Consider the following 72,089-nt stretch of genomic DNA (forward strand, 5'->3'; position numbering starts at 1 on the left):
AAGGCAGGAGAATGGGAGGCAGGGTGGGAAAAATGTCAACATGAGCACACTTTTCATATGAATAGATTTATGTTCAAATCTTTCTCTGTTGTAGAAATCATTTGTTGACATCCTTCAAAAACAAGCCTAGAAAATGTATTGTCGAAGGCTTTCACGGCCGGATTCAACTGGTTCTGGTGGGTTTTCCGGGCTGTGTGGTTTTCCCTCTGTGATACACCTCTGTGATACACCTCTGATACACCTCTGAAGATGCCAGCCACAGATGCAGGTGAAATGTTAGGAACAAGATCCACCAGACCACAGCCACACATCCCCGAAAACCCACCAGAACCAAGCCTAGAAAAGCTCAGAAAGTAAAGAAAACACAAGAAGCCCTTACCACATGAAACAAAGGTGGAATATGTCCAGATTTGTACAATTTTTTTTAAAAAAAGACAAGAGAAGAACTGTGTGTTTCCTCTTGGCTAACTGCTGATTTGACAGTTGTGATAAAGAAAAGCTGACATAGCATTTTCTCAGCTAATGCAAATAAATCATCATGTGCAAGAGGTTATTGGCAATTTTCCTTGCTTACCCATTAGAATTGCATTATTTTCAAAACATGTGAGAAATAGTGTTCTCTTACAGTGTGCTCACGCCACCCAGTTCATTTAAAGAAGGAGGAAGGGCAAGCAGTCTCTCCTCATCTCTGGAAGGTTCAATATTCTCATGCAGAAGAATCAGTTGTGAATGAATAGTGAAGCAGCCAGGGATGCCTAATGGACTCTTAGAAGGGGGGTTACTGCTGAAAACATAACTTTTTCAAATCAGAAAATCACCCTCATTCTTTTATAGTGGAGGAGCAGGAAGATCCAATGCTCCTTATAATAACTGACCAGGCATTGCACAGAGCATTATGGGAGAGAGTTCCTTCACAAACAGAAAACTGCCCAGATGTTCTTCCTGGGATGTGATGCAAACTATACAAGGAAGGAAGGAAGGAAGGAAGGAAGGAAGGAAGGAAGGAAGGAAGGAAGGAAGGAAGGAAGGAAGGAAGGAAGGAAGGAAGGAAGGAAGGAAGGAAGGAAGGAAGGAAGGAAGGAAGGAAGGAAGGAAGGAATCAGTCACTGGACAAATATTCAATTATCTTTCTTATTCTTGTAAGAATTCCAAGTATTCATTTAAAAATTCAGAGACTAGGGTATAGTTTCAATATCACATTAAAGACTGTTCGCTTATATAAACAATTCTATTATGCATTTCCTGACCAAAATATTTTTTAAAATTTCTAAAATTAATCTATGATGTTAGTAACGGCAATAAAACAACAATCCATTTTTTAAAATGATGCTCTGCACTTCAGCCTCAGGCTAGGAGATGAGTGGGGATAGTATCAATATTGGCCCCTTGCATTGCTGTAATTCTGAACTGGTCAGTGGTCAATGTAAAACAAATCAGTGATTTGCTTGAGTGACTAAATATATTTTGGATGCCACACGATGAGGGAGCTTTTAAATTAAACCATTTTCTGTTATCTCACTGTGTTTACAAATTCTGTTGTTTCGTCACCACTCATGACTTGCATAACATTTTCCTGGAAACACTTGATTTAGTATTTCCTTTTACTGTTTAGTTATTCTTCTTTCTTCTGTGGAGCAATTATGAAAATGCATGCCTCTTTTAACTTCTTGCCCATGGGGATTTAAAGTGCTGAGCTTTTCTTTCTTTCTTTCTTTCTTTCTTTCTTTCTTTCTTTCTTTCTTTCTTTCTTTCTTTCTTTCTTTCTTTCTTTCTTTCTTTCTTTCTTTCTTTCACTTATATCTCCAAATCAGAGGCACCCAGTATTGGAACTGATATGAACAGAAATACTAGGCACAACTATATATCATCTTTGTGGTACAGACATATTAGGGAACAGTCAAATGATTCAAAGCTTTATTTTCTGCAGTAACATCAACAGAAGGCAATTTCTTATCTGTTCTTTCCATTATGATTATTCAGGAGGGCATCATATTTTTGTACTGTAACTGTTCACACATTGATCTTGTGCAGAAGTGACTCCCTTCTTTTCATAGCAGCACAGTTGATATTTTTCTTCTGTTCTCTTTTCTATAGCATATGCGGTATCCCTATGATTGTCAAAGATCCCTCGACTCATCAGTCCTCCAGGGTGTTCGCAGCAGCTGGCTTCTTAGGAAAGGCCAGACTAGGTGAGGTAATATCATGGGGATATTGCACAGGCAACAGAAACTGAATCAAAAGTCTAAATGCAGCATTCCAGCAATTCACTCACAGAGACCAAGAGAGCTATTATAATAACTAGTGTAAAGAAGAACAAAAAAATAACAAGAAATCTGTTCCACATGATCCAAGAAATCATGTTTAGGCATGCTGAAAAAGCAACAAGGAAATACATTAACTGAAAAGGACAAAATAAAGAAAAGATGGGAACAATTCACTGAAGAACTATACATAAGAAATGAGGGGATGACAAATTCCTTCCAAGAAAAAAATAATTTAGTTTTAGAAAGTGAAGTGAAAGCTGAGGGCTATTGGGAGAAGCAGTTCCCCAGGAGCAGGTGACCTATCAATAGAGCTATTTCAAGCCACAGAAATGGTGTCCATCACAATCTTGACAAAAAAAATTATTATTATTTATTTATGGGTTTTTTATACCGCCCTACCCCCGAAGGGCGGTAGGGAAAACAAAACATATATGGAAAACAAAACAATGGCCCACAAACTGGTAATGGACAATTTGCATTCTGATTCCCAAAAAAAGGAGAAGTCCAAGATTGCAGCAACTATCGTAACCATTAAATTAATTGCAGTAGACTGTTAATGTTCCTCCCCCCAATTTTCACTCCACTTTCATCTAAATCTTTCCTCATGATATGTTCTATGAAACATAAGCTGATTTTCTTCTGAAATTCTCTTGTATGCTCCAGTAACCAACATAAATTTGCAATATTCTATTCTGGTGTTTTTTTAAAAAAATAAGATTGGATAGGAATGAGAGTTAAGGGAGATCTCTCAGGAACTATGATTTGGGCTAAAGGAGCCATTGGGTTCCTTCTCACCTTACTTTATGAATTTATTTAAAACATTATTTACTTTCCAGATTTTTCAATAATTCTATATATTTTCACTAAGGAAAGTTGACTAACTTTATTTCTTCCTCTAAAGATCCAATACATGAAGAGCAGGCTGCATTTCTATAGAAAAAAATAACACATAATCCACTTGCTATTGTTGAGTGTTTTCATTATTTGGCTTGCAATTCATAGTACCTTCCTGAGCCAGTGAAGAGTTAATCTTCAATTTCACTGGAAAGCAGGAAGCACAAGAACATCTGATTGTCTCTTTTGACAGCATTGTCAGCTACAGATTACAGTACTAATAAAAAGGTTACTCCCAGTCTGCTGATGCAGCCAGTTTTGCTTCTCTGAAATCAACCACAGGAGGAAAAGTACTCCAAGTTGAGAATGTTAATGATAAAAATTTAAAAATAGTGCACATTTGTAATGCAATCACGTGCAGAGTGGCTACAGTAAGTCCATTCAGTCAGCAGTTATACTGACATAACTTTCCATATAATTGCTGAATCTAATGAAGAAACTGGGAATCACTACAACTCCACAGTAGTATGTGTCTCCCTTCATATTACCAAAATCAAAATAGCTACTATATTAGTATATAGTTATAACTACAGTATATACCACTATAGTATATAGTATATAGTTATAGTATATAGTATATAGTTATAACCATGTCATAAATGCACACCCCCAAACTGAGGTGTATTCCTTTTCATATTTTTGAAATTCTATGCACAGTAGTTGTAACACACATTTAAGAGACATGATAGGAGTATTCTGAATTTTTACCAGAGTTACATGCAGTAAGTGAGTTCAGTCTTGTGGCTCAAATGACTCTCTTACTTCATATTACTCTAGATTAGGGGTCTGCAACCTGTGACTCTCCAGATGTTCATGGACTACATTTCCCAACAGCTGCTGGGAATTGTAGTCCATGAACATCTGGAGAGCCACAGGTAGCAAACCCCTGCTCTAAATAAGCAGAACACGGAAAGAGAATATTACACTGATAAAATGTGATGAGGCAGGCTGGCGCTGGTGGCTCAAAGGTAAGGCAAGCTAAACTTCCTCAGCTTGAGAGGGGATTTGTCCTTCAACTGAATTCTTCTCCTCTCCAACAGGAGGCAGTCGTCTCTTCTTCCACTTTGCAGAGGCTTCAGCGACAGGGGGAGGGGAGAGTTTGAGACTCACCCTGATTCTTATCCTCCCACTGAGTCACTTTCTTAGGCCTCCTTACTGTCTCTATCAGCAGCCACTGATTTGGAGGAAGAACAGCCCTGACAACATCTTCCTTGGCTCCAGGCTTTGAGAACTTAAACATGTCCTCACAGCCCCTGCAAGCCCCCCACCCCACTTCATCCCTGGATCCTGTTCCTGTGAGACTAGTCCCTCTGGGCCCTGTGAATGTTCAGCTGTGGCTCAAGACACTCATGGGACTCCCTGCCCTTAGCTCATCCAGCATACCATTGGTCCATGTGAGCATGCCTTCCCACCCCAGCCAGCATCAGTATGTTGAGGGCTAAGGATGGGTCTTTTTCTCAGCTCTCCAGCTGCTGCAGTTAAAGTGGCTGCATTTGTTTCATGGCTGAGATCAGGAGCTCTGTACATAAAATATTGGAACAAGATAGATCACAATGTCATGCTTTACAAGCATTTCCTTGAAAAGGACCTTTTATTTATTTCAAATGAACTGCCATATTATTGTGGGTTTACTATCTGAATATTGTGGATGGGCTTGGTGTAACAGGCCAGGGCTTGTGTTTTGAGTGTTAATTGAGTGCTAATTGCAAGAATATGGCCCCTTAATTGCTAACTGGATTCAGGTACCCATGAGAGCTTGGAAAATGCGGTCCCTCACAACAGAATTTGTTTCAATTGAGATGTGAGTTTGGTTTCAGAGATTCTTGAAGCAAAGAACAACTGTCAAACTTTCTGCAGGCATGCAATAGAGAATATGCTTAACTGCTCATTGGTTTTGTTATATAAAATTAACTTTTGAGATGCTTCCTAGTTAAAACTCCAATGGAAATTATGAAAATGAGTCTCTCATGCAACTTTTGGCAAAGCTTGGGAGTCCTGAATTGGGTGGAATTGTGGCACAGAAATGTTTTAAATAAGTAAATAAAATATGTCAAGGCATGAAACAGCCATTGTACAGGTCATTGTCACTGGGAACTCTATGATTTTACCATGGTGTTTTCATGATTCCTAGAACTACCTAAGGATGCCAGCTTCCAGGTAGGACCTGGAAATTCCCTGGAATTACACCTCAGCTATAGAAGTGGCTTGCCATTGCCTTCATGTCCCAAACCTTCATGTCCCAAACCACCCTGCTTAGCTTCTGAGATCTGAGAAGATCAGTCTAGCCTAGGGATATCCAGGTCAGGATGGTACCTTGTCAAACATCAAAGAAAATGGATAATGTAGCCAGTAATGTTGGCTAGGCTCTAATACAGCAGTCCTCAACCTGTAAGTTGCAACCCCTTTGGGGGTCGAATGACCCTCTCACAGGGGTCGTCTAAGACTCTCTGCATCAGTGTTCTCCATCTGTAAAACGGATAAATGTTAGGGTTGGGGGTCACCACAACATGAGGAATTGTATTAAAGGGTTGCTGCATTAGAAAGGTTGAGAACCACTGCTCTAATAGAACATATGCAGAGGTTCCAGTGTGAATGCAATGGTGCTATTTGGATTCATTTTTTTCCATTTTCCCTGATTGGCCCATCTGATGCTAATTGTGGAGCATATATGATCACATTGGCTCTTATACATTTGTTCTAATTGTACAATTGGCTGTACAATTTGTACTTCGCTGTAGATATGTCAGGCTCTGGCCCTGCCGTAGGAAGCACTACGCTGTTCCTCAGGGTGTTCCTTATGCCGTTTCCACACCACATATGTGCTCCAGATGACTTTTCAGGTCTTGTTTGCAACATGTTTTGCAACAGAACATTTTGCAGGAAGTACTCGTTGACATCATGTCAGCCTCTTCCACCAGGCATGGCAATTTGATTTACTGGACTGAAATTGCTTCTCAGGGTAAAGTGTAGCAGTGTTCTACATTGATGTTGGCCTGTTGAAGCGGCAGTTACACATAATTCCAAGGAACACAGTGCATTTTATAAATGTTGGCAGCAATGTGAATTAGGATTTATTTTTTTCTCCCTTTTTCACTGGCATTATTTTAAATAAATGAAGGGAGACCTCAGCGGCACACAGATCTTCCCAAGATGAACTCTGTGTATAACCATTTCTATAAACATGCTAAACTGCTCTTCTGCATAAGTGATTGGCAAATTAGTTCATTCAAACACTTTGTTTGTCAATTTCCCTTCAAACTATGATCCTGCAGCCAAAATATGACTGCATTTCCACTCAACAGGTTCTCCAAGAATGCTCTTGTTCATATTACCTTGTACATAAAATGCCTCAGGGGTATAATTTTCAGCCTTTCAAATAGAATTTCTTTTCCATGTGTTTTATACCAAGGTTGGTACAGTAATAAAGGCTTTCCCCATCGGACTTGCTAAAGGTGATTTCTTGCTCCTTTAACACATAAATTAGGGCAGCACGACTGAGTATGCTCTTTTTCGTTTTTTGTGTTCAAAGTCAACATTCTCTGCTCCTGTTAATTAATCATCAAATATTCAGTCTCAGAAATGCTAAAAGCTCATGTTTCATCTTTCTCTGTAGTCTTGCCAGTAGTATAATTTATGTAAACATAATCTCCCTTATAAGAGGCATCTTTTGCAATGAAGCCTTCAAGTGGCGCCTCTAACTCTGAAAAAACCCCATAAAGTATCAAAGGTTGCCAAGTCTAGGTTCAGAAATTCCTGAAATTTGGAGGGGCAGGCTGCCTGTGGGAGGAGTTTGGGGAAGAGAGGGAGCTCAGCAGGGGTATGATGCCACAAAGTCCACTCTCTGGAGCTTTCATTTCCTCCAGGTGCACTGATCTCTGCGGTATGGAAATCTGTTCTAATTCCAGCAATGCCCCAGGTTGCATCTGGAGGTTGGTAGTTATAAGATTATGCAGTTCCTAGCATAATTGTTGTACATCTTCCACTTCTCAGAACAATGAGATGTTTTGGGGACAGCATTGGTATGGGTTTGTTCCTTCAGAGGAGATTCTGTGGGACAGGTAGCATTTCCTTTTATTAATTTTATTCCATATAACTAATTTCCACATGTGCCCCTTGCCTGGTGAGGATACTTGCCCCCAACAGGTTTTTTCTGCAGTCTTGGGGGACCTTCTAGGTTACAAAAAACATGTAAATTTTAAAAAGAATGGGGTTAAATCCCCCATTCAAAAAATAGTGTTGCCTGCACATGCTTGTACAACACAATTTGAAACTGTTGGTGTTGGAGGTTGCTCAGAGCTGCTCTGGACCCAGTAGCATTCAGGTGTTGGAGGGAGGCTGGGAGCTGTAGCGGTCCTGGCAGCATTGCCTTTTGTGTATGTTGGTGTGGGGAGACTGGGGAGCTGGCAAGAGAATGAGGTTGGGGGAGAAGCCTTGCTGCACTCACCTAAAGTGGCTTTAGATGAGCTCAAAAGGGACCAGAGCTAGGTGGTGGAGTCCTGGAGCTGCAAAAGGGGGGGATTGTCCCCATGAGTTTTGCAGGCCTCCACGTGTACATATATAAGGAGTTCTGGAGGCTGAGACATGGGGTAGCACCATCACTTTTGGATAGAAGTGACTATGGATAGCTCTAGGATTCACAAGAAATTCTATTACTTCACCATAGAGTTTCGGGTGATTTCTAGAGCCACTTACAACCACTTCTGCTTGTGCCTGGAAGTGACATTCAAGCACAGAAGCCAGCAGTGGAAATGAACATTGGGAAGCCTGATGACAGGGCAGCCTATTTGCTACACAGCATCAAATCCCAAGTGAAAGAAAAAGATGCTGTCCGCTTAGGATGATTCATCCAAGGTAGCTTTACACACAAGCTAAGTAATGCCTATTTAATGGCATTACATTGAGAGCAGTCTTTAAATAGAAAACAAAACCAAATACCAGAAAAAAAACCCTAACTGGTTAAAATACACTTTTTGTCATGCTATGACAATTTGACACAGTTTAGGGCTTCAGCATGTCTTAATTCAGTGTTGGCTTCAACCAGTTCACAGTAGTCTCTCTGCTTCTCTCTGTCTCCATTAAACTGAAAACTGTTCTCTCCTTTCAGGTGAAAGATTACTTTCTCCAAGCTCTGATAGGTACCCAACAGAGCATTATGTCAAAAATAATCTTTTAACAATTACACCCCACTGAGAAAGTATCCATAGTAGTTATATAACATAATTTATCATAGGTTTGGCTCCAGTCCCTTTAGGCCCAACCCATGCAAATGGATTAGAAACCAACCTTGCAACAATCATCTGACTTACTTGTATGAACACTATTGTTTTGCACTCCCCATTTCAGTAAGTGGTGGGAAATTCCAGGATCAGTGATTCTGGGGTTTGATTCTTTAGAATATGGGACTACTAATGATGTCATTGTAAACATACCAGAGACAAAAGTTGCTTTCACATGGAGGTTTTGCTCTTCTTTGGCATCTAAACTGGAACTGTTTTGTTTTGTTTTTTGATTATCCATACAACATTGTCCCCAATTAGCCACTGTCCAGAGCTTGATCTGATCTTCCCAAACCTGGTTTGCTGAATCTTTAGAGAAAGATCACTGTAAAAGCATGCTTGCATACCATGTGGATGGGAAGTTAAATTTTGATGAATTTACTGATAGAATGGGGGCGGGGTGAGGCCACAGGGAGCTCCATCAAGTGTGGGGTAAACTACTGTATGAACTTTCCATTCCAGCTGCATTCACAGCTGCACTGAGAACTTTATTGTGAATAGTTGCTGTGTGGAAGCAGCCAAATATACGTTTGTAAGCATCAGACCCCTTTCCACATTAGAACCTATCCATTATCTTTGACAGGTATTTTACTAATCATGTATAAAGCTGGCTTTTACACCTGTCTGTCTGAAATATCCCTGCAGCAATACTTCTACATGCATCCCAAGGATTGACATGCTTATTCAACAAAGAACATAATATACAAACAATAGCAATTTTCTCAAGCTAATTTTCCCCAATTTGGGGACATACGGTTACTCACAGGAATGGCAACATTCAGCAAAATTAATGCTGTATTCATCTATCATTGTTTAGTCATTCAATCCTACCGTGTTACTACATTAAGACAAATCTTGATGTCATCATCAATTAAATTAAGGAGAAGCAAATAGGAATTGGTCTGGTAAAATATATTTTGTATACTATTTTAGATTTAATTTCTTGCACTGAATTTATTACATTTCTGGAAGGAAGATTCTGTTTCTTAGATTTTGTTTTATCCCCATGCCAAATGTACACCAATTTTACCAAACATCACAGTTCACAATCATATGGCCTCCTCCATCTTGAATTACGAGGTATGAGCATGTACACATGGCTCTGCTTTATACTGAAACAGATCATTCGTCTATTAAGGTGAATACTGTCTAGTCAGACTGGCAGCAGCTCTCTAGGGCCTCAGGTCTTTCATAGCACCCACTACATCAGGGGTAGGGAACCTTTAACACTCAAAGAGCCATTTGGACCCGTTTTCCATGGGAAAAGAAAACACTTGGAGCCGCAAATAATTTTTGACATTTAAAATAAAGATAACACTGTATATATTGGAGTTTTTTACCTTTTACTCCACTCATTCTGAGAAGCGCATGGATGCACCTGCCCTGCTGCCTGCAGGGCGGGCAAGGATGGGGCCAGCGGCTCGGCCTTGCTGGCGGTCGGGAAAGCACCCACCCCACTCAAACAAGGCGGGTGAGAGGGGAAGCCCGCGGCGCTGCCCAGCTGGCCACAGGCAATTGGTGCGCCCGCCCTGCTGCCTGCAGGGTGGGCAAGGATGAAACCAGTGGCTCGGCTCGTGGAGCCGCAGTGCAAGGGCAGAAGAGCCGCAGGTTCCCTACCCCTGCACTACATGATCCTTTTAGCTAGAGATGCCAGGAATTGAATCTGGGACCATCAGCATGCCAAGCAGATGCTCCACTACTGACTCACACTGCTCCTCTCCCCCAAGTCTTGCTCAGCTTCATACAGGCCACACCATTCTGAAGGCTGTGGCATATTCTGATGTGATGGTAATACATAGAATAGCAGCTAGTCAACATAAACAAAAATAAACAAAAAGCCTTCTATGATACAAAAAGCAGGCCTGTTTAGAGTCTACTAATGCATCAATTTAAACCCCTCTTCACTCTACCCCAAAGCCTCCCCTAACCAATCCAGAGGGTTGTGTTACCTTAACAGTATACAAACTTATTTTTATATAGCAATGGGGAATTACTTGGCTTGGCAATGCAAGAGGTAGGCTGGGAGGGGATATTTTTAGACAACTATACCAGAAATGGCTTGAAACGTATATGCAGAGAATTCACAAAAGAGACTAAATTGTAGTTTAAATATGTTTATATAAATTTTGTTTGCAAGCAATCATACAGTGAGACGTTAAGGCTCATACACACAGTTCCTATATATATACAGATAGGGACAGTGGTGGGATCCAAAAATTTTAATAAGAGGTTCCAATGGTGGTGGGATTCAAACAGTGGCGCCGCTGCACACATGCACCTCCAGTCCCTATTGGGCAGGGAGGTTGCTTTAGTAACCCCTTCTCGGCACTCAGAAAAAATTAGTAACCACTTCTAAAGAAGTGGTAAGAATTGGTTGGATCCCACCTCTGGATAGGGAGGAAAAGGATAGAGTTGGATGTTAGAATGGGAGTTGGGGAAGCAGAGGACTTATACATTACCTAAAATCTGCAGAGAAGTTCCAGAAGAAGGCAAGGATCTCTATGCCAGCATAGGGACCCAAACAAAGGACAATATATCATGTCTCAAACCAACTTGACCAAGGGAGGTTCAGGTTAGAAATGAGCACTGAGGCTCAGGTGTGCAGTATTTTTATACCCCCTTTGCGCAGGTAAGGCGGGAAATTCAAACTTAGGTTTTGTTTCTTTGCAACTGCTTGGAGCTTCCTTGCTGGACTTGCGGGGTTGAGCTAATTAGCAGCTCTATCTATTGTCTCTACTCCCTGGGACAATGGGGTCAATTGGTCCTAGATTATATCAGTGATACCTTGAATGGTTTATGCAGAGGTGCTTCCTAAAGTATCTGCCTAAAGTATTCAAATTTGGCTGAGGCTTGAGTGAATCAGGAAGGGATCTTGTTGTTAGGGAGATCGTATCTAGAGGTTGAGGAAATGCATGGAGAAAACAATTGTTTGAGGAAATGGTTTCTCAAAAGCACAGTATCGGGGCTTCCAAAAAACAGCTTAGCGAGGTGTGGTGTTCAGGAATTCTACAGATTCCATTATGTTAATGGAGTACTCTGGCAGGGTGGGATAATCAAAGATGCATGTCCTTGTTATGAGGCATCCAGATTGTATCACTGGACTAACTCATAGATCTAATCTCTGCAAACAGATTGTTTTGCCTTCGGCTTGCTTTCAGCTTGGACACTGCTATCCACCCATTCAAACATGGAAACTAGCATTTTGTAGCACACAGTATGAGAAATAATATGAAATCCAATATTTCATAAGGCAGGGGATAAAGGCTATGCTAACAGTTGTATTGGAAATATCCTCTCTTCTCTCAAGCTTGGGAAACCCAAATGTTTTTATTATTATTATTCCTTAGCTCCTATATTGAGAATTCTGAATTGTGTATTCTTGGTCCTTTTTGCACAAACCTTTTCATATGTTTTGAGACAGGGAAAAAAGTTTCCTCCTTGGAGTTCTGCATCATTCCCCCTGCCCCTTTGGTTCTGAAAACATTTTATTTGCAGCCTCAAAATGTTTTAAATGGATGCCCTTTTAAAATGATTCTTTAAATGAATCATTTAAGTTGCCTGTGTGATCTCCTTCAGATGTCTCCCATGCCTCTATGCCTTCCCTGAACTTCCTCCGTTGTGCCATTTTGTGAGCTTACTCTCCATTCCCCTTGCTTGTTTTTGGCAGAGTTCCTTTAATTTGGGGGGCTTAAGCTTCAGAGCATGGAGTACACAAGACTCAGAGAATCACAGCACAAGGCTGTGAAGTGTAGAAGCATCAATTTGTCAATGAACTCAACAACAACAATTAAAAAAGGAAAAATTTCAAAATGGTACCTGGGAATCATTTTGAAGGGAATGAATGTTGACATACATTGTTTGGTAGCAAGATTGAAAATATGTTAGAAATGTTTTTGGGAATTTGTGTGGAAAGGGCTCTTGTTTACCAAACCCATTCCTATTCTATGTGTTATTCCTCTCTGGGTCTCCTTCAATATTGCCTGAAATAGCCACCTGGGCCTTGCATAGCTGCCCTCTGGCCCCCAGTTTGTATGCAAATCTGAGATTTACCTGGATTGTCAGATATCTACATCCCCAGAGAACTTTTATCCATGCAGATCATGATATGTAAACCCTTTCTCTTCCAGTACCTGGAGTTATTTGCCATTTAATAAATGTATTTTGTCAGCAGTCAAAATTGCAACATATGATTGTAGGCTTTGTAAGTACTTAGTGTTGTAACCTGCTTGAGTATTATTTTGTCTGCATACGCTTCACCTCAAACAAACTATCCTTGTTATTTTCTATCATTACTTGTTTAGGCTTGCTCTGGAGCCCCATCATTTTGTCAATGCTTTCTAAAAGATAAGCGAGGTGGTCTCAGTCAGGTTTTAGGTGTATTTTTCTTTTTAGCCAAGTGTTTATTTTGCAAAATTTATACCCTCACCTTTCTGCTTTCATAAGGACCACCTTGGGGGTTTCTTAAACTAAGTCAATTGCTACTGGTATGGCAGGAGTAAATCACAACAAAGGACAGCTTTCTTTCTTGTACTTTGAATCTAGTGTAGGAATTTTGACTCATACATTATATGGCTTTAACATACACATGTAGCATACACTTTAGCATGTACACTTTAGCATATACACATGTAGCATACATTTTAGCATATACATGATAATGCTTTTCTCAATTTCAAGTGGCCTGCAGGCTTCTCCCATTGCCAGGGAAACAGGGTGACCCAGAAGGCCTGACCAGGATAAGGTTTGGTAGGGAGAGCCCAAAGGAAACCTGGCCGAAATGGAGGGCAAATCGTGCAGCTTCAGAAAGAATGGTAGTTAATAACTATAATAACAAGCAAGAAGAAAGCTAAAGTCAGTTTCCAGTTTGTGCAATTATCCTCAGTATTTCCAGGTGGATTCTCAAATAAGGAACTAGGAAATGTGAATAAGGAACAGGGGACCAACTTCAAGCTCCTAACAAGCGGTAGCCTAGTACTGAGCTCTGCAGAGGATGGGGTGTGACTTCCACAAAACCTCCCCCTAAATCTGAGAATGGCCCTCCTGCTTAAGTTCCTCCAGTGGAAAATCATTCAGGCTCATTCTGCACATGCAGAATAATGCACTTAACTGCTTTCAGTGCTCTTTGAAGCTGTGTGGAATAGCAAAATCCGCTTGCAAACAGTTGTGAAAGTGGTTTGAAAACACATTATTTTGTGTGTGCGGAATGGGCCTCAGTCATTTATGCAGACCTTTAGTCACCGGAATCTATTTCACTGTAGGTGTGTGTTAAGGGTGGTCACAAAAAGTTGTTTCTGACTTATGGTGACCGTGTGGATCAACAATCTTTAGAGCATCCTATTGTTAACAGCCTAGCTCAGTTCTTGCCAACTAAGGGTTGTGGTTTCCTTGAATGAGATAATCTATCTTATATTGAGGTTTCTGCTTTTCCTGCTGTTTTCAACTATTCTTAGCATTAGTGTTAGTTTGCAAGACCTGTTAATGATAGGATGTTTTGGAGGACATTGATTCATAGGGTCACCATGAGCTAGAAGTTTATTTAACAGCACTTAATACACACTGCTGTCTTTTCCAGGGACTCTTTCTATAGATACTCTCTAGGGAAAAACTGGCTAACCTGAGGCAAATCAAAATAGCTTTGTGACACTTTAAATATTAACCAAGGAGGATGAGGAGGGACCTGGTGACAGGGGACCAAGGGGGAGGAAATACAGAAAGGTTCAACCCCTTGGGGGACACCCTTAATCCACCAACAGTTTTCTTGAGCCTCTTGTATGTGTTCATATGGAATCCAAATAATATTTACTCCCTGCTGCATAAACAGCCACAACCAAATGGTTATCTTTGTCTATTCAGCAGGGAGTGAACAGTATTTAGATTTCATTGTAGTTGCCACTCCCAGGTTTGTTGCAGGGACAGAGCAAGGGGAAACGGTGCCTGGGGCATGTGCCCTGCGCCCCCACTACACCAAGCCACACCCCCTGAATGTCCCGGAATGCCCACACCACACCCACAAACTGGCTTGCATCCAGGGCATCCTGCCGCCCACCACACCCTGTTGGCACTGCATCACTGGTTTGTTGTTATCTTTTCTGTATTTGTTCATGCACTGGGCTTTATTGCTAGTGTAACAGATATTGCACCAACTGATTAGAACAGGATAACTAAAAGTTAACAACTTACAACTGGTCCCAAGTAATGATTCAACAAAAGTGACCATCAGAGAAAAACAGTTCTATGCCAGCATGCGTGTAGTGGTTAAAATGTCAAATGAGGATCTGAGAACTGAATCGCCACATGCCATGGACACTTGCTTGATGACCTTGAGCTAGTCACACAATCTTAGCATAACCTATCTCACAGGTTTGTTGTGAGGATAAAACAGATGAGAGGAGAATGATGAAAGCCACTTTGAGTCTCCACTAAGATGAAAGGTGGGATCTAAATAAAGTAAATAAATAAAATGTCAAAATATTGTCGAAGGCTTTCACAGCTGGACTCAACTGGTTGTTGTGGGCTTTCCAGGCTGTGTGGCCATAGTCTGGTAGATCTTGTTCCCAATGTTTCGCTTGCATCGGTGGCTGGCATTTTCAGAGGTGTATCACAGAGAGAAGTGTGTTACACACAGTGTGTAACACACTTCTCTCTGTGATACACCTTTGAAGATGCCAGCCACAGATGCAGGTGAAACGTTAGGAACAAGATCTACCAGACCACGGCCACACAGCTCAAAAGCCCACAACAACCAAAATGTCAAAACTTCAGTTAATCTGAGCACGATATGTACACTCCAGTTCTACGTATCAATGGCTCTTGGTAGGGAAATTCCCGATAACATGCACCTCATTTCTAGGAGGAGCAGTTTCTCTCTTTAAACAGGAAGAGACACCTCCAGAGATTCCTGTTTTGTCACATGCTGTATAGCATAATGACTCTTTGTAATATGAATTGATTGGGACAGTGTCAATGATTTCAATATGTTGAATATATCTTTATACCTTGAATCCTTCTTTCAGTTCCTTTACTGAAGATGTCAGATCTGTAATAGCTTTATGGATTATGTACCTATGTTTGAAGGTCATGTCTTTGCATGTTCTCATGAAGACTGAACTCTCAGGACTTTGAGTCAGAAACTTCCACTTCCTAGTAATTCTTAACATGAACACTTTACACAAATGATGATTACGTTGTGTGTCATTTGATTGCTTTATGTGTTCATTTGTGCTCTGCATAATAGTGACATATCATAATAGCTCACAACCTGCTCATCTCTTGGCAACCGCAGCAATTGATTAGCAGTCTGGCATGTATGAACAAAATCATGCACTGGAGTTGTATGCCTTCAGTTGGGGGAGAGGGAATTTTAAGCAGTCAGACTCCTCTTCCGGGGTGCCACGAAGACATGGGGTCAGTGACTGACATAAGACCAAGACCCTGCTCCCCACAAAATGGATGCCTTTCAAAGAGTTTTTGGATCCATCTTGAGTGTCAAGCCTAGGCAAAAAGATGGTTGACCTTTTCCCCTGGCCCTAAGGCAGTGATGGCGAACCTATGGCACGGGTGCCAGAGGTGGCACTCAGAGCCCTCTCTGTGGGCACGTTCAAACAGAGTGCCCACCCCCACCCCCCACATCTAGGCTGGCCGGGGCCTCTGGGTTTGATTATTAGCATTAAACCTAAGACCTAGTTTTGGGGAAGCAGTGTAGGTAACCCTGTTAAGCGCTGTTAAACCCCACTGATTTTCATGCAAAGAACTAAAGCACAATCCTTTACCTGGGAGTAAGCTTGGTTGCTGGCAATGGGACTTGCTTCTGAGTAAACCCTCCTAGGGTCGTGATTCACCCTTTGGAAGAGTTGCACGGTTGCTTCAAAGCAAAGCCATCAACTACCACCAAGCTTACTCCAGAGTAACGCACGCCTCTTGAACCACCCGTTTTTTCTAAACTAAACCCCTCAGTATTCAGGTTAAATTGTGGTGTTGGCACTTTGCAATAAATAAGTGGGTTCTGGGTTGCAGTTTGGGCACTCGGCCTTGAAAAGGTTCACCATCGCTGCCCTAAGGTGTGTTTGACTGGAAAATGGGCTAGCTAGTTCTCATTGCGTCATCCTAAGTGATTTAATCAGCTCTCTGAGCAGGCTATTTCTTATCCTATCTGCACCCTTCCCAGCAATCAATCAGTATTCAAGAGAATAATCCAGGCATTTTCTTGGGTCCTGAAGACCCCTTTTTGTTCAAACTCTGAAAAAGCAATCAATTCTTTGTCTCTGGCTTTCCTGCCAACTTACCTTATATCGCCTCAGGTCACATTTTGGAGTAAAAATATTGGTCCTATGGGCCATTCATGGTGTATGTGTGTCTTGGATCCATGAGCCTTTCCTTTGCTGCCAGAAATGCTGGTCATTTTCTTCTTCAGTACTACTTTCCTTGACAGTCCCTTCAAGACTGGTAACCTATCCCTGAAAGCCTTTCCAGTTTCTTTCCTTTTCTCTTAGTTATCATATGTTTTGTGAATGTGTGCTCATTTCTTAAAACCTATATCTTGGTTTACTATTTTTATTCTTTAATAAAATGAATTTTAATTGTATAGCTGCCTGCTCATTTGAGAGTTTTCACCCAGGACTATCGTGGTATGCATAGGATCAATCCCTGTTACCCCTCTCTTGCTTTCTGTCTCAGCTAATTCCTCCAACCAAAGTGGAGACTACCTACTGAGCATAACAGTGATGCCATTTTTTATTGCTTATTATCTGTGCACTCTTTCCCTTTCTTAAATTGTCCAGTGTGTCCATGTCTGTATCTGCTCAGCTTGCTACCTATTGTCTTGTTGCTGAAGTATCCCTCTACCCACTTTTAACAGGGATGGTTTGTCCGGGTCATTTGAGGCAGAAATTCTGGATAATTGCCTCACAAATGAATTGACAGAAAAGGTTACAGGTGCAGTATGTTTCCCTTTTAAATCAATGGGAATGGGAAGAAAGGATAAAAACAAAGAGCTTACTTTTATATATAATAAAAATAATCATTTAAACTAAATATTACTAAATATGGAAATTACATTGATCAAGATGACAGCTTGTGTCATGAGATATAAATACGTTCCATATCAGGAACAAAGTAATATGTTTTTAAAGATTAAAAAACCTTCCGAAGAGCGCAGGACTGATAACACTGAATTATAGGATAATGGAACCCGGTGCTGTAATACATGAATCTAATTTGGCTACCTTTCAGATCTGACAAACCCAGATGCCAGCTTTGTTCTAATATCAATCCCAGCAACAGAATTACATCACATAATAATATAGCTGTACCATCAGGTGCTCATACACCTGCTTAACCTCCAGTACAATCATCAATCTGATGTTTACTCTCAACAAACAGGTTCATTAATATGAGAAAAAGGCACACATTGTATTTGATGCCCAAAAAGTTGCATTAAGAAGTGTTGCGAGAACATTTCAATTTACCATGTCCCTCTGTCGATCTAAAACTCGTTTGCTTCATCAAATGAATTTTCAAGTCTGGAAATGGTGATTAACGTTTACAGCGGTACATACAATAGGTTGCAAAAGCTCCTTTGCTTTACAGTTCACCTTGCCCACAAGTTGGCACGTTGGAGAGGACTTACAAAAATCTCGTATCTCCTTCTCCATGTTTGACTAGCAGAATCTAACTTGAAAACTATCACGAGTCTTATTGCCCAGATGCATTGGTTTTTGCTTCCCCCAGACATTAGTGCATGTATGCTTCAGGGTAGCTCTGTTTGGTCTCTAAAACAGGACTTTGCATTCTATATCAAGCCCTGTACATGTAAAAAAAAAAAAGCTATGACAAAAACTCAGTATTAACAAGCATGTGTTAGATGGCCTCTATTGCCCCTGTTCAGCATGCCTTCCTCTTCCCTCACCATTAAGGATTTTGTTTTGTAGTAGGATTTGGATTCCTTTTAGAACTTTGCTTTTGGCACTTTTCAGTCTTTATCCTGTGGGGCCAAGGAAAAACGTGAGCAACTTTGGGAAGTGCCAAAGGGGGAAAAATCCTAATTTTTCAAAGACGCCTGCAACTTCTTTTCTGTGGAGGAGCAGGAGGATTCCCGAGGTTCGAGTATGAACAGTTCAGCCTGGCTTTTGTTTGCTTATCAAAGGGGGCGGTAAGGAGGGGAGGGCTGGGTCTGAAGCCCCGCCGTTGGCCTCGAGCTCCTTCGGGCACCGATGCGAGTCTTCGCCTGACAGCTCATCTGCCCAGAACTTGGCCGGTGTGTCGCGTCACCTCTTGAACAATCGGCACCGAACGAAAGGAATCGACCGCGCCGCGGGCAGAAGCTTCTGCCAGCGCCTCCGAGAGCAGCAGGAGGAGGAGGAGGAGGAGGAGGAGGGAGGGCCAAAGGGCGGGAGGCAACTTTCCGCGCAGGTGACACCGAGTTCAAGCCTGGGTGTTCGTGTTTTGGCTCGGAAGCTTCTTTCCTTTCCAAGCCAAGCTGTGGGGCACGGCACGGCCGGCGAGGAAGAAGGACCTTTCTTGCCCGAATAGAGAGTCAGTCAGCAAAAGCTCCGGCGGGGACGAGGAGGAGCGGGAGCATGCACCTGAAGGACAAAGTGGCGCTGGTGACTGGAGCAGCCCAGGGCATAGGCAACGCCTGCGCCCAGGCGCTGTTGGAAAAGGGCTGCAAGGTAAGCAAGAGGGCATGGGTGTTGCGGGGAGGGGGCTACCTGCCTCTGGGGGGCGGGGGGGACGTGAAGGAAACAATCACACAGTTGGCGAAAGGGGGTCCAAAGATTCTTGTGACACCCTGAAGACTCGGACCCTCCCCTCCCCTTCCCCCGCATAAGCTTTCGTGGAATAGAGTGCACAGATTTGCCCTTAAGCCCAGAAGGCTTACACGCTGGTGGCACGTGATTCCTGGTTATCTATCTATCCCCTGGAAACAAATATATAGAAAGTAGGTACATAAGACACGCACTAGGCTTCTGATTTCATCATACTTGTTGATGTTCACGTATCTATACGAGATATATGGGGAGTGTATAGAGACAAATAGGTTTGTGGGGTATATGATGGTGAGTTCATGTAAATCTGTGTTAATGTGTAGCTATAAAAACGCTACTAAAACACTGGCATAATTAAGTACTTTCAAGGGGCGTTGAGTTGTGGTAGAATAAAGGTACACTCATAGTATACTTCTTCACCTTTCCTTTAAAATTAGTGGGACTTGTGTTCAGATTTGTGTATGGTTTGTGTTTGTGTATGTGTATGTATATATATAGTATATATGTCTGATTATTTTCCCTTCTATGGTTTGGTTAGCATTCTTATGGAAATGGGTATTCCTTTTTCTCTGAATTTCCTTTCATTTCCCTCGTAAAAAAAGCTGTTGATTATTCTCTTTTTCCCTTTTAAAAGAGATATTTCTCTTTAATTCCTTTTAAATTTTTATTGTCGAAGGTTTTCACGGCCGGATTCAACTGGTTCTGGTGGGTTTTCCGGGCTGTGTGGCCGTGGTCTGGTGGATCTTGTTCCTAACGTTTCACCTGCATTTGTGGCTGGCCTCTTCAGAGGTGTATCACACAGTGTGTAACAGACTTCCCTCTGTGATACACCTCTGAAGATGCCAGCTACAGATGCAGGCAAAACGTTAGGAACAAGATCCACCAGACCACGGCCACACAGCCAGGAAAACCCACCACAACCAGTTTTTATTTTTGTTTGTAGATATATTACAAATTGCAAATTGCACACTTTTGTAGGAGCAGCCCTTGAAGTTGTTTTACATTACATATTACAGGATAGTGCTTTAAAAAGAGGAGAGGAATGTTTGGAAAGATATTGCTTGTCTCTGAGCATCTACAGAGCGAAATTCTGAAATTTAGCTTACCTTCCCCTTTTTCCATCTGATTTCATAGAATCATAGAGTTTGAAAGGGCTGTACAGGCCATTTAGTCCAAGCCCCTGCTCAGTGCAGGATCAGTCTAGAACATCCCTGACAAATGTTCATCCAAAAGGGCATCGTCCATCCAGTTTCTCATTTTTGTTGCCCAGATGTAGAGCTTCAGAGCAGAATTGATTAGATCCAAACCCAAAATTCCTAAATAGAGGAAAAGAAACAAATAATTTGTTGGATTTCAGGGAGAAATTGGGTGAAGAGGAATTAAGGGTTTCTCTTAATAGTCAGTAGTCACACCCCTCTGTTGGCTACTCAGCATTGATTCTTACTGCTTATCTCTTTTGCATAGGTAGGTCTTGTGGATCAGAATGCAGAAGCCGGTAAGGAAAGCAAAGATAACTTCGACAAGCAGTTTGATACACAGAGAACCATCTTCATCCCTTGTGACGTTTCAGATGAAGGACAGCTAAAAGGTAATTGAGGAGAATCAACAAAAAGGATTTTCTTATCGTAGCATACAGCAGCCTGGGAGGAAAATGTGCTACAGAAATAAAAACTGTGCAGTTTTCTTGAAGACTGCTGACATTTGAGATTCAAGTAGCCTTTAAAACTCTACAATTTGGACTAAAGCTGGTGTGTACTAATGTGAAATATTAGCAGTTTGTGTGTGTGTGTGTGTCCTAAACTGAATTATTTGGCGCAATATAAAGAAAATAAATGGCATGAACCATTCAGACCTGGGGGAAATTGCTGAGGAAGTGGTGTAACCCCAGTGTGGTATAAATGCCACTTATGCTGACACGGGGACCATTTATGCTGGCACAGAGGCACTTACATCAGTGTTATGGAGCCATATAGCAGCACAATGCCAGATCACCAATGCAGCCGTGGCGCCAGTGCTCCTCTGACACAGGAATCCTTGAGTCTGCACTCAAGGGGTGTTCCCATGGGCAGAGCCATTTTGTATTGGTTTCCTGAGGCCTTTTTGTTTGGGAATGGACTTGTTTACTGGTGCAGACTTATGCCCATTGAGCTGCATAGTGGATTTCATGGAGGTCAGGGAGAACATTGCTTTTGACTTTCTAACCACAATGCAGCAAGCCTCTGAGGAGGCAGCAATTCTATGTCATCCTCAAGCACACCACAACAAGCCACTCCCCTCAGGATTGCATTCCCAATGTTTGGTGACACCTCTATGAAAACCCCAGGATACTCACAAGCGGCCTTTCCCCACTTACCTTAAGCCCCGCGCTACTTGAGGAGAGTAGTGCGGGGTCCCCCGGCACTCCCCACGACAGGGGCGGCTACAGCACAGCCATCCCGACGCTGACGCTGTCATGCCCCCTCAGCGTGTGGCATCCCAGGCGCTCTTCATGCAAGCCTTTTGATGTTTCTGGCGCAGAAGCGGAGTAGGGATGCACCAGTAGCACCTGGGATGTCGCTCGCTGAGAGCAGTGCGCAGCATAGCGGGGATGGAAAAGAGTGGGGAAAGGCCCACTGTTTTATGTACAGAACTGTTTTAAAACACTAATATAGAATTTTAAGTTCCAAAACCAAATCTTTACATTTTGAAAGGGGTATCTTTTAAAAATGAAACTTGGGATCAGTTTTCAACATCTATAACGTTCACTTTTGTGGGAAAGAGAAGACTGCATAATTTGGAATGGACATGCATTTAACAAGATTTTTTTCTTAACATAACTACTCATCCCTTACAAATTAAACTGCTTTTAAAATCCCTCCCCAACATTTAAGAAAATATTTGTAATTGATATTATGGTGACCATGGGAAGTTAAGTCTGCTATGAGTTTAGGACAGAGTTAGTAGTGCCATATGATCTTAACAATGCTTAGTTAAATGTAAGTCTAATTAACTTCCATGGGGATTACTCAGTGCAGAAAACCCTTGGTATTGAAGATGAATAAGTAAGGACTGTTTTGAAAGAAAATTAAAAAAGCACCTGCTCAGAAAATTTCAGCAGAAGATCTCACACATGCATGTACATGCATGATCACATGAAGGGATTGCTTGTGAGGTCCTGGCTTTAATACTGTTCTTTCTGATGATGAAGTAGAAAATCATTTTATCTGGAAAAGCTCCAAAGGAACTGATGGCTGCGTGTTCAGTTTCTCAATGTTGCTCTGCAATGATTGACTTTGACATTAATGGGCAAACAGGATTTGGTAATGTTTCATCGCTCTAGCTCATCATTTCCCTCCCTGAGCTTCTTTCCCTGGTGCTGTCGCTATCAAGATGAGTGCGCTGCTGTTGTTTCTCTGCCCCACCCCTCCTTTGTGTTTCTCCATTGGTCTCTCTTTGTGGGTGTGTGCATGTGCAAGGGCCTGGGCCTGGACCTTGCTCCTTTGTGCCTTGAGTGGGATGGTCGCAGCACTCCCTCTCTGCTTGAGGTTCCTCCATTCCTTCTTCCTGGCAGGTTAGTGAGTGCAGGCCAGGGCCAGCTCCCCAGTGGTGGAGGGATGGTGGTGAGCACCAAGTAGAAACAGGAGAAGCACCTGAAGCTGCTGAGGGAGACGAGCAACCTCACACCCAACCGCAAGCGCTTTGACTGTGACCAGTGCAGACTCACCTACAGCAAAAGGATGGTGGGCGGCTTCGTGTGTACCTCCTGCTTAAATCCACCTCACAGGGTGAAGTCCATTTCTGTGGCCACTTTCATGCAGCGTGAAATAGAATTTCTGCAGAAGCATGGGAATGAAGTGTGTAAACAGATCGGGCTAGGAATTTCTCCCAACTGGAAGAACTAGTAATACAATTACTAATGGAGTTCAGTATACAGATCTATGTAAAGTGATGCACATAAGAGGCCAACTTTATATTTATATACATACACATGATGGGTCGGAATTCCTTAATCAGGAAAGAGATTGTGCGATATGATGGGGAGGTTAATTAAAATGTCGACTCAGGGCAGAGCATGTCCCTACAGAAATGATATGAACAAATTAAAACAAAGGAATTAGTTGCATTTGATTCTGAAGCTTGAGTTGTACGGTGTACAGTAGGGAGCTGGAAATCTTTGCTGTTGAAACATTTGCAGAAATTTTCTTATATGAGCTGGAGACATTTTATATATATCCAGCTCAGCGCTGAAGTACAGTATGGTGCTTTTGGCATTCTTTTCAGACATGATACTATTTGTAAAATAGTTTTCATTTCTTTCCTATCAAAGCCACTGCCGGCTTGATCTTCGGCCTGTCCGTCGATACCTTCCCAGCCCCAGTGAGTGTGGGGTGGGCAGGCCTGCCCAGCCAGGGTCTAAGAACCAACCCTGAAGCTAGCGCTGCCAGAGCAGTGGAAATCTTTCAAAAGTTGATGCAGCGATCTAAGGAGCCACTACCATGTGGGGGGCGATCTTCCGCCCCCTCCCACATGACTAGATGGCCTCCGCCCAGGGACATGTGACTCCACATGTCCCCATGGGAGGTACACCCTTGCCTCCACCCCAAAATCTCCAGGAATTTCTCAACCCAAAGTAAACAGCCCTATGCAATACCCATAATTGAGGAGGTATCACTAATGTTTTTTAATATATAGAATTGCATAGAAATGAGCTCCCGCCCCTTTTTTCCCTCTTATAGATGCATTTAAGAAGGTATTTGAGCATTTTGGGAGATTGGATATTGTGGTCAACAATGCCGGAATAAATAATGAAAACAACTGGGAAATCACAGTCCAGGTTAATTTGGTAAGTTTACTTCATGTACTGTATCGCCTCATGAGAAATTTTTGAAAATTACATTTTTAAAGGGAATGGCTTCCAGAATGGACAAATATGGGGTTTACGACATTTAGAGAAGGTTTCAGAGGGTAGCCCTGTTTGTCACATAGAACAGCTGAACTTGGTTTCTGATCCTGAGTTTATTCACAAGTTCAGAACAATGGAAACGTCCCCTCCCCCAGAGCTGAATAGAGTCAGTCTCAGTGCTAACTTTCTGCTCTCAAGCATTTTCCCTCTGTTGTGATCAAGCCGACTACAATGAAAATGGTACCTCTGCATCCTGAGTTCTTTTTTTGCAACAACCCTCCTACCATTTGGCTAGGCTACAAGGACTTGGAGAACTCCATTCCAATTCACATCTGAGGAAGCAAACTTTGACTCTCAAAAGTTTATCCCCACAAAATCTTGTTGGTTAGCAATTTTTAATGTGTGTAAAAACATATAGTCTGATCATATATGCTTCTTTACTTAGAAGTAAGCCCTTGCTCCTAGCAAGTATGCTTAGGATTGCAGCAGCAGACTTATGATACCAACTTCTTCTTTAATTGAAGATCTTAAAAGCAGAAGTTACTTAAACATCTCTTTATTGTGCTTGCATGCCTCTAAATCAAAAGCCAAAAATGCAGTTAGATGAACACTGGGTAAAGTCTTTTTCTAATTTTCACGTATTTGAATATTTAGAATAGCTGTTCTAAAACCATAGGTTATAATATCTTTCATGAAAAATGTCAGTCTTTTCTATTCAAACATTATCCTTATCCTTTGAAATAATATAGTACTATATTCCTGCCTACTTTACAAGATTCTTTTTTGTTCATGAGAGTTTTAAATCATGAGTTCTTTGCAGATGTCTAAGTCTTATTTATGGGATCGAAGGCATAATAGAATGTTATTACTTCTCCCCTGTTCCTATTACCTTTGCAAATGGTGGGTTGGACAGTAGTACTTCTGGGCAAATTTCTTTTGAATTTATATATGCACATCCATCATAGTTTTATTCAATTTTTTTGCATTTATGTACTACTTTTCTCCAAATTTACTTTTGATTATTTAAAAAATGCTAAACAAAAATATTCTTCCCCAGCCAAAAGCAGTAGCATTTTCTCAGTCCATAGATCAGTGATGGTGAACCTTTTCAAGACCAAGTGCCCAAATTGCAACCCAAAACCCACTTATTTATTGCAAAGTGCCAACACGGCAATTTAGCCTGAATACTGAGGTTTTAGTTTAGAAAAAACAGTTGGCTCCGAGGTGTGCATTACTCAGGAGTAAGCTTGGTGGTAGTCGGTGGCTTTGCTTTGAAGCAACCGTGTAACTCTTCCAACGGGTGAATCACGACCCTAGGAGGGTTTACGCAGAAGCAAGCCCCATTACCAGCAACTGAGCTTACTCCCAGGTCACGCTTTAGTTATTTGCATGGAAATCAGTGGGGTTTAACAGGCGCGCTTTGAACAGGGTTACCTAGTACTTGGCACTGCTTCCCCAAAAGTAGGTCCTTTTAGGTTTAGTAACTGCTAATAATCGAGTCTCAACGCAGCCCAGAGGCCAGCCTTAGATGGGGTGGGGTGGACTCCTGGTTTGTTGCGCGTACTCCACTGAGAGAAGGCTCTGAGTGCCACCTCTGGCACCAGTGCCATAGGTTCGCCACCACTGCCATAGATGGTCTCTTCAGAAATTTCCAGTCTTAGGTTACTCCTCTTTACTTTCCAGACAGGCTGGAGACAAAATGACAGAAAGGTTGTTGATGGTTTCTTCAGGGGCTCACCAGGTTTGTGGGCACCTATTTTACTATCCAGAGCTGGAGGAGGAGTATGAGGAATTCAAATAAAAGCATTTGCTATAGTGGTTTTCTATTTTATCCAACTTGTTTACATACAAATACTGCCACTATCACAGTGAAATCCTAAGCAGAAATGCAGCCTTCTAAGCCTGTTGACTTTAATGGATTTAGAATGATATGACTCTGTTCAGGGTTGCTTGCTAGAATGATACATTAAGTTACTATCAGGCAGTCATTACAAGATTTGCAATAATGCAACTGACTGAGATATTTTCCTCGGCTTATGGTTGAGAACAGCAACAGTATCCATCTAGCTGGGCTCCCTTTCCCTTTTCCCTTTCCTTCTCCTCCTTTTCCTGTCCTCCTCAGGATTTAGTACAGCCCAGGCATAGGACTGAAGGTCTAAATAAACTGGGAAACTGACCGATTTGTTTAAAATTATGTTTGTTTGTTTGTTCCCCCCCCCCCCCCCATGGCTCTATACAAAATTTTTAAACATTTATTAAAATAAATATTCACAATAATGCCCTTCATGGGGTGATTTCCTGGAGTGGTAAACATTCATCTGCTATCTGCAGAATGGCTGTTTCGCATCACACTGTTAGCATGCAATCTGTTTTGATTAGTGAGAAAAAGAATCAAAAGATACCACCAATAACAAATGTTACCCAATAAAGTGGACCTGATTCAGTACTCTTCTGTTTGGGTAAATTAGCTGCTTATTACAAATTACAGTGCATTTTAGCTGTTGGATGTAAGTGAAAATGAAATGCTGGCACATAGATCAAGCAGTGAACAATGTTAGCACTTATCACAGGAGCTGAATCTGAAACTTGGCTAGTCTGCAGAAGTGATTATATGCCTGTATATTTTTGGCACAGCCCTCAACATACAAGGCACTACTCAAAAAGGAAAGAGTATGAAGAAATTATCAAGAATATGGAGAAAGGTCATGATCAAGTTTAAAATACGAAGTACAGTATGTAACACTGTAAACCGAAACAAACATAGATGAAAGTCACTCCTTAAGACCAGAACATTTTGCAGCTTAGGTTTAGTTTTCATGAACACCTGAAAAGAAACAGAAAGGCAGAAAAGAGAGGTACTCAAATTACTGATATTGTAACTTAAGAAAATGCAAAAAGAAAGGATAAAATAAGAACGACTACTCAGGAGAATACAAAGCTTAATGTCTGAGCATGTTTTGTCTTTTTACATAAATGTCTTAGACAGGCAATGACCTGTGTCATATGCAATGCTATAAAAGAAAACAAACATCAACTCAGGTAAATCATTAATCTGGATTTTTTTTACAATTTGGGATTAGCTTTTACAACCTTTTGAAATAAGAAAGAATAAGAGAGAAATTAAGCGGTCCTAAGTGTGTCTACTCAGAACTAAGAATAAAAGGGGGTGTTCCTCCAAGGAAACTGTCTGTTGGCCCTGTCTGTGGCAAGTTTTCCCCTCTCTGGATCACTTACCCTGGCAGAGGAGATAATCTGCTGGCGGGCAGCCACCACAACCCTCCATTCTCGTCATCCCCGCTGGTTCTGCCAGCATAGCAGGGACATTCCAGAGGTATGGCTAGGGGTGAAGCTGACATTAGTCAACTTCCATCTCTGCTTTGCCTCCTGAGACACCAGTGCTTGGGGCTTGGACTTGCCACCCAGCCATTGAGCCTCATGTAGGACTTTTTGGCAGCAGGTGGGGGAGCCCTCCATTGGGCTCAATTGGTTTACGCCACCCAAAAGGATGGTGCAAGGTGCTGGTGTCCCAGGAGGCAAAGCCAGGCAGCACCACAGAGACGCTGTCCCTGGTCACCCTAGGGCTCTGGATTGGGCTGCTGAGATTACTTCCATAGGTGCTCACATGTCTGATAATGTAGCCACTTTCAGAGGGCTAGGCAGTGGGGTGGGAAAGTCCTCCATTGGGATCAATGGGCTTATGCCACCCAAAAGAGTTGTTTAAGTCCCAAGCCCTGGACACTGGCATCCCAGGAGGCAAAAACACTTTGGTGATAGCAAGGCAGCGCTCAGTGACACTTTCCCTAGTCACCCCAGGGCTCTGGATTGGGCTGCTTGGATTGCTTCTGTAGGTATGCAAATGTCTGATAATGTAACCTAAAGAAAATACAGAAAGAAGGAATATACTAAAATAGCACAATACAAAAGCTTAATGTATTACTACGTTTTGTAATAATTATGCCACTGTTTATATACTGCTGATATTTCTATGAAAGAAAAATAATATTTTAGAACATTTGTTCCATTTTTATTTTGATTGAAGACTCATTCCGTGCATGTTTTTGAATGTGCCAAAACTCCCACTAAGTTCAATATAATTAATTTCTTAGCAATTGTATAAACTATAGTCCATTCATGATATTTTGAAAATAAGCCGTTCTCTTTAGTCACATACTCTGATATTTCTAGATGTGTTACTCTAAAACTGTCTTTTATATAAATTCTATTGTGTTATCAAAATTCATGGAATATCAATCACTTGGACTTTGTTCAGTACAAAAATTAAAGAAGACCCACTCTATATGAAAGAAAGGTTCAGGTCACGATTACTCAATTTGAATTTTTGTGTGTGTATACATTGTATGTACCAGCCAGCCAGTCACTTCAATGACAAGTGGGACTAAGTAGGCTTTAGTTAAAAGATTTTTAGATTAACAGAATCTGTGGATTGGGCTGAAAGGTAAAGTAGATTATTTAAAAAGACCAAACACAAATATAAACACTGGTTTTGATGCCTTCCACCTCAAGACCTATCTCTTCATTTTCAACTCCTTACCAAATATTTTAAACTACATAAAAACACAGAATAATTTCATTCAGGCAAGTGTATCAACTGGAAAGAAAAACTGTGTGTGCCTCTACCCCCTCTATGTTTACTCTCTATTTTCACTGCAACTACCGTATACTCACCTCAAAAACAAACTGCACAGACGGTATCTTTTCTCTCTCTCTCAGCAGCATGTGCAAGAAGGATGTGCACATCCATCTGTTAATAAACCTTTTCTCTCCAACAGAAATTAAATCAGAAATAGTGTAACATAAGAACAGTCTGGAATATTTGTCATCAGAGCAGACAAATGTGTCCATAATTAAATTAGACAGATTGCACACCTATTTTTTCTGCTCATGGCACACAGAAATTATAATGATACACTTTTTCAAAGTGTTCATTGAATCAATCATAATACATGAATCAAACATAATTGAACCAATCCATCTTGATCATAACAAAAAAAGAAGTAAGGAGCTATACCAATACATCAGGAAGACCTAACAGAGTGTTACAGCAGAGAAAGATAACACGAATCAGTGATTGTTTCAGTTTTTTTGCGGTTCTTACTGTTCAGCTTAACAATACCACCAACCATTTTGTTTGGAACATTGCTAAGAATAAAGCTGTCTTAAAATGATATTTAAGTATTTCTTGGGTGAATCATGTGATGCTTTGGACAGGTCAGAAAGAGCATCCAAGTCTGTCTGGCTTCCAGTCCACATGATCAACAATGAGGGCAGGTTGGTATGATAAGGGGAGCAGAAGTCCCTGTCCATACTAGCACATGCGAATCCTGTTAGGTTGGGTTAAGCTGACAGCAACAGAGTCCTAGAATTAGCCCATGCCAGCATAGAATGTGGAGAAGAGGAGGGGGAAAGCTTGTTTGCCAGTTGTGTTACCACTTATCCTGCTCACTTTTTCACCGTTCCCTACGATCACATGAATTCTACAATACAGGCACTAGAATAAGCAAGGGATGAGTTATTAATATGTGGATTCATTATAAGAACTATATTAATGAAAGTTGCAGTTTATGCTTGTTATTGATTAGTCAATATTTGAATTCACCTAGTTCATAAGAAATATGTTTATAGATAATTAAGAAGTAACAAATGAAGGAAGTGAGGGAATAATATGAAAGCATGTAGCTAGGAGAGAAGGTGTCACCAACCTTTAGTATGTGGAATTACTCAGGGAGCAGTCCTCTTCCCGTTATTATTTAAAATTTATTTATGCCCCCTCACCCATCTAATCAGGAGTTTCCGACTGGGCTGTCATCAGTATGTAGATTACACCAAGCGATATCTGTTGATGCCACCCCAAATGTACTGATCGGATGTCTAGAGGCTGTGGTGAAGTGGTTGAAGAAGAGTCAGCTGAAATTGAATCCACTGAAGTAGAGGTTCTGTGGCTCATTCCAGCTCCCAAACCTTGATGGTGTACAATCAACAAGTGGCCATCAGGCGTTTGGGTGTAACTTTCATTCTGACCTCTTACTTATTAGAGCAGTGGTTCTCAACCTTCCTAATGCTGCGACCCTTTAATACAGTTTCTCACGCTGTGGTGACCCCCAACCCTAACATTTATCCATTTTACAGATGGAGAACGCTGATGCAGAGAGTCTTAGGCGACCCCTGTGAAAGGGTCGTTCGACCCCCAAAGGGGTCCCAACCCCCAGGTTGAGAACCACTGTATTAGAAGGTATCGGTCATCCCTCTTCTCTTATTTTTCTCCTTTTTAACTGGTCCTCATTATTCTTACGTGGTTAAGGGCACCACTGGAATTTTAAGAGATACTGAGGATTTTAAATGGCAAACTATATGATTTTAAATTGCTGTTGGAAACTGTGGTGAGCCGCCCTGAGCCAGACTTGGTTGGGAAATGGCAGATCAGAAGTCAAAAGAATAAACAAACAAGTAAATTAAATGTGTACTGATAGAGTAGTTTAAGCAGACTAATGCCAAAATGAGATGCTGCTAAGTATAGTACCTGCTTTGTATTTTCTGTATTAGATTTCAGTGATTAGAGGAACATATATTGGTTTAGAATACATGAAAACAGAAAATGGAGGCAACGGTGGGGCTATTGTAAATGTCTCATCAATAGCAGGTAAGAAAGTTGTATAATTTGTCAATTCCTGACATATTTTCAAAAGCAAATCAGTACTTAATAGCCATTTTCTAACTAAAATAGATTATAATTTTACTATTGTTTTAAATGTTTATTCCATTCATTACTCAGGTTTCCAGAATGGGACTTGGGATGGGTTGTGGTTCAGTTGAAGAACATCTGCTTGGCATGCAGAAAGTCCCAGGTTCAATCCCCAGCATGTGCAGATAAAAGGATCAGGGGTGGGTAGTGTGAAAAACCAATACTCAACGATTTTACTCATTGGTCACTACATCCTCTTTGTGTAATTTGAGCTCTACACAGCCTAGATCAGTGGTTCTTAACCTTCCAAATGTCGTGACCCTTTAATACAGTTCCTCACGTTGTGGTGACCCCCAACCCTAACACTTATCCATTTTACACATGGAGAACACTGATGCAGAGAGTCTTAGGTGACCCCTGTGAAAGGGTCATTCGACCCCCAAAGGGGTCCGACTCACAGTTTGAGAACCACTGGCCTAGAGAAAGCTAAGGAATCCATACAAAGATATTTCACATTCTTCTTATGGAGAGATTCTCATACCACTGAAATCAACTTCATTCTACTTTTACTTTCCCGTTTCCCCTGCCCCCCCCCCCCCCACCACACACACACAAGGTTACAGGCTGGTAATTGCTCTTGTCCCATCTATATCCATCTTCCTACCTTCTATTTATATGGGGTTTTTTTTCTCATACACAATCTAGTTTGCATTTGCTTTGGGAATTATAGCACTCACATAAAATGGTATCTCCCACTTCCTATCCTATTTTACACACCAAAAAGGAAGGAGGAAAATATTACATTGTATAGGGATGGTTTTTTTTGTCAGAGGAGAAGGACTTCTTTAGTCTAGTGATATAATGCTGGATATAGTACCATGATAGAAATAACTCTATATCAAGATGAAACTAGATGTGATTGTTGATGCTGGCCTACTGGCAAAAATAGCAGTCCTATATCCAGATTTCCTCTCTCCTTCCCCAGAATTTTTAGCAGAGTTCTCAAGCTGTGATGTTGTGATATCATAGTTTTCCCCATTACTCATGATTGGTGAAAATGTAGGGAAATTATAATAACAAGCCTAACAACATGTTGTAGGAAGAAGAGAGGGAATGCCCAGTTATGCCCAGTCCTGAACTTGAAGATAACCAAAATTTAAATGGACCATGGGGAAACCGAAATGGACCATGCGGAGGGTGTGTGTTCTTCCCAATGTAAAAGGAGGTTATTGCACTTACATTGCAATCCTAAAGTGTTCTACACCCTATTTGTACATTTTATTTTAGCAATTTCTGTCTTACGTCTTCTTGGACTTGAGGCAACAAACAATTCAGCAACCAACTATGCTTCAACGATATGAATAATAGAATCCTACTCTGGTCTATTCAATGGGCTTATTCCCAAGAAATTGTTTTGAGATTGTTCCGTTGATCTCAGACTGAAAAATTTTATTCAGCACTTCAGAAGATAATTTCTGAGTGTTTAAAGTTAATATTGAGTCAGAGACAAATGTCATTTTCTGAGGGGGCTGACCCTGAAGAATGCATGGAAACTTTTCCAAAAAATTCAATTCAAGGTTTGTAACTCCCATTGGGGAGAGCATATTTCATCAGTGTGAATACAATTGCACCAAATATTAATTTCAAAGTGATGGGATTTAACAAACCAAAAGAGCAGCTTCTACCTGTAGAAGCTGTAGAATCTGGCTGTGACTTAAGTTTAACTGCTGCCTCTTTTTACCACCACCTCCATATTTTGGAATGACCTGCCCCCAAAAACCTGCCTCTTTCATTTTTGGTCTTTGGTCTGTGTTATTTCAGAAGACATTGAGAGATATGATGAATTATAACAAACCGTTGACATGATCCTGCACATTGATTCTATCAACTGTCTCATTGATCTGACTAGGAAAGGCTGACTGAGGGAAGAAATTCACTCAACAAATAAATTTCAAATTGAGAAAAAGAATAAGTCAATTTGACCAGAATGATTTAAAGTTGTAGTAATCATTGACTTTTGTTTGGTATGATTGGCAAAAGATTTCACCAAATTGCTATGTCCAGTTTTTCATTTGAGAAAAATAATTTAAAAATATTATTTGTAAAAAATGTTTTTGACCTTTTTTTAAAAAAAAAAACTATTGTTACAAGTGATATTTTAAATTGATTATTTTCCTCCTCACTTAGCTTTTAAAATTTCATGAATTCATGTGCATGGAGAATGTTCATTTTGTCCCATGTTTTAGAGATTTATTTATATAATTAAAACATTTCTGTGCTGCCTTTTCACCCAAACAAGGTAACCCCAAGGTAGCAAACATCAAAACATTAAAACAGTTCAACACGAAGACAGCATTTAAAATAAAGTATATATAAAATAAAAAATTCAATACAAATATAAGAACATACAAACACACCTAACAGCACAATTAGGGAGGAAGACTAATAACACTGAGAGAATGTCTAACAAAAACAATAAAAGTCATCACCCAGATCCTCTGCACAGCATTTTAAAGACATCTTGGGACATCTTAGGGGGAAAAGTTGCTTTTTTTGTCCAGAGCATGAACAAATAAAGTGCTAGAGGAGGCAGTGGGTTTTTTCTCCCCTCCCCCTTTCTGCTGCTTGAATCCTCAGTAATGCCTACGATTTGCTGAAGATTTCCCCCAATGGTTTCCTCTCCTTGCATCACACTCGCTCGCTTTTCCTGCATGCAAAGTACATGAATAAAGTTAAGAAGTTTTTGGCGATCTAAGGAACATGTTGTTTTTCGATGTATTGTCGAAGGCTTTCACAGCCAGATTCAACTACTGTAGCTGTGGGTTTTCCAGGGTGTGTGACCATGGTCTGGTAGATCTTGTTCCTAACATTTCACCAGTATCTGTGGCTTTCATATTCAGAGATGTTTTATAGAGAGAAGTGTCCAGCCCAGAGAACGCAAAACAACCAGTTGAATCTGGCTGTGAAAGCCTCCCAGTATATTTTACAGGTAGCCCCACTGTTGAACAGTTCCTCCCAGTCCCAACCCAGAAAGGCAGTACACAAGGTTACCATGTTTAGAAGCCATTGAAAAGTCCAGGGGAATTAATAAGGCCACACTCCTCTATCTATCTCCCGGGGGTCATCCACCAGGATGACCAGGGCTGTTTCAGTCCCATAACCAGGTCTGAAGTCAGATTGGAATGGATTTCAATGATCTGCTTTATTCAGGAATCCCTGAAGTTGCCCTACTTATTGAATCACCTTGCTCAAGAATGGTACATTTGAAACTGGATAATAGGTATTCAATTCTCTAGTGTAGTTTTTTTAGGGGGTGAGGAGGAGAGTGTATGCACCACTTCTTGCTTCCAGGCAGGGGCAATCATGCCCTCTCTCGGGGAGGCATTCACAGTATTACAGACCAGTCCACCAGCGCCCCCCCCCCCCCAACAGATTGAAGCATCCAGGAGGGGCAAGAATCATATACGCAGGTGCTAAATCTCAAACTTCCAAGAAACTTGTCCACTTTCTCAGAATGAACAAGCTAAAAGATATCTCATGTAACTGTACAAATTGGCATCTTGGAACTATCTGATCCTGTTCCTGCTAAGGCAGAGACCAAATTGTAATCAATGCAATAGATTTTTATTCACAAAGGGCTTAGCAAAATGATCACAGTGGGTTGCAGGACAGTCTACTTCCTCCAGTTGATTGGTATATAAGAAGTGCTTGACCATCTGGAACAGTTACTCAGGTCTACTTTGTAGATGCAAGGGAGGTGGTGAAATAATTATTTCTTCACTGTCGGCGAGTTGTTGGGTTTGGCCACAGATTAGAAATAGTTCCTAGAGAGCCAGTTGTGAGAATGTTGATGAGTCCTGCACTACACTGGCTGTAAGGGACTGTTTACAGCAATATAGCCTGCTATTGTGCAGGACTGAAAAAAGGAGCTGCTTAATGACCTTTCCCCCTTAATTTTTCATATGGCAACAAGTAGTGTTTCCTTTAGAAAGGGATGCCATTATTGACAGATGAAGTATCTTTTCAGTTGTTTCTTAAAATCTTTGATTAGATTAGAGAATATTAAGGAAATATCCACTTGTTGAAACATGTTGGGTTGGCTCCACACATGTAATTTCAAAGTAGAACAGTTGTTATACTGGCAGAACAGCACTGCCATCAGTAGAGGAGGAAAGAACAAATTTTGTAAGTTTTTCCCTCCCAGTGAAGGCCTTTATTTGTTCTTATGCATTCCTAAACACCCCTTGACCACTCCTACAACACCCAAGAAGAGTTATAGATGGCATGATGGACTGCAGCAGGAGGTGGATCTTGAAGCAGGGTAACAGTGGCAGGAAGGACAATGTCCTTTGTCCTCTTATGCAGACCTTGTGTCTCAGAAGAACCCCATTGGTTTAGGATCCCTGTTCCATCTTGTACTCCAAGGGATTTGGGCATCAGCAGCCACTCAAGTGGCAGTCACTTATCCTGCTTTCCCAAACCTTGAAGGGGCTTCTCTCTCTCTCTTTCAGTTTACCCACTGCACTACCTGCCTTTTGTAGAAATTATCCACTGAGAAGATCAGCATCCTCAGCTCCCCTTCCCTTCATTTCATTCTAAGGCCTAGCCCAGGGGTCTGCAACCTGCAGCTCTTTCAGCCTTATACTGCAGGTCCGCGTGGCCTGGAGATCGGAGGGTAGTGTGGGCGTGTCCCTCCAGACCTCCAGAGCAGCGCTGGAAAGAAAGGTGAGTGGAGGGGCTGAACTGGAGGTGGCTCCGTGCGTGAAGGTGCCGCTTTTCGCGTCCCCTCCACTCACCTCTCCTTCCAGTGCTACGCTGGAGGTCAGAGGGTAGCATGGGCATGTCCCTCCAGAGCAGCTGCCATCCCCCCTCTGCCATCCCCACAGCCACCTTCCCCCCCTGCCCCACGACTGCCTGCTCCATTGGGCAGAGGGGGTTTTCCCTGGTGTCACTGCCTCCCTCAGCGTGAGAGGCAGTGGCACTGGGCAGGCTGGGGCCACCATCCCCCCTCTGCCCCACAGAGCAGGCAGCTGCCTGCTCCGTCAGGCAGAGGAGATTTCCCTGCCCGGCGCCTCCACCTTCCAGGGCTGGAGGGAAATGTGAGTGGAGGGGCTGAAGCAGAGGCAGCTCTGTGCTGAGCCCACCTCTCCAGCTTGGTAGATCTTTGGGGCCATGGAAAGTGGGTCCAAATGGCTCTTTGGGTGGTAAAGGTTGCTGACCCCTGGCCTATCCTCATGTTGCGTCTCCTGCTGTCTGATTATCATGCTGGGGCAATCTTGCTGCCCTCGACCACTATGGGGAGATTAGCCACTTGTCAACTGATGGTCCTTCTTTCTTCTCGTGCCACTTTAAATAGTTTTTCAGCAGCAGAGGTCATGTGTTACGGAGAACAACTATTAGCATTAAAAATTATAAAATTGAATTAACTTAGAAACCCATAACACAAAAGTTACATAATTTGTTACATAGAGTGTCTTTTTGTCATATTTATGTTTAACTAATGTTTGTATTCTATTATTTCTGAAATTAAAAAAAAATTAGAAAGCAAATGCTGGAACTCAGCAGCAGATTGGGCAAGGGATCCAAAACAAAATATAAACACGTAATTCCTCTGTCCATCAGTCTATATCCCCAGCTGCCTTATCCTATGACAGGCGCTCAGTGGTTTTGAAAGGTTCTCAATATCTTGGGGGCTTTGTTGAGGCCTGCAGGCCCTGCAAGGTATCCCATCTGCCTATATGGAATCAACAAAAAAGAATCCCCCTGGTGCCAAAGGGTTTTGCTATCTCTGCTCTCCCTCCCCCAACCTGTGGGTCAAATAAGTCTTGAAGTCTCCAGGAAAGGACACTTTAACCTTTTAAATCTTCTAAATTAGATGCTTGCTAGATGTCACTTTCAGCCAGTGTGGTGTGCTGACCATTTCATTGTCTCCAGGCAGGGAGCAATTAGCATTTCTAAAGCGGGGCTGGGTAAGGCTCTTCTCCTCCTACCTGTTCTTTGCTAAGAGAAGAAAAACTTCTTGAAACTCAAGGTGAAGGTTCTGTACAGTCCTAACCTTCATTGCAAACTGCATTTCTTTACAGACCTATTGTTCACATTTGCACAGCAGTCTATTTGGTTATCATACCCTCACTGAGCAATTGCTGAACTGAGGATCTGTGGCATAAAGGAAACAGCTAGTGAGAATATAAAGAGTTGAGTTCCCTTGTTTACGTTTCCTTTTTTAGGAGTCAGAAATTTTGGCATTGCTGCTAACAGCAAGCAGTTAAGGACTTGGAATCCTTATCTTTGAATTTCCTGCCTTATCTTTGAATTTCCTGTCTATTATAATGGATGTTAGTCATAAATTGAGTCTATATGTCTGTTAAATACTATTATTTCCACTTCAAATAAACATGGGAAGTTATACCAACAGAATCTGGTGCTCAAAATACCCAACAGCACAAATAATAGAGGACTGTACATGGCTTGCCTCAGCCAGACTCTTGTAAGAATAAGAACAATAAGCTGAAAACTAGCAGTCATTTCTATTTTCTTAACTTTCACAAACCGAAGAAAGGACCCAGCCGGTAAAACAACTTGCAAATGGCTTTATTTGTGTTTTAGTCTAAATTCTTGACTTCTAATTTTTAATTAGTTCTAAGAACATGTGTTAACTGACAGTCCAATCTGGGCGGGGGAGGGGATCTGCTTATGGTTGCAATGCAGGGCTATGCTGGTGAGTTTTCCCTTCCCAGGGTACTTTCCCTGGAGGAGGGGCAAATCTGCCAGAGCCACTGCCCTCCATGGTGGGCAGACAATGCACAACGCCATGTCAATGCTCCTGCTCCCCTGCCACTTCTGCTGGTGTAGTGGGGTCATTCCAGAGGCATGGCCAGGGGTGAAGCCAACATTAGTTGGCTTTCACCTGGTATTTGTCTTCCAGAATGCTGGCATTGGGGACTTGGACTTATACCACCCTTTTTGGTTGCTTCAGCCCATAGAGTCCAATAGAGTCCACTCTTTTCAACAGTCAGAAGGCCCTTTTTTTCCATTTCCCATGCCATTGAAAAGACCTTCTGGAGGTGGCTTGGTTGCCCCACAGCAATGTGTTCTTCTGCCAAGGGCTATGGATTGGGCTGCCGGACAACTAAGAATATTTATTTATATCTCACTTTTCTCTCCAATGGGAATCCAAAGTAGCATACAACATCATTCTGCCCTCCTGCATTTTACCCTCACAATAATCTTCTGAAATAGGTTCTGGCAAGTTTCCATAGCAGAGCAGGGATTTGCTTCTGGACCTCACAGATCCTAGACTAACACTGGCTCATTCCGCACATGCAGAATAATGCACTTTCAAACTGCTTTCAGTGCTCTTTGAAGCTGTGCGGAATAGCAAAATCCACTTGCAAACAGTTGTGAAAGTGGTTTGAAAATGCATTATTTTGCGTGTGCGGAAGGGGCCACTGTTTTTAAGCAAAATGCAAATAACTACTTTCAACTGTTTCAGTCAAACAACAAGGTAAAATACATGAACAGAAATGTTAATTGTATAGGCTTATACTTGCATGCAATATTTAGCAGAATGTATCTTGATTTTTAATTAATATTCATGTCTTTATTTCCCTCATTCAAGGACTTGTGCCTGCTCCATATCAACCAGTATATTGTGCTTCAAAGCATGGGGTTATTGGATTCACTCGTTCAATAGCTGTGAGTATAAACAGCTGAAGAATTATCATAATTTCCTAACAACAACAATTGCCTTCCTACTTTAACAAACAACCCAATCCAGATCGGGCTGGCAGATGGAGGCAGTACTACTCTGGCCCTACCGAGCCCCCTCCAAAGGGATTTCCTGCAGCAAAAGTACCTTATTTATGGTCAGTGACCAAAACATAATAATCTCAGATACAACAAATATCAAAACAAAATTACAATAGTATGAAGTACAGTTATACGTCTCTCCCAAAAACAAATTGTTTATTACCCATTACTCTGCTGCCCTGAGGGTTCCCACACAGAAAATCTACTTATGTAGAGATTCCCAAATCAACACAACAATAAATGAACCAAATTATTCACACTTTTTAATTACAAACAGGCAAAACTTGGCTACCTGTCTGGTAATAATTTCTTCCTTGTAATAATTTATCACAGCAGGATTTGTCAGAGTGATGTATCCTGTCATTATAGACTCGAGTCAAACATTTCTTCCTCACCTCCTCATAATAGGGGCAATAAAACAATATATGGTCCATGGTCTTTACGACATTCTAGGGGTAAGCGCATAATCTCTCCTCATAGAGAACGAAGTCCAGAAAGTAAAAAAAAGAGCACACCCCTCAGGGAATCCCCCATAGGAGAAAGCAGAGATACGCCATGTCTCCACTGGTGGATAGTGGTTGAGTGGCCCTCTGGAAGCCAACTAAGGCCAGCAGTGTCCCCTGGTCCATCTTAAGAACATGCTGTCAGTGTTTTACACCAGCAAGCCTGAGCAGGACAGGTGACTTCCAAGTTGAGCACCATGGAACCGAACGATACCTGCCTAGTGAGCTAAGTACCCCCCCCCCTAGCTCATTTGCCCCTTTTGCCAGTGGTAAAGGCATTTCTGCCAGTGCGGGGGTGCCCTGACTCCAGAGGGGGATTCACCCATTATTTTTCTTTGGAAAAGGGAGTCAAAGTAATTTAATCTATTGAAAGCAACTGGATGCTTCATTCAATGGCAGTGGGCTAGAATGGTCTTACCAAGTTGCCTGCGCCTGCTGCCCAAAGTCCTCTCTCAGTGGAGTGATGGAAGCAAAATGAGGGGATGCTATGACATCATTACTAGTAAATGTAGGTGATGTCATGGCGTTTCACAACATTCTAAGAATCTCACAGATCTCAATAGCTTTTGCCATAGCATTTGGGAGAATTCCAGAGCACTGTGAGATGTCATTTCCCTTGCCCTGTGCTCCTAAGTGGTCTGGTCCCCAAGACATTTCCAGCTAGCAACTGCAGACTAGACCCACTCAAGATGGAGAATGGGCAAAATATAAGTATATTTAAAAATAAAATCATTTTTCTCTTTAATGCTCAATATAAATCTGATATTTTTAATATTGCCCAGGTTATCTGGATGAACAAAATCATTGCTAAGCAAGGTGCCTAAAATGACAACAGCATAAACCCATGCAAAATATTTGTATTCACTCCAGACACTGTGTTTGGCAGTGTCCAATAGGTTTTGCATTTAAAAACAGGTATATTCTTATTTAAACATGAAGCATGTTTCATGGCAAATTGTTTATATTTTTGATGAGCAAAGACTGATTAATGAGTCCATAAAGACTCAAAAGAGAGGCAGTAGGCTAAGAGTTCTATCTTTTCTTCCCTCTCATTAATCTCTTATGATATCTAAGATCTAACCATCTTGTGAGGAGGAAGGAAATTGTGAGAGACAAATTAATAGTACTATCTATGTGCTTCCCCTTCTAACTGAACCAACCAACTTGGACTGCACAACTGATAGACAAACTGCTTCTCACCTGCAGGCCGGATTCTGCAGGCAGGCTAGTTATATGTTGCTTCTTTTCACTTTGTTGTTTAAAGGCAACCTGAATTTAAGTAGCTTGATTCAGCATTAGCCACGATTATGTTTGTTGTTCTACAAATAAGAATTAAACAATATTTCCAAATCCGCTTTCCATCCATTAAAATCTTAGTATAGTAGATTGTATGCCTCATAATAAGCACTGCGACATTCCACACTCATTTGCAAACCTCCTCCAAAAATATTCCAAAGACAAATGATCCCCAAAAGGTAAAATTTAATAATGGAATACTGGTGTTTTTATTTTATTATTGATTTATTTCATTTATATGCACCTTTCTGCCCGTGGGGATCCATTACAACTTGCATTATTTTTTTCTCCTCAATTTTATTTTAAGAACAACTCTGAAATAAGCTAAGCTGAGAGTATATGGCTGGCCTTCGTTACTGTAGCAAGCTGTCACAGCAGAGTCTTCCACTTCCTAGTCCGACATTCTAGCCACAGTTCCACATCAGCTTTGAATTGAATAAGGCTTGTAAATAGAATAGGAACACTTAGCATGTCTATGTTTTTTTTTTAATAGGGGGCCTCTAAAGAAAAAAACTATGGTGTACGGATAAATACAATCTGTCCTGGTTATGTTAACACACCAATTCTTCAAACAATTGAAAAAGAAGAGAATATGGGCCAATATTTAGAATTCAAAGAAAACCTCCAAGCTTTGATGAAGTTCTATGGTTTATTGCCGTGAGTAAAGCACATCCAATGCTAATTGTTACCTTTATCCAACAAAGAAAATACATAGCAGTGCTGCAGGCTGTTATGCACAGCTAAGATGCTTTAGGGAGACTGCAGAAGGTAGAAGATAAAGAGGGGGCCAATAGCATAGTGTAGTAATGATTAAAAATAGTGTTGGGGGATATAAGCCTGTTTAAGATGTCCAGATATAGTGGCATGGACAGCCATTAATGTGTGGTATATCTCAGTGTACTCCCTCTCTTAAGTGGAGATACTATCAGCTATTCCAATTGTGTTTTATCTTGGAGTTTTAAAGTGCTCCATTTCCCTGGCAGCTGTCCTGTCATCCTGGCCGTCTGAAAGACAGGGGGAATAAATGATAGTAGTTTTATTCTCCAGACTTACAACTTGCATGCTAAAAATAAAACAGTTCTCAAGAGGGTTCATCTTTTGCTGTTTGGAAGATGCCCCCAAAGAGAAATCACATTAGCTTGTCTAGAACATAAGAAAGAGCCTGCTCGATCAGACCAGTAATGATAAATTCTACCAAGGACATAGGTAAGGGGGGGGGGGGTTCCTCAGGTTCAACCCCCCCATTCATGTCCGAAGCTCCGCCCCCCCATTTAAGGGTTTAAAAAACATTTTAGTGTTTTTTATTTTTGGCCTGCAGGGGGCACATTGTTTAGGCTAGCCCAGGGGTAGGGAACCTGCGGCTCTCCAGATGTTCAGGAACTACAATTCCCATCAGCCCCTACCAGCATATTGTTGGGAGGCATGCTGACAGAAACTGATAGAATTCTGCAGTTCCTGAACATCTGGAGAGCCGCAGGTTCCCTACCCCTGGGCTAGCAGCACCAAATTTTCAGGGATTGTTTGGGGGACTCGTCTGATGATACTATTCAAGTTTGGTGAGGTTTGGTTCAGGGGATCCAAAGTTATGGACTCCCAAAGGAAAACATAACCCACCAAATACCCACTGCAGAGCCGCTGGAGATCTGAGCAGCTCCAAATGCCTCCTGATAGTCTAATGCCTCTATACCTTGGTTTATAGCAGACATCGCCAATGACACTGCCATTAGAGTCCTGCTGCTGATACCTGGATTTATTGGAATGTTGTGCACACTCATCATTTGAGCTCACACCTCCCTTGCAGAGCTTCCAAGAAAAAGTCAGGACGTAGCTTCCCTCCTAATAACCCAGAGTGAGGTTGCCCAGAAACAAAAAGGAAGTGGCAGGTGGGCAAAATGGCAGATTGGATTAGCATAACTGGAGCACCTTGCATCAGGGACTTCTTTTTTGAATGGAAAACAATGGGAAAGCCCCCCCCCCCCCCGCAAAACAAACAGCCATGCCAAAAGCAGTGAGTGCACAATAGCCCTATGGAGAGCTTTCCCCCTCAATAATGTCTAAATACAGCCTCCTTCAAGGAACTAAGGTAGCAGCTCTGAGAGGCAGAAAATTTAACTGTCTCCCTTAGGAGGTTTCCTACCTCATCCAGACAGGATTTAACCAGCCAAGAGAGGAGGGGTTCAAGTAGCAGGTTGCTGTCAATGTCCGACAAAGAAGGCAACTGCCCAATAGCTGGTGGCGAGAAATAAATAACTTTCAAATGTGGAATTTTTGTTAGCTAACATAACTAACCATGACTAATAGAACAATGTCTCATAAATTCATCTAACCTGCTTTAAAAGCCCTATAAAGTAGCAGTGGTCACTATATTGTGGAAACAAATTACATTGTTACATTGTGGAAACAAATTACATTGTTAAATTATTGGAGGACAAAATGTTATATACCTTCATCACTCCTTATATAACTTCATGACACCTCTATACCTGCTAAAGTTTTTTTTAAAAGTAAATAATCCCAAGTACTTGGAGCTTTCCAAATTGATAGTTTTGATTTTTCTTTCAATATCTTTTCAGCTCTGTGACATTCCTTTTCTTGTTTTTTTTTAATATAGAGAGAGCTAGAATTTTAAGATTGCTTTTCTGTGCTAGACAACACATTATGTTTGATATGCTGCCTGCATTTTCCAGTTGTTCCCTCTTCTCATTTCATGTCTAGCAAGACTGCAGGGCCAAAATGTATGTCTTGTGATATTTTAAGTGATATAGGGGGGAGGCCTGGTGAAGCAAATCGCAAATGGATTGCTTCTCTTTTCTGCTCAGTAAGATTCCCTCTACCCAGACAGGTGTAGCAGATGGAGGTATTCTGACAAATCCTTTGTTTCTGTTTGTATTAAGTAGAGAGGTTTAAACAGAAAATGTCTATATCCCAAAAGTAGTGAATATAATGAGCAAAGTGTTGTCCCAAAATCCCCATTGCAGTTTGGTGTGAGGGGAATTATAGAACCATTTGTGTGGATCTAGGTATGTGTAAGAGAAGGCACTGGATAACCCTTGGGACTGAAGTCTATGCAGGAAGCCAGATTTGAAGACCTTCTGAGCTACCAGTTCTCTGTACAATGTAGGCTTTCATCATACAGTGGACCAAATATAACCACTTACCTCATGCTGAACAGTGATCTCAGCAGGTGTCGTAATGGAAATAAATGTTTGGCCATGCTATTGCTATGTTGGCATGCTCAAGCATATAGGTGAATTGGTTCCTAGCTTGATTGAAACTTTGGGTCTCCTGCTAAACACAGGACCACAGTTTTATTATGTTTCTGCTCCTCACCTTTCAGGCACAGAGAAGCATGATCTGTGGTACACCATATCTAATTCTTATCATTTGAAATTCTTTTGTAGCCCACCATTAATTGCTGAGGGACTGATAAAAATACTTGAAGATGATACATTAAATGGAGAAGTTATGAAGATAACAAAAGGGCAAGGGATTCATTTTCACGAATACAGTCCACTGCCAACTCCATCAGACAAGCAATAAATGTTAATGTATTACCTGAGTTTGCTTTTTAAAAAAGATGATTTCCTCCCAAAATGTATGTTGGAATAAATGGTTAAGCAGACAGAAAATCTTGGTTAATGTTAGTTTACCCAAGTTTTTTAAAATTGCTGTCAGTGTCCCTTATGTGAAGGATGGGGAATATTGCTAAAATGCATTTTTGTATCAGAATTGTAATTGTTAGTTAATGTATACAAAGAGGCATTTCAATTATTTTAAAACAATTTATGATATTATCTAATGTTATCTGTGGCAAAAAATTTATAGAGCTAAGTTATAAATGTCATATAATTTAGATGTGTGTTTGTAAAGTTTGTCATTAGAACAGCAGTATGCATTTCAGGCATCCACAGATAATCCCAAAAATTAACATGGGATGCACTGTGTACTTTCAGGGTCTGATTTACTTTAGCTGCAATTGTCTGGTTCAGTGGTCTTCAAAACATGTGTCAGGACCTAAAAGTGAGTCACAGTTTTCTTACAGAAGGCATAGGCAGAGCTATCACGGGGCAGGGGGGACAAATGCCCTGGGTGTGTGTGGGGGGGGGGGGATTGCTTCCCCACCCTTCCCTTTAGACTGTCTCTACGGCCCAGAGCAGGCTGCTCTTTTAACTTAAAAAAGGTAAGTGACATGTGTTTGGGGATGGGCGCACGGAGGGCATGTCCACCATTTCTCCCCAGACGCCATTTTCCCTTCCTTCAGCACTGCAGATGGGTCATGAGACTATAAGGAACAAGATCACATGGGGAAAGTAGACAGAAATGGTTCTGGGATGGCAATTTGGGTTTTCTTCTACATAGTATATGGAATGACCAAGAAATACAGTCTGAGATTCTATAATGTTATATATTTGTTAATATGAAATATGAAAAAGTAAAATATACATGTTCAATATTAACTGATATGAGATCCTGCATTTATGTTGGAGAAGGGAGAAAGCAACTTGCAGTTACTGTGCAAGTGGTTCCTGAAAAATACAGTAAATTCAGACAGGCATCCCTCTTCAAAATAGTTGAGAACCACTGGTCTAATTCACAGAATCATAACATTAAAGAATTGGAAAGGCTGTAAACACCATTCAGTTCAACCGCCTATACCATGTAGAATGACCTAAAGCATTCCTGTCAAATAATGGTCCAACTTCTGCTTCAACACCTAAGGAAGATCTCATAACATCCCTGTATAACCAATTCCACCACTGAACTGTTAAAAAGTTTTTCCTAATATCTCACTGATAACTCCCCACTCATTATTTGACCTCATTGTTATAAGCCCTACGGTCCAGTACCAACTACTAACTGAAACAGTTCCTTACTTTCCTCTAAAGGACAGCCTTTGAAATACTTAAAAAGAGTAATTACTGCATATGATGAGAATAAACTTGAAAGCCATCTATTTATCTTATTGTATACAACTATAATAATTGTATTAGCATTACAAGAAATGGGAATTTAAAATATAGTCGAAGGCCAGGTTCACTGAAGCTAATAATTTCTGTAAGCATTTTACTAAACCTCCCCAAAAGTTACTTCTGGTGCTAGTTGTTTAAATAAGGCTCATTCCACACAGCAGATTTATAACGAGTTACAATAATTATAAATGAACTCATTTTCCTAAACAGAAAGCGAATTTATTTATAACCATTGCAACTCGTTACAAATCAGCTGTGCAGAATCTACCTAAATTATGCCTTTGAAATTGGCTTACAATATGTACTTGTTATTGTACTATCAGTTCAAAACCTGCTGCTCTTGTTGTGCTGCACATTAATTCTCCATGTATCAACAATTAGCATCAACAATTCCTGGTTTCTAATTGAAAAAAAAATGCCACTAGTGATCTGTAACAATGAATTATTTCCCAATCCAAATTCAGTATGGGGTACATATCGCCTCATATCAAAAACAACATTAAAGGTTAACTGTTGTAAATTAAATATCCAACAATTAATCATCCAACATATGTTACTCTGACAGGAATAATTAAATCAATCTGAGACTTGAGATAGTGATAAATTTGAGAGTCACAGGTCTAGGTATGTCATTTCATTTTTTCCAATTACTAGGATAGCAAGGGGTCAGCATTTAATACAACCGAGAGAACTTGTACTTGTGATCTGGTTGAATTGTGATCACAGTATAATATAAATTACAGTATAATATAAATTACAGTATAATATAAATAAAAATGCAGTCATAGCATTAATGCAGTCATAGACTTGAAATATAACTAAAATTGGTGGATAATATGCTATTTTTGCACTAGGAATAAATGATTTTGGGAATAAATCATGGCACTAGAATCAACTAGGCCCCTAATTGGAACAGGGGGCAGGGCACGTGGTACGAGCTCCAGAGGAGAGGCATTCATGACTCTGGGCCAGCCGAGTGGCTGTGCCGTACCACCTGGCAATGAGCATGCTGGCGCATGTGGCCATTAGGATGTAGCATGCAGCTATATTAGGCAGCACACGGTTGCTCCGGCCTTTTCGATGCCTGGAAGCAAACTGACCCACACGCCCTCCCTAATTGAAGGGATGTGAGTTTTAGCTTTTTCACTGTCACAGCCCTAGAAGGGTGGTTTGGGCAGAGGAGCACATCTTTTGGGAGGGTGAGCCTGCGTGCCGGACCTCCCTGCCTATGGGGGCCTCCATAAGAGGCTTGGAGTGGGGCGGGCTCGGGGCCCATGCCATAGAGCCCTCTGCAAGTGAACCTGACAAGCCAGCAGTTTTGGGGCCACAAAGGAGGGGCAGACACCCTGTGGCCCAGTACCTCTCTGTCCTCAGAGCCATGGATCAGCCATGGATGCTGACTGGCAGATAATGATGCACTCCTCTTACTCGCCCAGCTTCGGTATAATAATAATAATAATAATAATAATAATAATAATAATAATAATAATGGGCTGTGGCCCAATTTCAATCTAAGCCGTGTCTTGTGGTTATTTACAAAGAAGCCTCTGCACATCTGGCCGCAAATGAAAGGAGGATATTGTCAAACACAATTTTCAGTGTACGTCAAAACCTTGGAGGATAGGAATTGATAGTAAGATATTTTTTTCTTCTGCACTTGCATTTGGATCAGCAAATTACACATTTTAAAGGCAAAAATTAACATATTTCATTTTTGAGTATTTTACGTAATTCATTTCCCTGTTGCTTTTTCTGCTTCCCACCTATCAACCAACCAACCAACCTTCTATCTGACCCCCTTCTTCAGTTATTTTTATTATTTGTTTGATTTATACTCTGCTTTTCACTATAATGAGAACTCCCAAAGCATCATCAATCATTTTCCTTTCATCAATTTTATCCTCACAACAGCCTACCAGAGTAGGTTAGGCTGGGGCTGGGAGTGTATGACTGATCCAATGTCACTCAGTGACCCCCATGGCATGCAACGGACCCTCTTACCTTCTTAACTTCTTCAGGCAGGGAAACCACACCAAATGATTATCAATTGACCGACGAGGTTACACCTTGATCAGAACATTCCTGCAGATGAGCACGTTTCTGCCCCTCTCTCCTAAATAGAAATGTATCCAATTAACTTTCTACCAAACCACTTACAGCTAAGTGAAAATAATGAGGATGATCTTAGGCTAACAAGATGATGACATTGAAGTAAAGCACACTCATCTTTATCACTGTCACCTACTTTCTGAACTTTGTGAACTCATGAGAAAACGGAAAGGATTTTATGTTAGGTCTTCTAGCAAACAAAATGGATTCTTTCTTGACAGGACATGACTTTGAAAGGCAGGGAGTTGTTCCTGTCGACAACAAAGGATAGAACTCACAATAATTGTACAACTGAACGTTAGGGGAAAATCTTTACAGTATGAGTTGTTCTACTGCGGAATTGGCTGCCTAGGGGACTAATGAGCTGCCCCTCATTCAAGCAGTAAAGACAGTTGATGGTCAGTATCTGCTGTCTTCCAGAAGATAGTGTGATGGTGTATTGTAGAATCAAACTTTTCTCAGGGATGCTCTAGTCTGATCCTGCATTGAGCAAAAGGTTAGACTAAGATTGATTGTATGACCCCTTCCAACTCTTGAGTCTGTGATTCCATGGTATTGCAGCAAAGGACTAATAAAGTTTTGAAGAAGAAAACTGTTTTATTTACTTTATTTATACACAACCTTCTCCCCAACTGTTCCCTGAAATGGTGGGAGTCTGCCCCTTTTGAAGTGGGAGAATTAGTGAGAGTAGGATCTTAGCTTAGCAACAGATAGACAGGTGTCCATAGATACTGAACACTGGCTATGGGAGAGAAAGCTTCTTATAGGGAAAAGGGAACCTTCAAAGTTTTGCAGAGTGATCCTTAATCTCCCAGGACAAAGTCCTGCCTTTGCAAGGGAAGTCAAGGGACAGACATCAACCTTAAGTGTTGAGTCAATCTAATGGTCGAAGTATTAGTTTGATAAACCAAGCTTGGGAATGAAATTACAGTTTCTATAACAATGACAATGTAAATGATGTGCTCATTAGAGGAAGATTAGTCAGAGGAACAAGGATTAGGATTAATACAACACTGGGAGGAACACTTGGGGCAAATACATTAAAAAGTCCTTTGTCTTCATTGGGTGGACAGTCCAGGGCTGGAGATGGGAAGTGACAGCTTCCAAGGCAGAAGTGTTGGGTTCTCATAATCTCTTTAGGATTTTAAGAGCAGCTTTCATTGGCTGATTAGGTTTGAAGCAGGTAAGAAAATCTTTGAGGGAGTGGGTCTAGGGCAGGGGTAGGGAACCTGCGGCTCTCCAGATGTTCAGGAACTACAATTCCCATCAGCCCCTACCAGCATGGCCAATTGGCCACGCTGACACAGGCTGATGGGAACTGTAGTTCCTGAACATCTGGAGAGCCGCAGGTTCCCTACCCCTGGTCTAGGGGAAAGAGAAATGGAAGAGGCTTGGAGTCATAAAGGGGACTTGTAGCACTCACATTTTTGGAAGCACCAGCACTCATAAGATCATTTTTTCTCTTTGAAATTTCTAGATTCTGAAGTTTGGACATTAACATCATTAGCCATTCAAAATAAAGAGCATGTACATTTTGCTGAGGAAGTTAAAAAGGGGGGGGGGGGAGATATGAAATAAACATGTGCTGGAAGGCAGTCTGAGTAACAGGGAATGTGTAAACCCTTTTCCAGTCTGCTTTAAAGGTATCAGAATTCTGATAAATTTGTCCAACTATGATAAAAAGTTTGTCATTCTCTAAATGTTGGCTGGAAGATGAATATTTTCATGGAGACTGAAAGAAACCCATGAGAATGCTGTCCTAATCCAGCATCTTTCTGCCACTTACAACTATGGTTTAAAAGTTACATTATTCTCTTGCATATACTTCACACCATAAACTGGACTGCACTGAAGAACATGAGATTTATGGGCAGTTCAGTATATTCTGAGAAAAACACCCATGATTTTAAGGGCTTATAGACATGGCATTCATATGGCAATATGATCATTATTGTTACAAATATTTCATGATACATGATGAAATCTCTCCTCCACTTAGTCTGCAATCTCATTGTATTAACATATGAATGGATCTGGATCTTCTACTGCAAACCAACACAGCTACCCACCTGAAACTTATTCAGATCAGTGTAAGATACAAGGAACTATTATACATATTCAGATCAATACAATAGTTGTGTACCGGTACTTTATGAAAAGACAGCAGTTATATAGCAGTCATCTGTATGCAAGAAAAAAGCCAAACTTGCAGTCATAGTCTTTATTAAAAACAATGCAGATGGGTTCACAAATGGAGAGAAATCCCATTGTTCCACTCTACAAAACTTTGCCTTTCCTGTATTACAGATCCAATTACACATCAATTTGATGAGTGTTACTTACTATTTGGAATTACGGCAGAGCAAGCTGTATCCCCAGGATTTAAAATTCAATAGCTGCTCCTTAACAGTGTCTCCAGAACCTTGGATTCAAAGGCTAAGTGTAGCAAGACAGTGAGGAAAGCAAGGAGATCATGTTTGATTCCCTTTTCACTCCCCACCCTTATTCCACCGCCAGATCCTGCTGCTTTTTCCTCTCTAGCATCTCCAAGATAAGCACATTCCATTCTTTATCAGTATGTTTAGATAGAATATCTGCTCTGGTTATCTCTTGCCTAGTCTAAGTACTTTCATCTGTTCTTGGTCATGCTTTTGCTAGGCTACTGTAACCTTTTCTCTACTGGCCTCTCATGCTATTTCTCTTATTTTAGCTCCAGAGGAAAGCACCTTTCTCGTCTCTGCAGCAACATTCCCCTCCTGCTTTTCATATCAAAGGCAAGCTTGTAGCCATTGCATTGAAGGCTGTAATTCCTGCTCACCTCTTTTCTCACTTCCCTCTATTCCTTTATCTGTTCTCTCAAGTCTAGACATTTCTCTGCTATTGATCTTTTTTGTAATCTTCTCCCACTCTTGCTTTGAGTTTTCACTGTATATGTAATCACAGGTTTTCCCCTCTCCAACATCGAGTCCCTTCTCCATCTATGGATCCCTCCGTACACCACTTTTGATTAAAACTTTACCTTCATGCCAACAATTTTGATTAGCCATCTTCATGCACAATTCCTCTACTTCATTCAGGGGTCCAGTTAAATAGGATCGAACTCCCTGGTAGGTATGAAGCAAGCAAAAAAAGAAGGGTACACTTGTGGCCAATTAGAGACACTCAACAGTTCTTGGCTGCCCAATCTTAATAAAGATATTACTTAACTGTTAAATATAGAGGTAAAATAACTGCTAGAATAGAAGCCAGTGTGTTAGTGTACTAGACTCAGAGGCCCCTTCCGCACACGCAAAATAATGCGTTTTCAAACCACTTTCACAACTGTTTGCAAGTGGATTTTGCTATTCCGCACAGCTTCAAAGAGCGCTGAAAGCAGTTTGAAAGTGCATTATTCTGCATGTACAGAATGAGCCTAAATAAGGAAGCCTCGGTTCTGATCTATGAAGCTTCCTGGGTGGGATGATCTTTTGCTGAAAATGCATTACTGAAAAGTTTCGTATTTGCTCAGCAAACAGCAGTGAATGGGATTTTAAAAAGAACGCTGTGAAGCATAAGAATTAATTCTACATATGTATCAATTTCAAATGGGAAATAGTTTGATTCCTTGTGCTTTTTTTGCAATGGTTTAAGTGACTTCCTCTTGAATGCATCCCACTCACCAATTTGTGTGACAGAAGGGATGATGTTTTCAGAAAGGAATTTGAGAGGTCTGAACTCAGCTCTGCTGGCTTTCCCACTGCCCCTAAAAGCTGCATGCCAGCTTTTTCAGCTTTTTTGAGAATTTTTGGGTTTTTTAAAGTTGACCCCTGCACACAATTCTCCTAGCTGCTCTGCCACCACTGACACCTGCTTGGAAAATAGCAAAAAGCTGAAAAAGCTGAATTGGTTTTTGGCTTTTTTTGATTTGAGTTATTTGGCTTTATCCAAATAGTCATTGTTTTCAATTCAGCCAAAACCCCCAAAAGAAGCCAAAATGGCTTCCTTCAGTTTTATTCCCCAGCTCACTATATCTATGATGCATCGTTGTTGAATCTATGGCCGTTTCCGCGATGTGGGCCAGTAAAAACGGCGGCGTCTGGGCATTAAAAAACGCCGCCCTCAGGTCGCCGTTCGCACATTGCGGCGGCGCCAAGCTGAAACGCCAGCAGCGCCTAATTCGGCTGTTCTTCCCCTCCCTCAGGGCGGCGTCAGGCCGCCCTAAAAAACAACCCTTTAAAGGGTTGTTTTTGAGGGAACAGCGTCTTCCTGGCGGCGCGGTGCGAACAGCACCACCGGGAACACGCTGTTTCAGCTTCTCATTCCCACTAACCTTGTCCCCGTCGTCGGCCTACAGTTGGCTCTCCTCGGGTTCTCACCGTCCTCCGACCCCTGGAGGTCGGAGGGCAGCGTGGGCATGGGCTTCGGAGGCCAGCAGGCCGACGACGGAGACAAGGCAGAGTGGGAAAGGGAAGTTGAGGCAGAGGCGTACTCCATGCGGAGCCGCCTGTTAACCGGCCGTTCTCCTGAGGTCACCAAGACGCCATGCGTGCGAACGGCCTCTGCCCCCACGCTGGCAGAATTCTTGCCGGCTTGGGGGCACCTGGGGGGCCGTGCGGAAACAGCCTTTGTGTTCTTATTCATTCTCAAACTATGAGTTCTTATTCTCACTATGGGTGCTTATTTATTCTCAAACACAGATCACATTTGAAAAGTTTTGAAGGGAGACTAGCCCTTTAGAGGGAAAGAATTTTTTTAAATTAATATTTGAAGTGTTTCTTTATTTCAAACCTGTAGAACTATCCCAATTTAAGAAATGCAGGATCCATTTTAGTTCCCTGTGTACTGAAAAGTCACAGGAAAGAACTGTGTTTGGTTTTGTAATCACCAATGACGAACACTTGACACCAGGACCTTTAGGGATGCTAATAATGTAACTCCTCATCTCCCTCCATCTCATTTTCCTTTGTTTGCCAGCACATTTCTTGAAAGGACTTGGGAAAACAGAAACTCTAACCTTGTTTTTTTATATAAAACGTTTCCATGGGGGGAAAAGATGTTGATTTGGATTGTAACATGGAGTTTACATTATATAACAAGGTCAAAATTCGACAAAGTCAGGAAAAGGCGTATTAAAAGTCAATAAAGTGATCTGGAGCGGTAACTAAGCAGAGAAATTGGCACCCATTAAAAGCTGTACATAGAAAAATGAACATGTAAAAAAGTGCCTTTAATTTCCACTGCTTGGATCAAACAAACTAAAATCTGGACCTCCAGTATGCTCAATTAAAGAAAGATGATGATCTTAGAAAAGTTTTGCTGAACATTTGGTAAAGGCTGATAGGGCTGAAGGAACAAGATCAAGTGGTAGGAGAGGATGGATGATTTCCTTGTTAGCTATTGTTTATGCGGTCCTCAGATATTTTAGGAGCAGACCAAGTTAACACAGTGGTTCTCAACCTGGGGGTTGGGGCCCCTTTGGGGGTCGAACGACCCTTTCACAGGGGTCGCCTAAGACTCTCTGCATCAAGGTTTTCCATCTGTACAATGGATAAATGTTAGGGTTGGGGGTCACCACAACATGAGGAACTGTATTAAAGGGTCGCGGCATTAGGAAGGTTGAGAACCACTGAAGTAACTGCTGTGAAGCAGAGAACTATTAGTTGTTTGGCAAACACTGGTACCTGATTGGAATCAGGACAAGACAGTTGAGTCACCTGGCTTAGAGAAAAATTCTGCAAAGAGCTCATGCTGCTGAATGGTTGGCCCCTGATGGATTAACCCCACCACCAGGACACACAACAACTTGACCAAGTGCAAAGCTTCAAGCACTAACATCTTTGACCACTTAGATTATTCAAATATTATCCTTTCCACTCACAATGCATGCATTTAGTCCTACAGGAACTGGAAAGTATGTAGATGTTTGAAAGTTGAAGCTATATCAGAAGCAACCAGCAACAGAGAATAAATCAATCTCTGCAATAGTAGAATCGGCTGCCCTTATGTTTGCACAATGGCCACTTTTCTGTCAGCTCAATGACACACAAGAACCATAATGATTAGCTCAAATGTTCAGTTCCACATGAAGACAAACTGGCAAATAAAATGCTCTGGAAATAAGCCAAGGAGTGTGGAGCTCTTACCTCATTAGCTTTTTGATTATTGTCAAGTAATTGCCTGTTTATATGTAATACTAATTCTGCTTTAAGCAGAGGGGAAAAACCAAGTATTTCATATATATTCTGTCATTGGATAGGGAAAAAAACCTAAATTAAAGCAGCAAGTAACCAGTGCAAATGGGCATTGATTGTATTGTTGTGGGAGAAGTTGACAGTCACTTAAGGTATCATCTCAGCAAATTGGAAATGCCCAATACTTGAACTTTCAATTGAGTGATCATAATCCTATTTCTTTTCCTAGGAAAAAGAGTTGATTTAAATATTACAGCGAACAAAGTCTGGAGACCTGTGTAAACAGGCAGTTCTCCTCAGTTCCTATTTCACAGGGCCTGATTCACATCAGTTCCTATTTCACAGGGCCTGATTCACATCAGGACTGTGGCACATGTAGAGAAGGTGCTTCAGCTTCCCCCACTTCTTGCTGGTTTTTTTTTCCAGATGTAAATCTGTCTCAGGGGTGCTATTTGAGGAAACTCACATATTCCTTGGGATATATGTGGCTTTCCCCAAAAAGCACTGCCTGAGGCTATTATAAGTTTGGGGAAATGGTGCATTGGGGAAGGCTAAAGTTCAAATCTGCATGAGACACTAGACATATGGAAACTAAGGAGAACTGACTGTTACACAGGAACTGAGGAGAACTCACAACAATTACACAGGGTGGGGACCTCCTCAATCAATATGCATAGTTTATAATGTATGAATAAGTCCCTAGGGCATATCTTGCACAAAAGAGCTGAAATACATGCCAAATGTCACGTTTCCAATGACATTTTCTAGTCCCAGGGCCATACATGTATATCAGTCACATGTCTGCATCCACATGGAAATTTACTGTCCATTTAAAGTTATGCAGGTTGGTTCGATCTCTAAAAATAGGTGACTTCTTGAAACCTGCAGTAGTCATACTGGTTTAAATCATAAAAACATAAAAACCATTGGTGTTAAGATTTTAATTTTCAAATACCTAAGGTTCTGGCTATCCCAAAAATACAGATCCGGGATAACAAATACATTACCTTATGTTCCCTGCTGATCAAAGTTCAGAACTTCAAACCACCCATATAATTATAGCTTTCTCATATCTGAAGACTGAAGAACCAGCAATACAATAACAACCAGTTTTCAAACCATACGAAGTTTTGTAGAACAACATTAATGCATGTTGAACTAAAGAGCTTTGTAGATCAAAATCAGTATACACACTTCAAAACATGTGTGCTGCCAGAAGAATCTACAGGTCACAAATCTAATATGATTTTTAGACAGTCAGTGAGCCACAATAATATTGTAGTTTTGGCCTATGGAAGCAGGTTCCTCAGGACCAAAAAATAAATAAAAATAAAAAATGTTTCTTAATATCTATGGATGTTTCCTCATTGGCGTAATTGCTAGAAGGCAGTCCACTCAAGGTTCTGTTAAAGTACTCATTAGAATTTGGAGGAGATGAGTCCTTCCAGATGAAAGAAAGGCACAGGTTGTGTGTGTTCTGGGTGGGAATCACCAAATGAGGTCGCTGAGGAAACTGAAAGAGTTACATGTATGTATCTGGAAGAACAGGCAATTTGGTTTGAAGAAAGGGTATAGGATGGGGTCTCTCGTTAGTGGGAGCAGAGGCTACTGGCAGTGAGAAAGAGAATTTCTGGACCAAAGCACACTTGATAAGCATTTACTGATCAGTGCAAACCAAGGTAGCATGGTGGCTAGCATGCTAAATGTAGATTGAGGAATCATGAATTTAAATGTGAGCTCACACACATGAAGGCCACTGAGTAATTATGGGCCAGTCACCAATTATCAGATAACCTAATTCACAAAGGTCTTGTGAAAATAAAATATACTGTGGGGGAAATCCTTGCTTGCTACGCTGAACATTTGACAAAGAGCAGTGATAGTGTAATAAACAAGAAATCGTCATTGCCCCCAGAGGGAGGGATGAACGTCATGGCAACAAACACACATTGAAATAAACACAGATACTTTATTTGTGGTAATGAAATTGGCCATAGCCATAGCGTTAATTGGCAGGAAGACAGAAGAGCGTGGCGCAGCATGGGGGTCTGATCTGATAGCTGGGCAGCCAGGCAGGCTGACCCAAAGCAGCTTTCCTCAAACCCGCTGTTTGAGGAAAATTAACTCACCCTTGAGTTAAAAGGAGGGCAGCAATGAAAGGGGGAATTCCAGACGGCGGAGGGCCGCATTCTGAAGAATCCCCCATTTGCTGAGGGGGGGGGGGCGCAAGCTGTCTCAACCCAAGCAGGGCTGCCAGATCCCACGCTTGCTCCACCCCTACCTCATAGGGAGGTTCCCAAAGGGGGCAAGCAAGCAGCTTCCCCAGGCAAGATCAGTCCCCCATGCACAAACCGACAGATGGCTATGACAAGGATAAGCAGGAACAAAAGCCTCTGTACCCCTGAAAAGGAAGGGGAGAGGTGGGTGGGACGATCTCGGCGGTGGGGTGAAAGAGGGGCTGCGTGTGGCCAGTCCCCAGTTTAAATGGGGAAGGGGCGGGCAGCTGACGCCAGGGCTCTGCGGCCTGACGTCATCCCCCAGCCAATCAACAAGCAAGGCCATGCTGGCCTCATCACTGGGCGACGGGCCCGCCCCCGCCCAGCCAGAAGAGGCAGAGGAGCATGATGCCGCCCCCCTCCCCTGGCGGCAAATGGCGGCCGTGGTACGTCGCGGGCCGCCTGCTTATCATAACATGGATATCAGAGCTGAGTAGTCTTTTACCTCCTCTTTGGACTCTAACATACAATTTCACATCACGGACTGCTACACTACAAATAGCCCTACAGATATCAACTGCCATCATGGTTATTAGCTGTTTCTCTTCATTTGAGCAGGGCAATCATCTCTTGCCTTCCAAAAGATTCCTGAGTCAATCTGAGCCACACCCATACTGATTCATGCTTTACTGCTGTAATTTAAAACCACGACCAATGATTACCCTGTTCTACATTACTAATTTCTAATTACTATTACTAATGTATTTAACCCCAGTTTATGTTGATCAGAGTACAGAAGTAAAAAAAAATTTACAAGCTGCTTAACTACAGCACCAACACGCATTCTTCTACCACTAAATAAAAAAAATCAGAATTACTGCTATTCAAAAGAGTTGTCAACAATTGCAGCCCAGACAAAGATAGACAAGCTGGAAGCCCCAGGGCTGGAAGCCACACCTCAATAGTTAACTGCATCTGAGGAAAGACTAGCCAGTGCCAAACTGCAGAGTCCTCCTCTGAATGGAAAAAGAAGAATGAGAGTCATAGAGAGAGGAGGCAAGAGAGAAGATGAGAAACAAAAAAGAGGAAGTTGCGTCTTTTCGTTCATCCCTGCCCTGAAGCTTTGGGTGGCTCCAGAGTACAGAAAGGTAACCCTGCAAAGGAAGCACACATTACATTCAGCTTATTTTTCTGCAGTGAACCATCTGGTCTTTATCTAATGTCTAATGTTCTAATCTGCGCCATGTTCTTTCTGCGCCAACTCAGGAAGCTCAAACTGCCCAAGGAGCTGCTGATACAGTTCTACAGAGGAATCACTGAGTCTGTCATCTGCACCTCTATAACTGTGTGGTTTGGTTCTGCAACCCAACAGGATCGACACAGACTTCAGAGAATAATCAGAACTGCAGAAAAAACAATTGCTGCTACCCTGCCTTCCATTGAGGACCTGTATACTGCACGGGTCAAAAAAAGGGCTGTGATAATATTTACTGACCCCTCGCATCCTGGACATAAACTGTTTCAACTCTTACCCTCTAAACGCCGCTACAGAGCACTGCACACCAAGACAACTAGACATAAGAACAGTTTTTTTTCCCTAATGCCATCACTCTGTTAAACAAATAATTCCCTCGGGATAATGTTAAACTATTTATTATATACCTCTATTATATAATTACTCGCACTTGACTTTTTTTCATCATTCCTATTACCCATCTCCTCCCACTTGTGACTGTATGACTATAGCCTGTGCTGACATTTTATTTTATTTTATTTTATGATTTTACATTTTATGTTTTCATTACTACTGATTGTTTCCTGATTGCTTACTAGACCTATATGACAATCATTAAGTGCTGTACCTTATGATTCTTGACAAATGTATTTTTCTTTTATGTACACTGAGAGCATATGCACCGGAGACAAATTCCTTGTGTGTCCAATCACACTTGGCCAATAAAGATTCTATTCTATTCTATTCTAATGTTCTAATCTGGTCTCTATCTAATGTTCTAATGTCAAGATAAAATCAAAGCCGGAAGCCAAAACTGTCTGCCGCCTGACATATATAGGCAATAGACATCTTCACAACTTGTTTTGTCACAGGAAATTCATTTGTCTAACCACTGTCTAATAAAGAAACATCGGAAAATTTCAGACTAAATTAATCTCTCTGTATTTGACTAACATTCAGACTAAACTAATCCCTATGCATATGTATTTGATTATTACTTGCTCTTCAGTTTCTACTAAAATGGCAAGCAGTCCAATCTGTATTTGTTAGTTAAGGAAGATAAATGTTGGGGGGACATACACAATTTGTCCACAGAGTGTACAAGTGCTGTTCTGATCAAGTAGTAAGTACTCTGCCAGTAACGTAACTGGGCATTCATCCAGTCAAGGAAATTAAGAGAAACTGAGAGAGCGCTTACTTGCCTGCAGGATAGGTTGATTTTTATCTCAGCTAACTATTTGTTTTGTAATATTATGCAATGAAGACTTGACCTTTTCCAAACATTCAAGCACTCTCAAGAACACTGAAGCTAATATGCTGCATTGGGGCCACACCCAGTCATTGGCAACAAACAAATGGAACAGAAGAGATTAAGGACTATAAAAGGCAAATGGCCCTGGATGTACCCTGAGCTGTTGAGGCAAAGTAACATGCAAAAGGCAAAGTAATATGGTATCAATAGGAACCACACACATACACGCACACACGCACACAGAGAGAATTTTGAAAGCAACAATTTAGATCTTGAGTGAAGCCAGTCACTAAAATGCCTTCTTTGTCTTTGTCTTCCACATACTGTGCTATGTACCAGGTACTATCTATGACTGTATGACTATCGGTGTAGGTATACATGGTATACATGCCAACTTTCAAGGAGTATCAGCATTATGGCTATGCATTCACCACCTTCTCTGAGAAGTTCCAGGGGCAATGTTTACCTGCATTGGTTCCCAAGAAAGACGTTTGTTTCGTAATATTTCGTTTACAGATGTACAAAAGTATATTTGTACAGAGAAACAACTACAGGTCAGGAAGTTCTTACATCAGATCCCCATAGAGTCCCAGCACCCTCAAGGGACTTCATCCAACCCACAGGGGTCTCTGTCCGCCTCTCCCTCTGTCTTTCCCAGCATCTAAATGGCTGTTTCTTTGCACAAGAGCAAAATATGTAAATTGTAGTGTTCCTTCATCAGGTTGGGGGGTCACTTTCTCCAAGCCCTGGTGGGTGCTTGGAGGCAGTGTTTTGTAAGAATGAAAGCCACTGAGGAAATATTAAGAAACAGTTCCATTCTTTTGTCATTACTTCCCTTACGCATGCCACTTTAGACCAAGGCCGTACGGTAGAACAATTCACCGTAATCAGACCCAAATTTTGAACAATATAACTGAAAAGGGAGTAATTTCTTTCCTGCCCATAGTACAAGAGAAATGCTCATTGATCTCACTTCCTGTTTCACATCCTCAGAGTGACTCTGTAAAGACCCTGCTCCAACTTTATGAGGAAACCCAGTGGGGAAAAGGGTGTTACAAAATCATCCTAGCATCCTACTAGGGATGAACTGGTTTGTCAGATCTAGTCTGAATAATGTTATTCAGGAAAATCTAATAGAAGTCTGTTTGCCTCTCAACTTGCAGCAGAGGTCCAGTGTAAGAACTTTAGCTGTGAGATTGCTGGGGCACTCAGGTCTAGATACTCATCCTTTGTGGACTATTTATTCTTACGAAGGTTGTAGCTGTTTGAGAATGGCATGGGGTACACCTGGCTGAAATGATCTGGAGCATCAGCAAAAATGCAATGCTAGCTCTTATTTTCCCCTTAGTCTCTTTAACTCAACCACACTCTTAGAAAAGCTGGGAACCTTGATTCTAGTCTGCCTCTCTAACCATAACACACCACACCATATGGGAATGTGGTCTTCATTTGACAGGCAATGTAACCATGTTCTTTTTACCCCACTTATTTCAGATTTCAAGTCGCTTCTTGTTAAATTCTCTGCAATTAACATTCTCCAGTTTCCCTCTCAGTTCTCAATAGTAACTTTTCTGTAGTTCAAAGGATAGTTCCAGTAGTTGCTGGCTTATTAGTTAGGTCATGAACTTTTCCGAATGCTGCTTTGCCTTTGCATATAACCTGCTGTATAGAAATAATATAAATTCTGGAATTATATATGCTTCTTTGGGTGCCACTAACAGTAAACTATTAGCATCAATCACTAAGCAATTTAAACATTTGTGTTAGAAAACTGCAATTAATTTAGTTTTCTAGCCCAAAGGTTCAGGGCCAGAAACAGCAGACATACACTCCTTAGCAAAACCTTAAAGCATTAATTATACTGGCATACAAAAAGTAACTGCTTAAATACAAAGAAGAATAGAAACAAATTTATAACCAATAATGGCATTTATGAAGAATAATTCAACAGTTGCTGAAAGTGCATCTGGAAATAGAGTTTATTAGTAGATACTGTTGGCTGGCTTCCAAGCCTTTGTTAGGATGGAGGGGTTAGAAAAAAAAATCTGGCTTTGACTTCCTAAAAATACTATTAGTAGAATCCTATACAGAGTTACAGCCATCTAAACCCAGTGACTTTAAAGAACGTTGAAGAATATAGCTCTGCTTAGTCACAGTTCTTTGGAACTCTCTCAGCCCCACCTATCTCACAAGGTATCTATTGTGGAGAGTGGAAGGGAAAGGAGCTTGTAAACCACCTTGAGTCTCCCTACAAAAGAGAAAGGGGGAATATAAATCCAAACTCTTCTTCTTCTTCTTAGGACTGCTCTGTTAATTAACAAAAGAATGTTACCACATCTGTGGGAGCCAGGTACTTTCAGCTGCTCTGTGCAGGTAGGAGAATAATCACAGCTATAACTACAGAGCATAAAGGTTGTTTCTTTACTGTTCACTTCACATGAGGATCCCATACTTTAGCGTAACCTCTGAAGAGATCAAAATAGAAAAGTTTCAAGTCTGATGGAGGCAGACATTTGTGTTGGAGCTGGGACCCCATTCAAGAACCATAATTAATGATCCTGTTACAGTAGCATTTTTGTCTGCCCCTCTGCAGTAACAAGTGGGGCCCAGTCTGGCCAAGAAGGAAGGGGAAGAGCAAATGTGCTGGATGAGGGCATTTAAAGGTTCTGAGAGGAAAGTTTGGGGAAGAGCTGGTGGCAGAATCCAGATTGGAGGGAGGAAATAAAAAGGTGAGGGCCTGGACAGCCAGGGAAGATACTCCCATGTAGCTGTGACCTGAATCAGGACCTATTAGCCTTGGGAAAGGGTCACGGAAACACTGCTTTGCCCATACGCCCTGTCTGAGGTTGGAGGGGGGGGGGGTTCCTCAGACCCAGGGGAGGGGCACCATGGGAGGTGCTGGGCGCGGACTCCACAGAGTTCATGCATATAGATTTCATGCAGAGTTCTTAAGGTTCTGGCTATAATGTTATAAAGTTCTATGCTCACACAGTAGAGAAGCATAGCATGCACACTTTGGAGCCTCCACTTTTTCCCATATTGCCAATAGCCTAACTACTGTTAAATGGAACTGTTGCAGCTTGCCTCTTTGGCAGTTCAAGGAGCTGAGGTTCTGCCATGCCATTTCATAGCATCCATCTCACTGTTCTAACTGTATCAAGAGCCTTTTCTCCGTTCCCAAATAAATATTATTGAATATTGTACAAATTACGACTAGGGACCAGGGCTTACACAAAATCTTGCACTAACACACTGAAATTTTGACCATTTTCCTCTTTAGAACACCCATTCACAGTGGCCCTGATCTCATGTTACAGTGAACATACATGCATACTACATGTGGGCATATACACCTGTTTGTAAGATGAAGCCAATGTGCATCCATTTCACAAGCAAAACCAGGGACCAGTATTGGAAAAAAATTCGGGACATAAATCACAAGGTCCTGGTGGGTTTTCTGGGCTTTGTGGCCGTGATCTTCTTCCTAACGTTTCACTTGCATCTGTGGCTGGAATCTTCAGAGGTGTATCAGAGGTGTATCAGAGGTCTATCGCATACCCTGCAGCTGTGGAAAGGTCTACATAGGAATCACAAAATGCAGCAATCAAACTCGTATTACAGAGCACGAAAGACACTGTCGTCTTAACCATCCTGAAAAATCTACAGTTGCAGAACATGTCTTAAACAAAACTGGACATAACATTTTATTTGAAAACACTTAAATTCTGGACAATTCAGAAGGTTACTTTGTCAGAGTGCACAGGGAGCCCATTGAAATTCACAAACACCAAGACAACTTTAACAGGAAAGAAGAGACTTTGAAAATTAGCAAAGCTTGGCTACCAGTACTTAAAAACACCAAAAGCAAACCCCAAGGGCATGCTAAGTTCATGAACAATGGACTCCGCCCAAACACAGGATTTGCATTCACCAATACTACTGCTGCTGCAGGGCATGAAAATGTGAATCACTCCCGGGACTGATAAGCCCCACCTGCAATACAATACTATCAACCACATCTTTGCCTTACAAGTTCCACCCAAACACTTACTGATTGGTTCCCCACCCTGGGACATGGACAATATATACCCCAAACATTTCTTTCTCTCTGGACACAGTGTGTAACAGACTTCCCTCTGTGATACACCTCTGAAGATGCCAGCCACAGATGTAGACAAAACGTTAGGAACAAGATCCACCAGACCATGGTCACACAGCCTGGAAAACCCACCACAACCAGTTGAATCCAGTCGTGAAAGCCTTTGACAATACATAAATCACATGTTCAGCTGTACATGCATTGAATGTAATGTGAGAATTATTCAATGCATATATGAAGAAAAATCAAATGTGCACTGTACATGAAGTGTAAATCAGTGTAACTTGCGAATAGGGTTAATGAAACCCACTTCAGTTTTAAAAGCACTTGGCCACGGAGCAGGCGCTGTTTAGAAAAAACAAAACAAAACAAGGATAATCCTCTCTTGTTCTCACAGAACTAGTTTCACAGTTCTTGGGATCCTAGCTTCTATTTCCTATTGGATTAGTTATCTCTCAGTCAACAGTATATTCATATGCATATATAAGAAGAAATCACATGCCGCCCATTGAGACTGACATAGAGCTGACCTTGGTTCTTTCCTGCTTTGTGTTTACCTTACAAAGAATAGTGAATGCAAACCTCTCTTTTCCTTTCCTTCTTTTTTTTTTCTTCAAATCAGTCAGGAAAATGAAGTCACTAGTTGTATTTCGCAAACAGGAAAGTGACTTATCTTAATTGAATCTCCTGATTATTTTGGGTGTAAATGTCAGCTGGGTACACAGATTAAATGTACTATTTTGTTGTTTATTAAGGCTGAAATATATGCCATTGTGCTTTTAAATCATCACACCTGCTATTTTAAGAAAAAGAAAATATCAGCAAATATGGATACAACTTTGGAATAATTCATAATATTTCTGAAAAATGTTACCTACAAGGCATCAGCATTTTCCTTTACATTTTTCTAAGGACTTGACGTAACTGCCACACAGGTTGCAAAATTAAATTTTCACACCAGCCACAACTGGCAAACAGCCCTGCCCTTGCACACCTTCATTTGCAGCTGAGACAAATTGAGCTATTGGAGGGCAGAAGGAAATAATAATAATTCTCTTCCATTCTGAAAACATGATAGATGTAGCATCTGAAGCTGTGCAGTTAAGTGAAGTGTCAAGACTTAGCCACACAATCCTTCCCAACTGCAAGTTCTCTTTTGTTTAACTTTCCCACAAAGCTCCTTCAATATTAAATCCAGTCTCTGTGAGAAAGGTTGAATAGTAAATCCCTTGCTTTGGGGTTTAATCAATTAATCTCCCTGCAATCTAAATACAAGAGAAACTCACAAAACTTAGAGGCCTTTAAAATTCAGGAGATGTAAAGTAGTGTCTTCAAAAAGATGAGTTACATGTCTTCGAAAAAAAAAGAAAGAAGCCTGTGAAACAGCAACGAACATTGCTTTGACACCCCAAACTTGTGCTTTTCATTTAAAAAAATTATGGTGTATGGAACCTAAACTTATGTACAGAAAGGCACTTGCACCATTTGAAATTAATCATCCTTTTTTAAAATATGAGGGTTAGTAGTGCATGCACACCTAGCAGTACAATATCTTAATGATAGTTTACACTGTGATCATGTAACTTCACAAGTATTTTTGTTCTAATTTTTAATTCAGCCAGTATTATTTCAGCTTGGCCAAAGTTGTATCCCAAAATTCCTTACAAAGCCATATTCAGCCTCAACAAAATGCTGAGAAGCAAACTGACACATACAGAGGATGTGGCAACAGAGGGCAATGGAAGAATAAAGGGTCCTTTTGACTTGCAGAATAGATAGCCATTCCCTGAAGGAATATATCAAGAACCCAAATGGTCTGCCCCACAGGTCCCTGAGAATACCAGGTGTGTGCTTTAAAGAGAATTATTTCTTTTGTTCAAAAGATCCATGATTTTAGTCATAAAGCTCCTAATGTACCTGTCTTTACTGCATTGTATTTCTATTTTTGTATGCTTATATTTTGTAGGAAAATGATATTATGAAGCCTGTGATATTACTTGCATGTCAACCTTTATGAAGATAGTTGTGTTGGGTTTTCTGGGCTGTGTGTAACAGACTTCCCTCTGTGATACACCTCTGAAGGTGCCAGCCACAGATGCAGGTGAACAAGATCCACCAGACCACGGCCACACAGCCCAGAAAACCCACTCCAACCAGTTGAATCTGGCCATGAAAGCCTTCGACAATACTTTATGAAGATAGTTCATAGAACATTTGTTAAACTGAGGTAGAATTTCGGAATACTGATAAGCTGTTCTGTCCCCCCCCCCCCCCCCCATGTTGCTATAAGGCACATCTTGCCTTCTATGATCAAGTACATTTAGCCTTCAAGTACAACTACAGGCAACACCTGCATTTCTAAAGTACTATCAAGTATCGTAAAGAGCTCCTTTTTGTAGTATTAGCTAGGTCATCAAGAACCAGGATGTTTAGGTACTGACTGAGAAAACAGCTGTTGAAATCTTAAACATTGCCATGAAGATGCCAATACTCAGCAAATGGATGTATTTATGTTTGAATTGTTTCAGAGACATTCCTTACCATACTTTTTCCTATAAAACTCCCTGCTTTTCCAGTTCATTGATCCCCTACCGGTGCTACAGGAGATGCTGTTGGCCTCAATAAAATGTTATTGAGTAATTCTCAAAAATCTTGCCTGCCGATATTCCTTGTCCCTCCCGTTGGAAGTTGGGTAAGCCTGTCTAGTGCCTTCTGCGGCAACAATCATACCACAATCTTGAACACAATATGGCTACACGTAGAAACTGTCTGGTGTCCCAGGGGTTAAGAAAGAAGACTTATGGTTAAGAAAGAAGACTCATCCAAATATTCTGTTATGGTTTATGAATAGAACCATCAGCCATCCAACATTAACCAGAGGATTGATGAATAAATACCAAAGGATTTTCTTCATCATATCTGGTTTGCCATTTGTTCAGTTAACAGAAATGAGAAAGTTGCCTCACCACTCCATAGATCTCAATGTGTTGTCTGGCCTGATTGCTTTTCTTATGTTATTCTTCTTGTGTCTATGGGGATTAAAGGTAGGCAGAGTGCCAGCATGCCAACCCAACATGCCATTCGCAATGAAAAGGTCCTATCTATTGATTTTATCTTTGTCTTCAAGGCCAAATAGAAGATATGGGAAAGCCAGAACAAAATAAAACTATGCTGTGTTTATTGCTTAATGAACTTCCTAGAAATTTCAAAGGAAATGTTGTCCTGACTGATCTAAGGATTGGACATAGAGACTATACATCTCAGGAACTACTAAGGGGAGCAGAGGCATAGCAAGGGGGGAAAGCGTATGGTGCACTGGTGCATCCTCCGCCCCATCCCACACTGGAATGCCCCGGCTCAGAACGCCATGCCACACCCCTGAATGCCCCCCGAATGCCCTCACCACACCCCCACAGGGCGTGCGCCCAGTGCGTTGCACACACCCCAGTCCCCTTGGAGCTACGCCTCTGAAGGGAAGGCCTCATCAGTGTGTCTGCCTTATATAATTCTCTTGAGAGTCAATATGTACCACCTGAACGTCTACTTTTCTGAAGTACCTGAAGAAATCTTTCTACATATACAGTCATCTAATGTGTGCAATGAGACCCTAACTTGTTTTTTTCAGAGACTATTACCCACCCTATCAGCCCACCAGTTCTCTTTGCCACCACCTTCCACAATCAGACAAATGGCATCCATGAACATGACTTTTCCAGCAGTGACACCTCACCTTTGGAACATTCTTTTTAATAAGACTGGGCTGGGGCTTACCTTTTTTTTCTTTTAACGTCATTTTTACAGTGTACTTTTAAACCTCCTACACTGTAATTTTAAACTGAAAACTTGTTGAATTCATTTTAAGCTGCTCAACGATTTAGTTTTTTATGCTCTGTCTGGATTGTTAATGCTTAGTTTTAAGTAATACCTTGTAATGTTTTCAGTTTCTATTATGTTTAATTTCTTCAGCTGCCTACGAAAGGTTCCCTGGAGAGGCTGCGTAAAAACATTCTAAAGAAATAAATGAAATAAATACCAAACTGTATGCTCTTTGCTTTCGGAACACTACTGACTGGATGAACTCTTTGTAAAGAACATAAAAGTGCTTATTACCTTGTGCTTGAAAAGTGAGTTTTGGAGTGGAAAAGTGAGTTTTGAAGGGCAAGAACAAACTGCAGAGCTCCCTTACAAAATCAGCCAAGCTCTGGTCTAAATGCTGCTGTGAAAAAGAAAAACCCTCTAAAAGATCTGCCTGGCAATCTTGATGTCACGGTGTTGATTGCACAGGCATGCATTATTGGCTGAAGACAACAGCTGCTTTCTGACATTTGGGGACAGAGGGTAGCATTTACCTCTATCCCATCCTTCCAGGTATACAGTGCTGCCCATGGCCAGAGAAGCAAAAGCAAAATATTTGCCTCTGTCTGCCCCAGTGAACTACAACATTTGCATGTATTCCTCTATCCAGTGTCTGCAGCACAGGCTGTATGAAAATGTACAAACAAAACATTTATCCTTACATCCAGCAGGTGCAGCAACAATGACAAAAGGCTAGAAAGCAAACAGAAGCTATGGATTGCATAGAACCATGGATTGCATAGGAGGAGTCAAGAGCCACAACGACAGTACTTTTGATGTTTTGGAATCTGTTGGTATCCACCTGATGTCGTAGCTGAAGGAATACCGTTAAAACGGGCCAACATAAAGGCCTGACACTGTTCAACCAATAGAGAAGAAATGAGATAATTGGCTGGTGCACAATACTGAGGGGAAATCTTAGTTGAATAAAAAAAGCGTCTCTCATGATCTCTCAATCTGTCTCTAATTTGGGTCAGGATAAACTTTTCATTAATGTTTTGTAATGCAATTAAATCAATCCCAATATTCCTAATTTTTTGAGTAATCACTTTAGACCACTGTGAAAAGTAATTATCTTGTAAAAGAGAAGATATCGCCTTGTTTTATTCTAAAATGAATCTTAAGCCAGTACTTTATTGTAATAATGCAGGCCCTAGTCTCAATTAGGGATAAACCTGATTCAAGGCATAGTGTGGTGAGAGTTACACTGTTTGGAATGCCCATAACTCTTCTCAAAAATAACAATTGGATTTGTTCAGTTTCTGGGGTAAAGGCTTCAGTCCATATGGGGATTCCATAAAGGATGTTTGGCATTACCTTGGTTTAAAAAATCTTTAGGGCAGCCTCCAGTGATTGACAGACCTTACCAAAATAGAATTGCACAATACCCGAAGATAGGCATTTCCCAGATTTTACAGAGCAGGTTCTTTGTAAAAACCAGCTGAAATTATAATGGAAATTTGAGCCATAGTGATTATTTTCAGTTTGAGTAGCTGTTAGCATAGGACCATGGTGGCGAAGCTTTGGCACTCCAGATGTTATGGACTACAATTCCCATCAGCCCCTGCCAGCCAATTGGCCATGCTGGCAGGGGCTGATGGGAATTGTAGTCCATAACATCTGGAGTGCCACATGTTCGCCACCACGGGCATAGGACGACTGTTGTATTTTGAAGCGTTTCAGTGTCACCTGCAGATCTACAGTGCCTTGATACTTGAAATGTTGGTAAAGCTTCTAGATAATTTGAAGAGATTCTTTGTGACTCAAAAGAGATATCAGGATAGCCAACTTCCAATGTTTTAAGTATTTTTTGGTGAGAGTATGATATTTCTCTGACAGCTATCTCAAGTTGATTAGATTCCTCTGCAATTCGGTCAAGTCCAGTGGGAGTACTAATCCATGACTGAACTAGAGCGTTCCCATCCATAGCAGACACTCTGGATTGGTTGAAAGAGGCTAGATTGTCAGTTCTCTACTTAATTGTCACTGTCTTGCTAAGTTGTCTTTCTATTTTGTTTTTTTAAAACTCTGGTTACAATAATATCAAACTTCTGAAGATAAAATTGTCTGTGCCAGATAAGAAGTCAGGAATTTTGCTGTGATAAAAGTAAATACAAATCTCTTATATCTTAAATACTGAGGCAGTACTTCATATGTCCGTAATTAAGTCTGTCTGGGTGTGCAGCCTACTGGCTCAGAGAGTTCCTTATTGTTAAAAAGCTGGATCATCTATTATAGTTTCTCGGAGTTCCTCATATCACCACAGCTATTTGGTTCCTTTGGAGAACCAAAGCATATGAATTACTAGAACAGGAGGAACTTCCTTGATTAGGTGCTGTCTGATCCATCCATAGAGCGCTTAGAGCACTTAAAATTAATTGTCTTTTTAAGATCATCAATTTTACTGCTGATTATATTAAAATTAATATCAACTCAAGAGATTTGGACATTAATATAGCTTCCCTAGATAAAAGTTCAGTTAAAACGCACAGCCTGGCCTTAGGAGAAAATGGGTAGTTAGGGTTAATTCCTTCACCCCCATTATCACCCTGCATGCCATCTCTCTCTTTAAAGCTCTTGTAAGAGGCAGATTTTGGGCCATGTTGCTTATTTCCAGGCTTGCCGTCAGGACTCTGTTGTTATCAGTTAAAGGAACAGCATCATCAGCTGGATCTTGTTCAAGAGCTGAAAATATATTCGACAACACCAGACCTTCACAGAAGTTAAGTTCAGTATTATAGAAGACAAACTGATCAATGTTTGTCTATTTAGGCTGCTTCTGCATACTCTGGTTAGGTGAAGATAAGGGTCTTTTCTTTGGGGTAATTTATAATAATTGTAACTGCCATCTTAAGTCTTGAGTCCAGAATCATTTGTACAGGTCAGAAATCGAGACATCCGTCTCGTCACTATGTGGGAAATACCTCCACTGTCTCTCACTATCCAGGCAGTCCCACACCTCAAATGAGCTGCAGCAACACAACAATCTTCCAAATGGCACTCTGGTAGTGGCTCCCAAGCAGTGGCTCTCAAGCACCAGCTCTCAACCTCTACAGCATAGGTGTCAAACTCTCGGCCCTTCAGATGTTATGGACTACAGTTCCCATCACCCCCTGCCAGCATCATGCTGGCAGGGGATGATAAGAACTGTAGTCCATAACATCTGGAGGGCCGAGAGTTTGACAGCTGTGCTCTACAGCCTCAGGCAGCAGCCCTTCCACTCCTGACAAGCCCCGAAGAGACTCCTCTTCACTCATCAGAATGTCCTTTCTCACTCCCCAAAGCAGTCTATGAAAATAGGGGCACGGTGGGGGGTGGTGGTGGTGGTGGTGGGGGTGGTGGTTAGAATTCCACAGAGAAGAAGATAGGCGGGGGGGGGGGGGGGGGAGAGTTCTTAAAGGATTTGAAAATCCTTAAAATACCTTGTTTCCACCAGAACGTGAGATTAATGTGTCTGCTCCAGGTGCCATCTTGATCACTCCACCCCATAGAATCATAGGCCCCTTCCACACACGCAAAATAATGCGTTTTCAAAACACTTTCACAATTGTTTGCAAGTGGATTTTGCTATTCCGCACAGCTTCAAAGAGCACTGAAAGCAGTTTGAAAGTGCATTATTCTGCATGTGCGGAATGAGCCATAATGATTAGCCACTGAGCCCACAATGTGATTAATACAAACTAAATACTTGCTGTATTAGCATGACTGAAAAATATCTGTCAATTACTATTGTTTATATTTGACTGTTCCTCATTACAGGCATGTCTTTTCATAGGAGCCTGTGTATAGTTTTGCAAGGAACATATCATACTCTGATAGAACATGTGACTGTGGTACAGGTAGTACCACATGACTTTTGAATACAACAGTTTTGCTGAGGATAGAAATTAAGTTTTCCTTTGCTCTGTCGACTAAGCAGAGATATTACCTATTCTAGTGCTTGCCCCAAGTACCATTGTAGACAGCCACGTCTTTGTTTCTTTGCCTCCATGTCAGGAAATCTTAATCCAAAGACAGTCTGGTAGAGGGAATACACCCAAAACAAAACCCTGGGATCTGAATCTGTAAACCCCAGCTTGGGAAGCTTTCACTAACCCGTTTGTCTACCCCAACAGCCAGAAGCTTCCAATCTTCCTGGGAGTACAAATAAGAAAGTTACTCCTGTGAGGTAGACCACTTGCAGAATGAGTTTCACCAAGTAGTTTACCTAGTAGTGTGCAACCACTGGATTTAGGATTGAAGCACCTGAAGACAAAAACACCTCAAAATATGATTAAAGAAAACTTATTAAAAGCATGCAAGACTGCAAATAAGAGAACATTAGCCGTGAGGAATAAAATAATAAAACCCATACCAGAAAGGGCTAATTACATAGTAAAATACCGTAGGTTCAAAGGGAAATTTCAAAGCATGATGTTACCGGTTTTCAGCTTTTTCTTTAAGCTTCGCAAAAGGCCACTCTATTCTGAGTCTCAAGGTATGAAGGAGTCATAGTGTCAAGCAACAAGACACTCTTGTCAAGGTCCAGAATGGTGAATCAGGGAACAATAGCCAGATACCCCAAAGTAAGATCTCAAAGTCCTGCACTGATCAGGCTGCTTCAGTAGCATTGTGTGTAGTTCTGAAGGTCTTACTTTAAAAAGGATGGAGGCAGAATGGAGCAGGAGCAGAGGACAGTGATGAGGATGGTCGCAGGCCTGGGCACCAATCCCCCGAGGAAAGGCTGGGAAACTTGTGCATGTTTAGCCTGGAAGAGAGAAGGTTGACGGAGAGACCTGACTGCTCTCTTTAAGTATTTGAAGGGCTGTCACTTAGAGGAGGGCAAGGAACGATTCCTGTTGGCAACAGAGGACAAGACTCACAATAATGATTTAAATTACAGGCAAAAATGTACTGCTGGATCGTAGGATTTTTTTTTTACAATAAGTTGTTGAACAGTGGAAGCAGCTAGCTAGTGAGGGGGTGAGCTGCCCCTCACTGGCAGTCTTCAAGCACTTGTCAGGGATGCTGGACAAACACTTGTCAGGGATGCTAGCTAGATTGATCCTGCATTGGGTGGGGATTGGACTAGATGACCCATATGGTCCCTTCCAACTTTATGATTCCAAGACACGTGGCAGTGCTCAGAGTGAGTCATCTGGGGCTTTACAAACCATCCAATAAAAGCTTATTAGTAGACCATACCATCTTATAGTTTGACATATTCAATTTGTCCCAGTTTTATCCTCTCCAATTTTCCAGCTTTGAAGTGATTTAATCACTGTGGAAATGCTGATGTCATTACTATTGGCAAAGGTAAGTGCATTAACTCCACTTAGGTAATGCTTGCTTTTCTTCTTTTTTTATATATAAAAAAAGAATCTTTTTGCATCTTTTAAAACTGGGGCCTATGAAATACACTTGGCCTTACGAATGTATCTGTATGACTCAGGCACTAACATAACACAAGTCAGGCCTCCATGCAGACATTACCTGGCCTTGTCTGTATTGTTCAAACTTTTTCTTGACTATTTGTGTGCTTTTAACAGGAGTCACCAACTTTTTTTCTCGACTGCGCACTTTTAACAGGATTCTAGCACGCAGAAATTAAGCAGATGAAATGTTTTCTTAATTCACTCCCATTCTAGGAGATATTCTCAATTTTTTGCATGTTAGACCACAGCACAACCAAATGATGCAACTGTGCATATTAAAGTGAGGCTTGCCAACTTCCTGATGAGGCCTCTGTAGTTCACCTGAAGTGAAAACTGATCTGCCAGCCACAAAGATCTGCTCCCCTGCGGTAAATAGCAGTTCC

General features: G+C 41.3%; 1 protein-coding gene across 1 annotated transcript; it reads left to right on the plus strand.

The window, feature by feature from the left end:
- The first annotated feature begins 18,820 nt into the window (after nt 1-18,820).
- HPGD (15-hydroxyprostaglandin dehydrogenase) lies at nt 18,821-48,058 on the plus strand. Its single transcript, XM_048509009.1, has 7 exons — nt 18,821-19,101; nt 20,662-20,785; nt 23,913-24,019; nt 30,641-30,737; nt 38,398-38,474; nt 40,881-41,044; nt 43,789-48,058. Exons 1-7 carry the CDS (start codon nt 19,009-19,011, stop codon nt 43,925-43,927), a joined length of 801 nt encoding a protein of 266 aa, XP_048364966.1. The 5' UTR covers nt 18,821-19,008; the 3' UTR covers nt 43,928-48,058.
- Nucleotides 48,059-72,089: the final 24,031 nt, after the last annotated feature.

Source organism: Sphaerodactylus townsendi, linkage group LG10 (genome assembly GCF_021028975.2).
Source record: "Sphaerodactylus townsendi isolate TG3544 linkage group LG10, MPM_Stown_v2.3, whole genome shotgun sequence".
NCBI lineage: Eukaryota > Metazoa > Chordata > Lepidosauria > Squamata > Sphaerodactylidae > Sphaerodactylus > Sphaerodactylus townsendi.

What these genes read in the sequence shown, in the direction of transcription:
- HPGD (XM_048509009.1), top strand. Translation starts at nt 19,009, where the DNA reads ATGCACCTGAAGGACAAAGTGGCGCTGGTGACTGGAGCAGCCCAGGGC. An exon ending in AGATGAAGGACAGCTAAAAG is followed by an intron (nt 20,786 to 23,912) that starts GTAATTGAGGAG and finishes TCCCTCTTATAG; the next exon opens with ATGCATTTAAGAAGGTATTT. An exon ending in AAGTTCTATGGTTTATTGCC is followed by an intron (nt 41,045 to 43,788) that starts GTGAGTAAAGCA and finishes ATTCTTTTGTAG; the next exon opens with CCCACCATTAATTGCTGAGG.